Raw genomic sequence first — 72,089 nt, forward strand, 5'->3', positions numbered from 1 at the left:
TAGTCTCTCGAAGAGTCCCAGCTGGAGACTGTCTCAGTCTCAGTGGCATGGGCAGCATCAGTTTGGTGGATTTTATCTGCATGTGCCTTAGCTTAATCCCAGACTCACCTATGCTCCTCAGGGAGAAGATTGTTTGTAAGGATCATATGGACATCACAGAAGGTGAGAGTATGAGATTGGTTAACATACTGGAATTCCTTAACAAGAAATGTTAGGTGGAGGGACTAGTAGTGTAGGACCCCAATCTCTTCTCTGACCAAGCCATCCACCCCAGCAACTTCCCACAAAGGGAGAGCTTAGGTAAAGTGTGTGGAGGTAAAACAGCTCCTGTGGTGCAGCCTGGTCAACGTGTAAATCCCCTAACAATGGGTGTAGGGGCTGTCTTTGACTCTCTTGGGTGCCTTTGGATCCCTTTCCCCTATCTGGGCAGCCTTGTCAGGCCTCCATTGCTGAGACTCGAGATTCTAGGATGGGTTGGTATTCCTTGGGGGCCTCCCCTTCTCTGAGTAGAAGGAAAAAAAGGGGCTGGGGGAGAGGGCATGGGGATGGAACTGGAGGGGAGGGGTCTGGGATCAGTCTGTAGAGTGATTAAATAAGTAAAGGAAAGTACTAATAATAATATGTAAAGATTAGTTTGTACAATTAAAATGCTTAAACTTGTCAAGAGTATAGCAGGGTGAGTAAGCCAGGGTCTCTACCCCAGCACACTGTGGACCCTTGAATCCCTCAGACACCTGGGACTTCTTCCTGATCTACTCATTCACGGACAATATAAACATAGCATCTTACCGTTTGTTACAAAAGAGAAATTGTATCATAATCTTGGTGATGTAATTTAACCTCTCATCTCACTCTTCTCATCGATAAGACAGTGGCTTGTCTATAAAACATTACATCTCCGATGTAATAATTTACATAAACCAATAACAAACACTAAGTTGGCTAATCTACCCTCTGCTTCCAATCTGTGAAATACTAATCAGGATTTTTTGTTTGTTTGTTTAAGAATAAAGGTACACCTGTAATCCCAGCACTTGGGGAGGCAGAGGCAGGCAAATCTCTGCAAATTCAAGGCTAGCCTGGTCTACAAAGCAAGTTTAGGACAGCCAAGGCTACAAGCCTTGTCTCAAAAATAAGTAAGTAAGTAAATAAATAAGAATAAAAGTACATAGTGTGAGCCGGGCGTGGTGGCGCACGCCTTTAATCCCAGCACTCGGGAGGCAGAGGCAGGCGGATCGCTGTGAGTTCGAGGCCAGCCTGGTCTACAAAGTGAGTCCAGGATGGCCAAGGCTACACAGAGAAACCCTGTCTCGAAAAACCAAAAAAAAAAAAAAAAAAAAAAAAAAAAAAAAGTACATAGTGTGTGTAACTGATTTTCAGCGTTCTCGGCACGTAGAAACATCAAATACTGTCAGTGTCATTATGTGACTGCATTCTCACTTGTTACAGATATATGCTAGCTTTTCCCCTGCTGCTGCCAAGTTGCGCAGAGGCAGAGGCTCAGGTGAGCTCAAGATTGGGCCTCAGTTGTAATCCACTACCATGGCCAAGGAAGGCAATGGTGCTGCTGGAGGTGTAATGGAGGTCAATACTGTTCTACAAGAGGTGCTGAAGGCCACCTTCATCCACTATGCCCTGGCACGTGGCATACAGGAAGCTGCCGAAGCCTTAGACAAGTGCCAGGCCCATCTCCCATCTCTGTATGCTGGCATCCACCTGTAATGAGTCCATGTATGTCAAGCTGGTAGAGGTACTTTGTGCTGAGGCCCAAATCAACCTGATTAAAGTCAATGACAACAAGACACTAGGGGAATGGGTAGGCCTCTGTAGGAACCAGGCCTGACTGGGCTGCCTGCCTGTCTTGCTGTTTCATGTCCTGTTTCTAGCAGCTTCCATGTCTGTGTTTATCTTGGTTAGCTAGTCATGTTTACTGCTCTGAGAATGCATCCCTCCCTTCCTTGAGACTTTTCCTCCTGTGTGCGATTACCTCTTGAGGGATTTCACCTGGGAGGAGGATTCCTGTTTTGCTGCCTATAAGAAGGCTCTTTGGAACTCTGAAGGGGAAGGAGAATAATGCGCGCACACGCATGAGTTAAATCCGCAGTCCCTCGCCCTCAACTCGGTACCACGGTGGCGTGGGCGCCACAGGCCTCTGTAAAATATTGATCAAGAGGAAAGCCACAGGAAGAGGCTGGTTGCAGTTGTACAGTAGTTAAAGAATCTCAGGCAAGGATGTCATCAAGGAGTGCTTCAAATGCAAGAAATGAATAAATAAAAAAAATGTGGCTCAAAAAAAAAAAAAGAATATATGCTTTAAATCAGGGAATATAGATTTTGAACACTGTAAACTCATTTTGTTTCAAAAACTGATTGTTAATTAAGAACATCCATTTCTATGACTGATCTTGTCTTCCTCATACCAAAGTTGGTGAAAACTGAGAGAAAAAAAAGAGATTTTTTTCATCTTTAAAAAAAAAAAAAAGTGACTAGATCTCCTACTTCACAAGATCAGTTACCAAAAAAGCCTGCAGCTCCATGCTAAAGACCTGTGCTCAGTGCACAGGAAAGCCTAGGGAAGGAGTGCTTTAATGAGCTCCTCATCACAGCTGTTAGCTTCTAAAGCAGCGCGCCACAGGTTACAGAAAGCGTCCCTGGGCTCTGAGAGCCAAGTTAGAGACCTGGTGTGGGTGTTGTCCTGTCCTCTCCCCCATGACTGGGTAGGAATATGGAGAACAGCAGGGGAGAGACCAGATAAGAGAGTTGAACTGCCTTTCTTTCTTTCTTTTCTTTTCTTTTTTTTTTTTTTTTTTAAGTTTTTTTAAAGCCTGGACCTGAGGTCTGTGGAATGCCTAATACCTCAGAAACCTGTAGAAACGTTTATGGTTTCCTTGACCCCCAGAAGATGAAGAAGCAGTGGAAAAGTCTAGGCTGACTCACCCTGAGCTCAATCTGAGCAATTATGAGAAGGGAGCCAAGAGGCTTGCTTGCCCCAGTGTCCTTGGTGGTGGGCGCCACTCTCCCATTCAGATGTTGAGACTGTTTGGTTCCTCAGGTGTAGAAGTGCTGGCACTTAAAACAGTCACTTAACCAGACACGGACCTCAATTAGCTAGCAAAAATAAATACCTATGAAGAGCCATTTGTCAGAGAAACAACTAAGATGTGCGTCTGACGCTAACAAAGTGAAAATATGGAAGCATTGAGTAAACACAGCTTTGGAAGCTAAATGAATTAATTCTCTATAGCTTCCTGGTGGTTTTAGTAGTTGGCTTAAGAGAAAATAATTAGTTTTGACCCCAAAGAGAAGCTGCACAAATTAGTCATCATATCCCAGGGCTAGTCAGATGGCTTGTCAGATAAAGCATTTGCTCCTGAACCTTCAAGACCCGAGTTTGATACCCAGAGTCCACACAGAAGAAACAGACAACCACTGCTGCACTGGCCTCCACATGTGCACTGTGGCACAAACACACATATAATAAATAAACGAAAAATAAAATGTAAGTCACATCCCAAAGCACAGAAAGAAAGCTAGGAGTGGAAGTAAAAGGAGAAAGACTAGACGGATCGCTCTAAGAGGTCTGGTGTACAGCCACAGAAATTCCAAAGAAGAAAAGCAAGCTGATGGGAGTGATGAAAGAAACAACAGAGCTTTAAGACCTAAGAAGCCTATTGGATTCTTGTCCAGATTAATGAGTAAAGGCACGCCTGATATATCAGTCATAATTTCTACAGTCTAAGAGTAAAGGGAAAACAAGTTTCCAGGCGAAAAGAGTAAAAAAAAGGAAAAAGGGGCATTTGATTTCCTGTTTGTTATGGGGAAAGCTAAAACTTCTGTTCACGAGAACAGAAAATCAAGAGAAACCTGTTGCAGACCACCAGCCAAACGTCAGCACCTGTCGTGGTGATAGAATGATTTGAACATCTGCAGGAAATTAGAATCATGATCAAACAACAAACCCCAAACACACACTCCCCCCCCCCCCCCGGCCCCGACCCCCTTTCCAAAAAAAAGAACTGGAAAGGAAACAGAAAATACAAGGCAAAATAAAAACTCTAATGTAACATGTAAAGAATATAACAGACTAGAATGGGCATGAAAGTATAGGGCCTTCCTACATAATGGCCAAGGCAGAGTGGGTGAGGCAGCAAAATCCACCTTTTTGCAGTTTATAAGAAACACGTGTGAAGTTGCTGTAACAGCAATAATCGGCAAACAGATCAGAAATTTCAGCTAACTGAAGGCTAACTTAAGAGTCACGAAAATGATGGATCTCATGTACTGAGGAAAGGCACAGTGACGCCAACTTGGGAAGGCCGGAAGAGAACACCAATAGTCGACAGGTAAAATTGTCTATTAGGTGATAAAGCAAAAAACGAGAATATTTTATAATAATATAAATCAAAATTCGTAGCTCAATACACGTTTGTGGTCCTTCCTACCCAGATGCTGAACACAGGAATAATCACCCTCAGGAGGCCTAGAGATTCCGGAGTGGAAGTCTTACCCAGCCAGCCAATCAGAAGAGAGCCAGCCCACCAAGCCCTGGCAGAGAGTCCGTCCCGCCCAAAGGCGGCAGCAGCAGAGAGGTTTTAAGGGCTAAAAGGTGAGCTCCTCTTTCTAGGTGAACCTGCTGAGGCTTCTCTGGCGGATGTTCCTTTCACGGCTTAACTCAACGCACACAAGGACTTCGTTTTCATCACAGACACCAACTCAGACCAGAGGTAGAGAATGACCTTCTTGGGTGTATATTTTGCCAGGTCTTAGACTAATAACGGCTCAGTGGGAGTCCTTCCGATGCTCACACTGTGCATGCAAACTAGGAAAGAGATGTGGTCTGTATCTGAATGCGAGAAAGGGGCCTGCCAGGACTCCTGGAGAGCCTGACCCTAGAGCATTAGTGTGGCTAAGGATCCTGTATATAGCTGCTGCTGGTACCTGGGGTCAAGGTAGAATGGAAACTAGAACCGGAGTTCACTCCTATTTTAGTGACCTTGGCATCGAGGCCTAACTGACATCGCTTGTAACTCCCAGTCTGAGGCCCTGAATATAGTCCTGCTCAGCAGTTCTGGGGCGCCCGAGCCACCCTCCTCCGGTCCTGAACTAGGTGCAGGTGTCCGTCCTTTAGTCTGGGGCCTCCTGATTTTCCTTACTGTTAGCAAAATAGGCCTTTTCAAAACTTTGCGGTCCTTGTGCCACATGGTTCTCTCTCTCTCTCTCTCTCTCTCTCTCTCTCTCTCTCTCTCTCTCTCTCTCTCTCTCTCTCTCTCTCTCTCTCTCTCTCAAAATTATAGGAAGCCATAATTCGAGGTTCACTCACTCTCCCACCAATCCCACAGTGACCAGAATAGCTCTCACTTCAAAGGTTACCAATGATTTTTCTTCCACGTTTATTATGGCACACTTTTATTATTATTATTATTATTATTTTTTTTTTTTTTTTTTTTTTTTTTTTTTTTTTTTTTTTTTGGACCTGACAGCAGCCGGACATTGATTTTTTTCTGTTTGCTGCTGCTGCTACCATGTTGCTGCTTGGTTGTTGGTTGTGCGGGGTGGGAGGCAGGGGTTGGTTTTTTTGTTTGTTTGCTTGGTTAGCTTCGTTTGGATTTTGGTGTTTTTTTCAAGACAGGGTTTCTCTGTCTAATAGTACTCGCTGTCCTGAAACTTACTCTGTAGACCAAGCTGGCCTGGAACTCACAGAGATCCACCTGCCTCTGCCTTTTGAGATCAAAGTGCTGGGATTAAAGACGTGCGCTGTCACCTCCCATCTGATGGTGCCATTTTAATTTATTTTTAAGTGGACCATAGAAGTTCTAAAGAGGGTACTGGCAGACCTAGGAGAGTTATGCAGTATAAACGGGAGTGTAAGCAATGACGTGAGAGGGATGAATCCAGCGAACAAGGCAGCCCTGGAGGTATGGGCAAAGGCAGTTTGGTAGGCTGCCCTTATACCATAATAGTCTGGGCCCCAGGTGTTTATCAGAGGACTACAGCTCAGGACCTGTATGCGCACCAGCTGATCCCACTCTTCCAGCGCCTGGGGCGCCTCTATGAGTTCCGCCTGGTGATGACCTCCAGTGCCTAAATGGCCACTTTGCCTATGCGTGGTGCCACACCTCATGGCGAGGTGCCCAGGCCGCCATTGCTACAATGCACAACCACCAGCTGCATCTTTTTTTTAATTAATTTATTCATATTACATCTCAATTGTTATCCCATCCCTCATATCCCCCCTTCCTCCCTCCCTCCCGCTTTCACCCTATTCCCCTCCCCTATGTCTGTGACTGAGGGAGACCTCCCCCGCCTCTATATGATCATAGGGTATCAAGTCTCTTCTTAATAGCCTGTTACCTTCTTCTGAGTGCCACCGGGCCTCCCTCTCAAGGGGACGTGGTCAAATATGGGGCACCAGAGTTTCAGCTGTGTCTTTTCTTGCCAGCTACTGGTGTGCAGAAGAGCAGAGAAGTGCCAGCTGACTGTGGGCGGCTGCCTCCTGACTTGAACCGCCTTGCCTTACTGCTTGCCCTGCAACCGCTGGGTCCCTGCCTGTAGGAGGCAACTGCTGCTACCAAGTCCAGGCTCTGTGCCCTCTCAGATTGGGCTTCTGAGTGTCCTGAGTGGCTGCTAGAAGGGCAGTCACACCTCTGTGGAGAACAGGTGGCTGTGGAGTGGCTCAAAACAGACCTGAAGCAGCACTTCCTGCCAACGGCTTGCAGGTCCCTCACCGCAGTCCCCAAGGCCAGATGGCAGGCAACTAACCCAGACTAGGGACAAGCTAGGGCGTCAAGGGTCTAGGCCTGGATTTGTTTATTTCAGTCCATTCTGGTGCCATAAAGCTTTTCAAAATGATATTTTTGTATAGCGGAAATTAAAGTGCTTATGGAACATAAGTGTGAAGTTTAGTGAGTGACTAGCAAGTGATGACTCCCTTAAGCCAAAGCCAGGTAAGGGGATAAAGTGCCAGCACCTGGGAACTGCAGGAGACCTCACATGCCCCTCCCCCACTGCCTATGGAGGCTATGTAAACTGACTCCCCACTAGCCCACTTTAAATACAATACATTTAAGAACAGTGTGGCCTGGTATCATATTTTTCATATGCCATTGTGTTGGATTTGACTACTCTTTCATTCTGGCAGCATGCCGCAAGTCCTATATTTTCATCACTTAATAGGATTTCCCTGTATGGCGTTTACCAGGGCTGTGGATACAGTCCATAAAAGTCATGGCATTTGACATCAAGATGGAATACAAGGCTTTTTCGGATGAGCAGTAAGGCCAACATTACCCAGAAAATTGTGATGTTGAGAAATGGCTTCAGAAAGGTTTGTAAGGTGGCAACAGGCCCACAGTGACTATAGATGGGTTTTAGTTTATTTTACCAGAATGACATCAGTGAAGATGGCAGCATATTCCAATTGAGTGCACTCTAAGAGTAGTGACCGGTTGATAGGGTTGCAATCGCAATGTTTATACAAGACAGCTCTACATCCTATGGTGAGAGCAGTGGAGAAAAGCGTGAAGAAACACTTAGTATTCGGAAGGCTGTTGGATGCTGGGTGATGTATTGAAACCTACCATGTTTGAGCCACATGACAGTCCTCTGAAGATTGTGCTAATGTCATTTCTTTGGAGAAGGGTAGACTGAGGGTCAGGAAGATGAATCGCCTTCCTAAGCTTTTGTAATTAAAAAGTGGTAGAGCTAAGAATAATTCTGAAAGAATGGAAGTACAGTGAGGTGTAATATAGTCAAGGCTGTTTAATATTTTATTTTACAAACATAACTTTTGTATTTTTTTTCTTTTACTGAAAATATCTTTTTCTTACATCATGCATCCTGATTATGGGTTCCCTACCTACTCCAATTTCTCCCTCCCTCCGCTGCATCTGATCCACGCCCTTTCTTTTTCTCATTCAAAAACAAACAGGCTTCTAAGGGATAACAATAAAACATTATATAATAAGATAAAACAAAAACTAACACATTTGAATAGGATAAAGCAAACAGAAGGAAAAGAGCCCAAGTGGGTCTCTTCATTTCTATCTGTTTCCTTGGTGTCCTGGCTCTTATACTCTTTCTGCCCTCCTCTTCAGGATTCTCTGGTCCCTGAGGGCAGGCATTTGATGGAGACACCCTGTTTAGGACTGAGTGTCCTAAGGTCTCCCACTTTCTGCATATTGTCTGGCTGTGGGTAGTTGTCCCCTTATATGCTACAAGAAGCATCATCTCTGATGACACCCAAGCAAGGCACTAATATATGCACACAGCAGAAAGTCATAGAGGTCGTTTTATTGCTACATTTGTGTTTTAGAACAGAGGTATTTGGGTTTTCCTCTAAGAGCCTAGTTTATCAAGTCTCAGGCTCTTGGTCACACAAGCAATGGGTTCCAGCTCATGGTGTGGACCTTAAGTCAAATGAGATATTGGTTGGTTTTCCTACAAGCTCTGTGCCGCCACTGCCCTAACATATCCTATAGGCAGGACGGATTGTTGACCAAAGGGTTCGTAGCTGGCTGGTGTTTAGCTTTCTTTCTCCTTTGGTAACAAGCAGAGTAACTTTCCGTATCAAAGATGCTAGGAAGTAGGGGTGAAGGCTGTCTGTAGGCACCCGCTTGACTTCTCCGTGGTCAGGGAGTTGTGTAGGTGTTGTCTTCAGAAATGCGACCTTGCTGTCAGTTTGTGAAGAACAACCGATAGTCTCCGCACCAGCCTGGGTTGTTCAGGGGTTCCCATGAGAGCATTCGGCCAACAACACACCCCGACTACTAGGAGCTTCGTTTGGCAGCAAGAGATGTCCAGTTGGTGCTGACTCTCCATTATTTGGCAGTTTTACTTAAATCACCTTCATATATGGATATATTTTAGGAAGCTTCTACTGTGTTAGGTTCCTATGCTACCTCTCAGATGGTCCTGCCTTTGGGTTTCTATTGCTGCTACAAAACCCCATGACAAAAGCAACTTGGGGAAGAAAGGTTTTATTTGGGCTCTACTTCACATAACTATTCATCATCAAAGAAAATCAGGACGCAAACTCAAACAGAGCAGGAACCTGGAAGCAAGAGCTGCTATAGAGGCCATGGAAGGGTGCTGCTTACTGCCTTGCTTTCCATGGCTCTGCTCGGTCCGCTTGCTTATAGAACCCAGGACCACCAGCCCAGGGATAGCACCACCCACAATAGGCTGGGCCTTCCCCCATCAATCACTAATTAAGGAAATGCCCTACAAGCTTGCCTACAGCCTGATCTTATGGAGGCATTTTCTCAGTTTAGGTTCCCTCCTCCTCTTCTTCTTCTTCCTTCTGGCATGATCCTCTCATTCCAGTAAATGGCTCCATCCATCTACATCTATTTTATTTTCTTTTCTTAGGGAGATCTGTTCTCTCTCTCCCTCCCTCCCTCCCTCCCTCCCTCTCTCTCTCTCTCTCTCTCTCTCTCTCTCTCTCTCTCTCTCTCTCTCACACACACACACATATACCCCTAGACCCTTATTGTATACCTAACCTCTGTTGTTGTACAGATTATAGCTTACTTATTATTGACTTAACAGCTAGCATCCACATATAAGCAAAAGCATACTATCATACTGTATTTGTCTTTCTGGCTATAGGTTACCTCACTCAAGATGAATTTGTTTCTAATTCTATCCATTTACCTACAACTTTGATTTCATTTATTTTAACAGCTAAGTAATACTTCATTTGGGTATGTTGTGACATTTCCTTTATACATTTAGCTGTTGAAGGGCATCTAGGTTATTTTCAAATTCTGGCTATATAAGAAGAGTAACAGTGAACATGGTTGAGCAAATGATAGAATGAAACAGCCTTTGGGTGTATGTCCAAGAAAGTTAAGGCTGGATCTTGAGGTAGATCAATTCCATCTTCCTGATGAACCATAACAGATTTCCATAGTAGCTGTGCAACTTTGTAGAGCAGCAATAATGAGTATCCCCCTTACTCCACTCCTTGCCAACATGAAATGCCATTTTCAAGTTGATCTTAGATATTGACAAGTATAAGATGAAATTTCAATGTAGCTTTGATTTGCACTTGCTGGTAACTACAGGTATTGATAGTTCTTGAAGTGTTTCTCAGCTATCTGAGCTTCCTCTACTGAGAATTCTGTTTATATCTGTACCCATTTTCTAATTGGGCTATTTGTTTTCTTGATATCTAGTGGGATGTATTTGTTTTGAGATATATATATACATACATATATGATTTTAGCCCTCTCTTGTATGTGCAGTTTGTAAAAATCCTTTCCCAACCTACTGGGTGCCACTTTGTCCTATTGATAGTGTACTTTTCTTTGCCAAAACTTAGTTTCATGAGGTCATGTTTATTAACTGTTGATCTTACAGTTCAGACTGTTTTCTCTTCTGCCAGTGAGTTCAAGGCTAGCCCTCACTTTCTCTTCTGTCAGGCTCAGTATATCTGGTTTTATGTTGAGGTCTTTGATTTATTTAAAGTTTTGTACAGGGTAGTAGATACGATTCTCTTTGCGTTCTTTTACATGCAGACAGTTTGACGATTTGTTGAAGATGCTGTCTTTTTTTTCCCCAGGTTTATTTATGGCATCTTTGTCAAAAATCAGGTGTTCGTAGGTGTGTGGATTTATGTCTGGGTCTTCAGTTTGATTCCACTTGCCAGCCTGTATATTTTTGTGACAATATCATGCTGATTTTATTACTGTAACACTGTAGTACAAGTTGACAGCAGGAATGGTGATACCCAGCAGGGTTTTTATATTATTATTCATGATTGTTCTAGCTTTCCGGGTTTTTTTTTTTTTCTGTTTCTATATGAAGCTGAAAATTGTTCTTTCAAGATCTGTGAAGAATTGTGTCAGAATATTGCTGGTAGAATAGCTACTTTTACTATGTTAATCTTACTGATCCATGAGCATAAGAGATCTTTCCATCTTCTGATATCTTCTTTTCTTTCTTCAAATACCTGAAGCTTTATCATGCAAGCCTTAAACTTGCTTGGTTAGAGTAACCCCCCCAAGTTATTTTTATATTATTTGGGGCTATTGTCAAATTTGTTTCACACTGATTACTTTCTCAGTCCATTTGTCATTTTTATATAGGAAGGCTAATGATTTGTGAGTTAATTTTGTATGCAGCTACTTTTCTAAAAGTATTTATCAGTGGTAGGAGTTTCTAGTAGAACTTTTAGAATCACTTATGTATACTATTGTATCACCAGAAAATAGAGATACTTTGACTTCATCCTTTCCAATTTGTGCCCCTGATCTCCTTCCGTTGCTTAATTGCTCTAGCAAAGACTTCAAGTGCTATATTGAAAATGTACAGAGAGAGTGGGAGACCTTGTCTTTTTCCTAATTTCAGTAGAATTGCTTTGAGTTTCTCACCAACATCATTGGCTATGGTCTTGCTGTGAATTGCCTTATATTGTGTTTAGGTATGTTTGTTGTATCCTTAACCTCTCCAGGACTTTTATCATGAAGTGTTGGATTTTGCCAGAGACCTTTTGGGCATGTAATGAAATAATCTTGTAGATTTGGTGTTTCAGTTTTCTTGTATGGTGAGTTACATTTATTGATTTTCATATGTTGAACCATCCCTGCATTTCTTGGATGAAGCCCATTTGATCATGGTGGATGATATTTTCCTGTGTTCTTTGATTTGGTTTGCAAGTATTTTTTCAAAAGATTTAATTTTTGGCATATGTATTTATATTATTACACATAAATAAAAATTACATACAGCAAGAAGAACATGAAACCATCAGGGACTATAAGAATGTTACATTCATGGTGTTTTAGCTAATTGCTTTTGACAACCTTGTAGAAAACATCCTTCCTATCTTGGTGATTCCAAATCTCTGAGTGAGAAGCAATGTCTATCATATCTCATCTGTGTCAAATTAAAATATCTTTCTAGACCTAAAAACATCTTAACCCCTAAATAGCTAAGGTTAATTTTAAGACTAAACTATCTGGTCTTCAACCTCATCAGAGACTTGAGAAGAAATGAAAATTACTTGAGTGAACCGGAAGTGCAGGTTAGCAGCTTCCAAAATGAGAAAAAAAAAAAGAAAAAGAAAAAAATTAGAGACAGTTTGCTACCTGAGCAGTCACCCAAAACTCTCTATGACGTTGAAGCATCATGTTCACCCTTCTGGCCCAATATATCCGACAGACATATTTGTGAGGCATGAACCACTTAGGACTTCTTTACCCTGTCTTGTCAGAGTTTAGCTGTTGACTCTGCCTGCATCTAAGCTTGCCCATTTTTAGGCAAAATTCTGTCTGTGGTAGAAACTAGGACATTTTGCCTAGTGGCTGATTTGCCACTTTTGAAGCCATCTTCACAAGGAGGTTCTTTAATGTTTATCATCGTCTTGAGGTAGGCTGGGTGTTGCCAGGAGTCAATCTGTCTTGTTGTCAAAGAATCCTTAAAACATTAAAAACATCCTTAAATGCCATATTCTGTAGGTCTCTGAGGCTTTGAAGACCCTATCTAACTATTTTACCTTATCTATCTATAGGATCATATCCATTTGCCCAACCTAGGATGTATATTCCTGTGATAAAAACAGACTGGTAGTTGACATGACCATGATTTGATCAACCAACAATTAGCTTGTATTACTTAATTATCCTAAACAGCCTGCAGTAGCACTTTCAAGGTATTGGAAGTAAGCTTTGTATTATAATTGAGTTGTATGGGTTCAATACCTCATATTAAAGCAAAAATATATGTAATGTATGTGAAGAATAATCTTAAATTTGAATTCTATACCAATGTATCAAAATTAAACTTATTTTGTATCAATATACAAAATTCTATACTAATGAATTAAAAATATCCCTTTTTGTTAGGAACAAATAAGGCTGAAGGTTGAAGAGTAGATTCAATAATCTACTTTTTATCTTATCATCCCTATATATTTCTATATTCCTCTTCTTTTTTCTTCAACTCCTATCTCAATACCTACCAACGAAAGATAAAGGAAAAGAGAAACATCCCCGAGTCCAACCTAATTTTCTCTCTGAATAAGACCAATAATAACTTACAAGAAACTCCCACTGAAAATAGGCATCTGTAGCCCAAGAGAACAAACAAAAACCTACCAACCCCCTCTTAGAGGAAATGGGGCATCATTCTCTTAGGGTTTCTTCCAGCTGAATTGGGGCTAATAGTACCTTTGTAGGGGCCCAAATAAAGTTGGGGAACATGGTTAAACAAGCTAGGAATAGCATTTGTGGTCCAGTTTCTAAATGTTGAGAAATTCCAGGCTTCATAGGAGTCCTGTTTGTATTTTATTGAGAATTTTTGCACCTATGTTCATAAGAAAATTTGGTCATTAATTCTTTCTTTGTTAGGTCTTTATGTAGTTTGGATATCAGGCTACAATGGCCTCATAAAAACAAATTGGGAAATGTTCCTTCCACAAATTTTTAGTTTGTGGAATAATTTGAGGAATATTGGCATTTTCTTTGAAAGTCGGGTAGAATTCTAAGTTAAACCATCTGGCTCTGGGTGTTTTTCTGTTTGTTTTGTTTTGTTGTTTTTGTAGAATGTTCATGACTGCTTCTGGTTTACTAGGGATTGTAGACTTATTTTAATTGCTTGTCTTACCTTGATTTACCTTGGTAAGTACTGTGTATTGAGAAACATCATTCACTTCTTTTAGATTTTCCAATTTTGTGGAGTACAGGTTTTTAAAGTATGACCTTATGATTCTCTTCAGTGACTGTTATCTCCCTCTAATTCTCTCCCCCTAATTCTGTTAATTTGGATATTCTCTCTTTGCCTTTTGGTTAATTTGCAAATCTTATTGATTTCTCTCGGAGAACCAACTCTTTGTTTCATTGAATCATTGTATTGTTTTTGTTACTATGTTATTGATTTCAGCTCTGATTTTTATTACTTCTTGTCATCTATTCCTTTTGGATGTGATTTCTTTTTTTTTGTTTTTTTGTTTTTTGTTGTTTTTGTCCAGAGATTTCAGGTGTGCTGTTGAATTTACTAGTATGAGATTTCTCCAAATTTTTTATGTAGGGACTTGGTGCTATGAATTTGTTTCTTAGAACCACCTTCATTGTGTCTCATACATAAGTGTGGGTGTGCTGTGTATTTGTTTTTCATTCAATTCTAGAAAGTCTAATTGTTTGATTTCTGGTTTGGCCCATTTTTTATTCAGGAGTGAGTTTGGTTTCCATGAGTCTGTAAGCTTTCTGTTTCTCCTGTTGTTGATATTCAGCTTTAATCTGTGGTTCTCAGATAGGATGCTGGGTGTTATTTCAATTTTCTTGTATTTGTTGAGACTTGAGTATATGGCCAATTTTGGTGAAAAGTTTCATGAGGTGCTGAAACGAAGGTGTATTCTTTTGTGTTTAGGTGAAATGTTCTGATGTTTCTGTTAGGTTTATTTGGTTTATCATATTAGCTCTGTCATTTCCTCTCTCTCTCTCTCTCTCTCTCTCTCTCTCTCTCTCTCTGTGTGTGTGTGTGTGTGTGTGTGTGTGTGTGTGTGTGCGCGCGCACTTGACCTGTCTGTTGGCAAGAGTGGGAGAAGTCTCCCATTATCAGTGTGTGAATTTCAATATGTGATTTAAGCTGTAGTAATGTGTCGTTGTGTTTGGGGGCATAGATGTTAAGAATTGCAATATTGAGAAATTTTTCCTTTGCATATGTAGTGTCCTTCCACCTCTTCTGATAAGTATTGAAGTCTATCTTATCAAATATTAAAGTCACTATATCAGATTTCTTCTTAGGGCCAGGTGCTTGGAATGTAATTTTCCATCCTTTTACCTTGAGGTGATCTCTGTCCTTTATGTTAAGGTGTGTTTCTTGGATGGAGCAGAAGGATGGATCTTGTTTTTTGAATCCATTCTGTTAGTCTGTGTCTTTTTTAAATTATAATTTATTCAGATTACATCCCAATTATTATCCCCCTCACTTGTGTCTGCCCATTCCCACCCTCTGTCCCCCTCACCTAGACCTCAGACAGAAGGGGACCGCCTCCCTTGACCATATGACCACAGCCTATCAGGTCTCATTTGGATAGGCTGCTTCTGCTTCCTCTGTGTACTTCTGAGCCTCCCCACCAAGGGGAAGTGATCAAATTGGGGGCACCAGAGTTCATGACAGAGGCAGTCCCTACTCTCCTCACAACCATGGAGAATGAGCTGTCCATTGGCTAAATCTGAACGGGGTGGGGGGAGGTGTCTAGTTTTACTGCATGCATTGTCCTTGATTAGTGCAACAGTTTATGAAGGCCCTCCTGGGTCCAGATCTGCCAGCCTTGATGGTCTCCTGAACCCTCTGGTTCCTTCCATCCCCCACTCTTCCATACCACTCTTCACCAATTCCAGTTATTGAGAAATTGAGAACATTGATATGGAGAAAGCAGTGTTCATTGATTTCTGTTACTCTGATCTTGTGTCTGTGTGTGTGTGTGTGTGTCTGTATGTGTGTGTGTGTCTGTATGTGTGTGTGTGTCTGTATGTGTGTGCGTGTCTGTGTGTGTGTGTGTGTGTATGTGTGTGTGTCTGTATGTGTGTGTGTCTGTATGTGTGTGTGTCTGTATGTGTGTCGGTGTGTGTGTGTGTTGGTGTGTGTGTGTGTGTGTCGGTGTGTGTGTGTGTCAGTGTGTGTGTCATGATGTGTTTGTGTATGTGAATGTCTATTTGTCAGTGTGGGGGGGTCTGTGTGTATTGTTTGTGTCATGATGTGTGTGTTTCATGGGGTGGGTATATCAGGGTGTATGTGTATGTGTTGGTTGTGTGTGTGTGTGTGTGTATGTGTGTGTGTGTGTGTGTGTGTGTGTGTGTCAGTGTGTCAGGTGGGGGGATGTCCAGTGGGTGGGGGATGGTTGGGGTGGGGGGTGGGGGAATGGGTGTCTGTACCAGGGGTGGGTGGTGTGTGTGTGTGTGTGTGTATGTGTGTGTCCTCTTGTTAGTTGATCTGGGATTATTTATTTTCTATGTTTCCTTGGGTGTGGTTAACCTCTTTTTGTTGGAGTTTTGCTTCTAGTGTCTTATGTAGAGCTGGATTTATAAAGTGATAACGCTTAAATTTCATTCCATATCATGGAATGTTTTATTTTCTTCTGGTTGGAATTTAGTTTAGGCTGGTACCTTTGCTCTCTTAGAGTCTGAGGAGCATGTTTCCAGACTCATAACTTTAGGATATCCACTGAGAAGTCAGGTATAATTCTAATAGGTCTGCCTTTATGTTACTTAGTCTTTTTTCCCTTGAAGCTTTTAATATTCATTTTTGTTCTGTACATTTAACACTTTATTATATGCTGAGAGGCCTTTCTTGTACAATCTATTTAGTGTTCTGTATATGTCTTGTACTTTGATACTTATCTCCTTCTTTGGGTTAGTAAAATTTTATTCTATGATTTTGTTAAATACTTCGTGTCTTTGACCTGGATTTCTTTTCCTTCCTCTATTCCTAGTATCCTTAGATTTGGTCTTTTCATTGTATCTCAAATTCCTGGATAGTGTGCAAGAATTTCTTTAGATTTAGCATTTTCTTTGACCAAGGTATCCATTTCTTTTTACCATATTGAATGCCTGATATTCTCTCTTCCATTCTTTTTATTCTGTTGTTGAGTCTTTCCTCTAATAATATTTCTGTGGTTTTTGGAGGTCTTCCCCCACTAGACTGGGTTTGTCTGTGTAGCCTTGGCTGTCCTGGCCTTGCTTTGTAGACCAGGTTGGTCTTGAACTCAGAAAGATCCTCCTGCCTCTGCCTCTGCCTCCCTGAGTGCTGTGATTACAGGCACCTGGCTAATGTTTCAGTTTTGAGTTCCTAAATTTTTCACTTCCAGAGTTCCTTCAGTTTGACTCTTCTTTATTAATTCTATTTCCACTTTCGGGTCTTGAACTGTTATTTTGCTTTCTTTAAGGGATTTATTCATTTTCTCTTTAAGGACCTCTGTCATATTCGTAAAGACTTCCTTAAGACCTTTATCTTGTATGTCAACTGTGTTCCAACTCCCAGGACCTGCTATTGTTGTGGAAAATAAAAAAGGCTACTAATGCTTATTGTTATAACAGTTATTAACTTGCTGTCAATAAAAGACCTAGGTATCTGATAGAATTTTAAATAAGCCTTATTTCACCTGGGTCTGCGTGGATATTAAACTCCCTAAGCTACCTTGTTACCTCCCAGCCCCACATCACATACCATTTGCTTTAATCATATCTACCTGGGCTACTTCCCATCCAGAATTCCATAAACACTTGCTTATTCTTTTCATCTAGGCTGCTTCTCTCCAACACTGCCTCAGTGTTAGTTCCTCCTAGCCATGTGGCACTAACCCATGGCAATCCAGTTTCCTTCCTCTCTTCCTTTACCTCTTTCTCCTTCCCATGATCCTTCTCCTCCAAGCCCACAAACCTTAGCTCCACCCTCCACCTCTGTCCTGTCCAGGGGTGTAAGCCTTTTATTATTTAGTCAATCAGGGATAATTTTGGAGACAATATTACACATCATTACTTGGGGTATGTGATAGACTTCTCATAGAAGACAGCAAGCCGTCCTCAGGGAGCAAAATAATTAACAACTAATACAAAGCACCAGACCATTCGGTAACATGCTATGGTAGGGTTGCTGGGCTCTAGTGGAGACATATTGCCCTAGCTGCCATTGGTTGTGTTTTTTTATGCTGCAGTCTAGGAATCTGGAGTTGGGGTGGTTGTGATTCTAGGTGCTGATATCTGGTCTTGTCTTTGTTGGGTGGGTGTTTTATTCTTTAATTTCTGTGGAGCTTTCTTTTTCTTTGGAGAGGATATAATGACCATCTGTTGTCTAGTAGGGGATTCTGCTAGGTGTGGCCACTGTGGGGAGAGGAGGGAACTGGGTAAAACTTGTTTCTAGGTATTGGGAGCTGACACTTAGAAGTTAGGATGGACTTGCGGAGGTGTGAGGGGTTCTACAGGAAGGAGAAATCGGGGTGTTCTACCTAGTGCTTAGTCCCCTGGAAAGGAAGGCATAGAGTAAGGAGGGGAGGATCTTCTTGATCCACTAGAGATGGAGGCAGAGAAAGAGAGGGCAAGCCACACCAGGTAGTATGCTACAGATCTGGGGATGAGCCTAAGGAATTTGGATTTGTAGAAGAGGAGGGAGGGATAAAGATCTGTAGTTGGCCTACCTGCTTCTCTGTCAAGAGGGTAATGGCTGTTTTATGATAGAAAATGTTCCATAGAATATTTGAGCTCAATTCTGAGCTCATACAATGGACCACAATAGATATATGTTGAGTTAATGTGTGTGTATGGAGAGTTCATTTTCTACTCACATAGGTCCCATTAATTCTATCTTTAGTTATTTTTTTCCATAAGCTGAATCCAGACCCATGAACAAGATGGCAGACACATAGATGACCTTTTCTTCCTTTTCTAAATTTGCACTGCTGTTTTATTTGGATGATCTGAGCAATGAGGAATTAAATAAATTCAAGTTACTCTTAAAGAGGAACACAGGTACTGCTCAATACCATGCCTGGGCTGCACTGAAGGCCAAAGAACTGGCTTACTTCTTGAACAGATATTATTGAGAAGGGTAGACCTGGAAGGTAGCCCTCAAAACCTTTAGGAACATGAGCCTGAGAGGATATGAGTAAAAAGAACAAAACAGAAGCCAACTGTGTGTGCTCCTAAGGACCTATCTGTGAGTAGGGACAGATTGTTTTGTTTTCTTAGAGATACTGGCTCATTTGAGGAACCCTGAAGAGGCAGCCTGGAGTTGAATACTGTTACTCTGTCTGGGTCTTTACTTGGGGATGGTTAATACAAATTCACCTACTAATGTGATTTAAGAAACTGAATGATAAAATAATTCCTATTGAATGCACTTGTGCATATACTACAAATCAATTCAAAACTTTTGAAGAATCTCAGATACAATCAACATATTTTCTGGAAAGAGCAATGCACTAAAAAATCAAACTCAGATAAGTACTGTTGGTGATTCTTACATGAAATTCATAAGCAGCACCCAGGTTTAGTTTGGTTTGGGTTGTGTTGGGGTTTTTTGTTTGATTTTTATATTTTTGACACAGGGTTTCTCTGTGTAGCCTTGGATGTTCCGGACTTGTTTGTAGACCGGAGTGGCCACAAATTCTCAGAGATCTGCCTGTCTCTGCCTCCTGAGTGCTGGGATCACAGATGTGTGCCACCATGCATGGCTACACCCAGGTTTTATATGTAAGGCATAGCTATAAGATAAAAATGTATATTATATATAATGTATACACACATATATGCACATGTGTACATATGTATGTGTGTAGATATAACATACATGTGTGCATGTATGTGTGAATGTATATGTGTATACATATGTGTGTCTGTGCGTGTGTCTGTGTGTATCTGTGTGTGCCTGTCTGTCTCTGGGTATGTATATGTATATGTGTATATATCCATTGTCTCCTTTGAACTTTGCTTATACCCTCTGAAGTGAGAACAGGCAAGGGGACTTTGTGCCTGATGTTAGAGCAGAGAGAGGGCAAGAGGTCCACCCTAGCATTGATGTCCCATTCTTCCCTCAGCTAAGCTGGTGTAGCTTGAAGCTCCTGGCTCTAGTTTTGCCCAGATGGTCACAGACTCACAACACAGAAAACTTCTGGCCTCCATTCTAACCATTTCTAAAGCTCTATTTCTGGTAAATCTCATGATCCTCTTGGAACCTGTTGCAGGGTCAACAAAGACCATGGAGTCGGAGGATGCTGAGGCGATGAAAGACCAAGTTTCTGAAGAGAAAATGATGTCTGGTCAGTTTTTGTATGTTTTATAGCTTTATGCAGGGTTAGTTCCTAAGAGCTGTTATTCAGTTGTACAGTTTGCTTTCAGTGTACCACTGTTCTCAGTCATTCAAACTCAATCAAACTGGACATATGGCCAAGGTCAGGCTCAAAACTATATTGACTTGGGGTCTCAAGAAAACAGTAGTTAAAGATGCCTCGTCCAAAGTTAACCTAGAGAGCTGAAGAGATAGCTAAGTAATTAACAGCACTTGCTGCTCTTCCAAAACACTTGTGTTCAATTTGTAATACCTATGTGGCTGAGAGAAAAGGGGACATATAGACAGAGAGAAAGGAAATGGTGGGCAGTCACAATCTTAACCCTGAAATTAAAGAAAATTTGTTTTGATTATATGTATGTGTCTTTGGTTCTTTTCCATTCTAACTGACTTAGCTGATGACATAGACTACAGAACTGTAATAAAGGAAAACTTTTGCATTGTATGGGATAAGAATTCTTTGCTTGGATTATCTGCAACTTTAAATCATGCAATTACTCAGAAAGACCAAAAGCTGTTGGAGAGTATGTTTGATGTGAATATCCAAACGTACAAGTTGCCACAAACAGTAATCCTTCATGGAGCTGCTGGAATTGGGAAGACAACGTTATTGAGAAAGGCAATGCTAGCATGGGCAGATGGCAATCTCTATAAGGAATTTACCTATGTTTTTTATCTCAGTGGGAGAGAAATTAGTCAAATGAAGGAGAGAAGCTTTGCCCAGTTAATATCAAAAAACTGGCCTAGGGCTGAAGGCCCCATTGAACAGATCCTCACTCAGCCCAGTAACCTCCTGTTTATAATTGATAGTTTTGATGAACTGGACTTCTCCTTTGAAGAGCCAGAGTTTGCACTGTGTAGAGATTGGACCCAGGAGCACCCAGTGTCCTTTCTCATTAGTAGTTTGCTGAGGAAAGTGATGCTCCCCGAGTCATTCTTATTAGTAACAACTAGATCCCCAGCTTGGAAGAGAATATTGCCTTTGTTGCATAACCCTCATAGCGTAAAGCTGCCAGGACTGCCTAAGAATGTAAGGATGGAGTACATCAGCCATTTGTTGAAAGATAAGGCATGGGCTATGTATGCGATCTGTTTAATAAGAAAGAATGACAGGCTTTTCAACATGTGCCATGTCTGCCACGTGTGCCAGATGATCTGCACTTGTCTGAAGGAGCACGCGGAGAAAGGTGGCGACGTTGCAGTGATCTGCCACACCACCACAGCTCTGTTCACGTGCTATGTCTGCAGCTTATTTCCACACATAGTTGGGAGCTCCTCTGCTCTGCCCAATGAAACCGTGCTGAGGAACCTGTGCCAGGCAGCCGCTGAAGGCGTTTGGACGACAAAGCATGTGCTCTACCAGAAAAATCTCAGAAAGCATGAGCTAACCAGAGATGACATCTCAGTTTTTCTGGATGCAAAGGTCCTTCAGAGGGACACAGAGTATGAAAACTGCTACACGTTCGCTTACCTCCACGTTCAGGAGCTTTTTGCAGCTTTGTTTTATTTGCTGAGAGATAATCCAGATAAAAAAGACTGTCCCTCCAAACCTTTCGAAAACCTGTATCTGTTGCTTGAAAGCAACCATTTGCATGACCCCCATTTGGAACAGATGAAATGCTTTTTGTTTGGTCTATTGAATAAAGACCGAGTACGACAACTGGAGGAAACTTTCAACCTTACGATAAATATGGACATAAAAGGTGAGCTACTTTCGTGTCTGGAAGCGTTGAAAAAGGATGACTCTTCTCTGTCACAGCTGAGGTTTCTAGACTTGCTTCACTGTCTGTACGAGACTCAAGACGAAGAATTCATAACTCAGGCACTGAGCTATTTCCCCAAGGTTGCCGTGAAGGTTAACGAAGAAACCCAATTGCTTGTATACTCATTTTGTCTTAAGCACTGCCACTCCCTACAGACTGTCAAACTGACTGCGGTGGCAGAGTTGACGAATATGTTGCACGTGGACCCCACAGATGAAACTTGGTAAGTGTTCAACTTACTGGTAGCAAAGGAAGTATATTTACTGAAGAAAACATTGGCTTAGCTAATGTGGGTAATTATTCTTGGATAATCCATCGAGAAACCACTTTCTGAGGTTGATATATCCATGACATCCCTGTCCTGTATCCCCTAACTTCTGCTGTTCTGTATATGATTTTACCTTATCCCTTCCATCAAGTTGGCTTTTCTGATCTTCTGCATCTAAACCTGTGAGAAGACAGCAACTATGGAATTTCTTTATTTAACTAAAAGCTTATTCTGTGGCATACAGTTATATGGGGAACAAGATGCTTAACATACTACCCAATTTAATTGTGATGCCAACAAAATTGTGAATGCTTACATAGGTGTGACGATACAATTCCAAAACTGAGAATATAGAGGTGTTTTTATCTAGGAAATGAGTAAATCAGTATTGATTCAAATATACACTGAACAATAGCTGTTGTGCACTGAGTGTCACTCATATGGTTGCCAGTTATTTGGTGTATGATATATTTGATCTCCCACTGGTCCTATGGGGTAGATGTTGTCATTTTCAATATGACTTATGAAAAAGCTGAGTTACATGAAGGCATAGACATGAGTGAGGTCACCATTGGATTGATTATAAGTCTTTGACGCCCAACTTTTCTCAAATATTTCCACTGTCATTGCAAAAGCGTCCCTTTGTTAAGAGAATATAACATATTTCATTATGTTAAGCCTTAAATTCAGGTCACAAAAATACTTTCAAAAACATGTTGTGAAGCTTATTTTATATTTTCTTTTGAGTGGTTTGTATTTAATAATAGTAATTGTATTGAATGTGGTAAGTTTAATGATAGTTATCTCTGATTAGCTCACCATTTGTCTGAGACGTTTGTAAACAGAAAGCTCTTGAATGGGTTTCGCAAGTTAAGACCTCAAGTCGTATAGCCCACAACTCTGCAGCATCATTCATAACATTCCATTTCCCCAAGGTTGGGACTCAAACTCTCAGCATCTTAAAACTTGCTAGGTCACTACCATTAAGCAACATCCCAGTCCCAGTTATTTCACTTTCATTACAATACGGAGGGCTGGGGAGACCGTTCAGTTAGTGTAGCACTTGCCTTGGATGCTTTAAGACATTTCAATACCTAAACCCACATTAAACGAGCTAAACACTTTTCAGAGTGGTGTGCATGGGTAATCACAATGCTTGGGGACGCAGAGTCAAGCAGATTCCTGGAACTCACTAGGCCAACTAGCCTAACCTACTTAGTAATTTCCAGTCCAGTGAGGAAACCCTGTCTCAACACAGGGTACCACACCTGAGGACCAATACCTGCAGTTGTCTTGGTGTCCACATATGAGTGCATACACTTGCACATTCGCCTACAGGAAATGGTTGACCACACCTTTAATCTCTCAGCACTCCAGAGGCCGAGGCAGAGACCAGTTGGTCTACATAGCAAATTCTAGACTAGCCATGGATATACAGTGAAAACCTGTCTCAAAATTAAAACAAAAACAGAACATACACACAGATATATAGTTCAGACATCTTCCCCCTGACTTTCTCCCTCTTACATGAAGTCTTTGTAGTTTTTAATTTTATGTGTGTGGAGGGAATGGATGAAAATTAGGGGGAAGAACTTGGGGATATAAAGTCTTGGGGTAGCCTAAGAAGATGTCCTGGTGGACTGTCCATAGCAAAGATACACCTAATGATCTTTCAAAGCATTTTTTATTGAAAAATAAAATCATTCATATTACATCTCAATTGCTATCCCATCCCGTGCATCCTCTCATTCCTCCCTCCCTCCTGCTTTGACCCCATTCCCCTTCCCTATGACTGTGAGTGAGGGGGACCTCCTCCCCCTGAATATGATGCTAGGGTATCAAGTCTCTTCATGGTAGTCTGCTATCCTTCCTCCAAATGCCATCGGGCCTCCCCATCAAGGGGACATGGCCAAATATGGGGCACCAGAGTTCATGTGAAAGTCAGTCCCCACTCTCTACTTAACTGTGGAGAATGTCTTGTCCCTTAGCTAGATCTGGGCAGGGGTTTTGATGATGACTGCACATATTGTCCTTGGTTGGTGCCACAGATCTAGCACAACCCCTGGGGCCCGGATCCACCCATCATAGTGTTCTTGTAGGTTTCTAGGACCCTCTGGATCCTTCTATTTCCCCATCCCCTATATTTCTCTCACCTAGAGTCCCAACAGGATGTCCTCACCTCTATCCCACTTTCCTGGTAAGTGAAGACTTTCATGGGACCTGCCCCTTGGTCTAGTGTCCAGTTATAAGTGAGTATATACCATTTGAGTCTCTCTGCTTCTGGGTTAGCTCACTCATTATGATCATTTCTAGTTCAATCCGTTTGTCCACAAATTTCAGAAATTCCTTGTTTTTAATACCTAAGTAGTATTCCATAGTGTAAATGTACCACAGTTTCTTTATTCATTCTTCTACTGAGGGATACTTAAAGAAATGCTCAACGTCTTTAGTCATCAAAAAAATGCAAATCAAAATGACTCTGAGATTCCATCTTACACCCATCAGAATGGCTAAAATCAAAAATTCAAGCAACACCACATGCTGGCAAGGATGTGGAGAAATGCTGGGTGGGAATGCAGACTAGTGCAGCCACTTTGGAAATCTGTCTGGCGCTATCTCAGAAAACTGGCAATAGGGCTTCCTCAAGACCCAGCTATTCCACTCCTTGGAATATACCCAGAAAATGCTCCAGCATACAACAGGGATATATGCTCAACCATGTTCATAGAGGCCTTATTCATAATAGCCGGAACATGGAAACAGCCTAAGTGTCCCTCAGTAGAAGAGTGGATAAAGAAACTGTGGTTCATAGCATTTTTTAAACAATAAAATCTGATAAGGCAAAAATGGCTGTTCTTTCCTTTTTTTTTTTTTTTTTTTTTTAATTATGCAGCCTCAAGGATGCTGCTGTTCAAATCACTCACTACTGGCAAGATCTGTTTTCTGTGCTTCATACAAATGAATGCCTGAGAGAAATGGATCTGTATGAAAGCAAACTTGATGAATCGTTGATGAAAATTTTAAATAAAGAATTAAGTGACCCAAGATGTAAACTACAAAAACTACTGTAAGTCTTGCATTGGAGTGTGTGTGTGTGTGTGTGTGTGTGTGTGTGTGTGTGTGTGTGTGTGTGTGTGTGTGTCCGTCCCTGGAACTCACTGTGTAGACCAGGCTGGTGAGTGCTGGCATTAAAGATGTATGCCACCACCACCTTGCACATGGGAAATTTTAATGTGAGTTTTTCTGTTATAGGAGGAGGGTTTTCCTCCTATCCCCAAGCTGCTGGAATAATGACTCATGAGATTCAATATTATTTTTACAAATACCTGGGCCACATAGTTAGGTTCTTCTCTGACTAGCTCAAAGCAAAATAATCCATTTATGCTAATTTAGATTTTGCCTCATGGCTAGTTACCTGAGCTCACGTCCCATGTGTTTGTTCTCCTTACATCTTGCCTGTGAATAGAGTGCCTGGCTCTATTCCAGAATCCCTTCTGGCTTCTGGATGTCCTACCTATTTCCTGCCTTGGCCATAGGCCATAGGTTTTTTAATTGACAGGTGTTGCAGCCATATAATACACAAGAGATTCTTTCTATATCATCACATTGTTTTTATTTGTCCTACCTTCCACTCTTACTGGTTAGGGGAAATCAGTAGTATATAGAAACAGTCATATGATACATAAAGGCTTTTTGGTCAGTGAGGGATGGCAGTAGTCCTATAACACTCTGTTGCCTAGTGACCCAGATCCATGTTAGTATGTGTAAAGACGTTCTTTCATGTTTGCATAAGGCCAAAATCACAAAATACTATAAAAATAAAATTCTCCCTTCATTAAATGATGTGTAACTGTACTTACAAGCATTGTGCAAAATAATCTAAGAAAATGAACATTGGAGATTCCTGAGGACATAGGAGTGTGACTTCATTTGTTCTGGGAAAGATGCAATTGTTGGACTATCTGTTGGCATGTGGTTTTGAGGCTCTATTAGGAATTTTCTAGATGAAGCACGGCATGGCACTAAGGCCTTGAATTCAGGTCACAAAAGTTTTTTCAAAGACATGTCATAGAACTTATTTTATATTAATTTTCTTCTGAGTGGCTTATATTGATAAGAGCCAATCACTAAATGTGACAATTATAAACATCCATGTAGCCGACACTCAAAATAAGGTGGACGAGCACTGAGGTTAAAATGTCCCATCTGCACCTCCCCCTTCACGGCTTCCATGTCACTCAGTCCTGAGCCAATCGTTTTCTAATCTGATCATCTGAACTAGCCTTGCTTTGTTATGAAAACCACTTCACTAACACGGCACTAACACGGTGGGTATTGTGCCTACCTTCAACAAGATGCTATAAAGCTTTGCCTCCGTTGTGCATTTAGCTTGTTTTCATCCCTGATAGGCATTGTCATCGCAGTGTGCGATGATCTTACAACTGTTAGTACATCATCCTGTTAATACAACCACCTGGGGGATTTACTTTCCGGTTTTTAGTTATTGAGAATGAGGCTTCTATGAATATTTCTTAGCTGTTTGTGAGAGTTTCTTTTTTATGTCTTCGGTTAAAATGTGACTTGGCTGGTCCATAGACGCATGTGTTAAGAAAATGCCAAGCAGTTATGCAATGCAGTTATGCCCACTGTACACGAACGGTCCACCTGCTCCTCACCTGTGCTCATGTTTATTTACTGCTGTCTGTCCTACAATCTTAATTTGACCCAGACACTCCATTTAAAATTTGCATGTTTGCACATCACTTGCTGTTGGCTCTCCTGAGGACTGGAACTGTTTATACATTGCTCTGTATTTAGTGACTGTCATGTGCTCAATGTGTCTTTGGTAGTGATTTGTGTGTACTTAGTGCCATAAGTGACTCGTTCTTGTTCCTAGTACCATGGAAATGAATGTCCCTTTAGAGACTAGCTTCCTACCCGGTGTTTTTCCCTAGAATCTCATTGTTTGAGCTCTGACCTCAGATTTTAAGCATATCTAAACCTGTAGGTAGATAAGGAGAGGCCACTGGACATATGAGTCTTCTTAACGCATCTCCAAGCATCTCCCTAACATTGTCTTTCCCCAAATGTCGCCAGCACAAACATTAATAGCCAATGCTACCTTTTGGCTAATGGCTTCTTTTAAAGCAGAAAGTCCCCACGGTGACTGTTCTCAGTCTCATGCTCCTTAGTGGTAAGTCCTTTTGCCTTGAAAGAAAAAAATTGCTTACAGTTTATATTTACATAGTGACTTAGGAGGATGGCTAGCTGTGTAAATAGGCAAAAGTATTTTCTTGTGGGTACTTAGTTGGGGGCAGAGAGAATGGAGGAGGAATGCTGGGGAATGAGCTGAAAAGGCAGGATGTGATCTCCAGGGGGGGTGACAGTTAAGGGGCAGCATAGACAAACGGAATTCAGAGCCAGTTGAGGCGCTGCAAGAGAATCAAGGGTGTAAACACAAATGCAATTAGAGAGGAATAAAGAAAAGTTGGAAGATGACCCTCGTATTTGCTGCTGTACTGATTCTGTAGACGAAAGCCCACAGAATGGCAGTATATTTGCAATAGTATATGTCGGTACTGATAATACATCTGAAGGTTGATTTTTAACTGTGTATTCACTTTTGTTTGTAGAAAGGATTTTGCTTTGTTTTTTGAGACAGGGTTTCTCTGTGTAGCCTTGGCTGTCCTGGACTCATTTTGTAGACCAGGCTGGCCTCGAGCTCACAGAGATCTGCCTGCCTCTGCCTCCCTGAGTAGTGCCACCATGCCAGGCTTATGGGTAGGATTTAATTGTTATAAATTCATGTTGTCATTGCAGTATTTGGAGTGAAGGTGATAGTTTTTGTACTCAGAGGCTTCTCTCTACAGTTCCTGACGTTACCATCTTCATTTCCTGTGGTACCAAAATTGAGAATGTCGGCTGTCAGGCTACAAATTGAGAGCTATGTTGTAGCCTAGTTATTTTCTCAGCAGTTCTCTGAAACTCTTATTTGGAGCCTTACCTGGAGTATGAGAAAATCCAGGGTAATTTAAGAGGTGAAAAGAAGAAATTGGAAGGGGATGATGAAGCTATGAGTGGAGATGGTCATACAATAACTCTGCATGTATTTCTTTTGAAGGCTCAGAGATGTCTGTTTCCTGAATAGCTGCCATGACTTTAGTTTTCTGGCTTCTAGCCATACCCTGACACATCTTGACCTGAAAGATACTGACTTAGAAAAACATGGATTAGAAAGCTTATGTAAAGCCTTGAAATGCCAACAGTGTAAATTACGGGTGCTGAGGTAAGCTTGAGATTTTATTATAACTTAGACTTTTTGGACTTGATGTTTACAGGGCTGTGTAGTTAATGGAAGCCTACTTTTCTAGTTCATTTTTCCTCCTCACTCCTCTCATTCCCCACAAACTGCTTTTCATTGTATAACTGTGTCTTTTATCTCCTAAATGAAGGGAGGAAACAGACCAAAAACTGATGAACATTTAACATTTTTCTTATTTCAGTTCTCGGATATATTGTGTCTTTGATTAATGATGACAGGAAACAATATTAGAGAAATCACTGTTGTACTTGATTATTGATAACTAATGAATCCCCACCATCTTCCACTGTGGCCCAAAGCCAAGCCTAGAAGGCTGAGAAAGAACAGTGTGGCAACTGTCAACTGTCAAGGTGTACACTTACTGCCGTGTACTGTCTCACTTATTGGTAGCTCTCCAGTTAATGCTCTTTAGGAATAAAGAGAGCCTTAGCCATCACACTTGGTTTTCACATTGGATAACAGCTTTTAAGAAAACTCTTATTTTCTAGTGAAATTCAGTTAAATCATTTTTCTCTCATATATAAAACTGGAAAAATAGATTCATCTTAGAAGTTTTTATAATCCCTGGACAGTTTTGTGAGTCAAGACTGAATCTTAATGCACAAATGGCCAAGGTAAGTTACTTCCCACAAATATGATTTGTGATCCAGATAGTGGAGAAGTAGCAAAGCCTTTTGAAAATGGGAGTGAATTCTTTGACCACTGGGGACTTTTAAAAAATGAAATTCACTTAAAATAGCACATCTCAAGAGTCCATGGGTAACTGTTGAGTACAGTTGTGCGAGGGTCAGGCTGAGATAGAAACAATGAGCAGGCGAGGAGACTTAGGAATAAACCGGTCTCATCCAGAAGCCAAGTGGGACATGTGCCGCTGGTTCTTCTGTCTAAAAATAAAATATCAATAGCAAAAGAAATCTTCTATTTGGTAGGGAAGATGTTCTCTCACAGTGTTGGCTGTTGGTCTAAAGCAAAAACTTTGACATCGGAAGTAGCAGGGCTTGATTAAGACCCTTTTTCAGTTAATATTTGAATAACGCCTTCTACTGATGATGCTGAGTGTAGATCTACATAGTAAGCTGTCAAGCAGGAGACTCCATGTGTAACTTGACTTAGTAGTGACAGCTTTGTTGGAAGCTGTAAGTTGGCAATCATGCAGCACTACATTATGGAAGACAGGTTGTCCTCCCAGGGTGAGTGAGCACATGGCTATTATAATCACTAGTCTTGTGGAAGACTGGTTGCGCTCCAAATGTGAGGGGGCACATGGCTATTATAATCACTAGTCTTGTAGGCCTTCTGTAAATACTTCATATGGTTCAATCTAACTTCCTGTTTGCTTTATATCTCATTAGATCTTGATCATATTAATGACCCTATTAGTCTGATTTGTGACTGGATTGTGCTAAGATAAACTCTTTAGAATTGTGTTTTGATATCTTACTCCCTGATTTTACATGAGATAAGTCATGAAAGTGTTGGAAAAAGTGCTTTCCGGGCTCTTTTACTAACTAGGGTCTCTTACTGTAAGAAGTTCACAAATGTAGGGATAAAATGTTCTAGAAAAATTTAAATTATAGAACGACATTTCAAATCTTGCTCCTGGACACACTGAAAAGGTACACATTATCAGTAACTTTCATGGGAATATTTCACTATAATTTTGTAAATTTTATCAGAAGGAGAAAGACATACTCTCCCTGTCTTGGTAGGTGTTTTCAACGTTGTGTACTGCATAATAGGTTAGCTCCTAAAATATGCAGGGAAAGCCTAGGATAGAGGTGCATACCTTTAATCCAAGGAGAGGCAGGTGAGTCTTGAGTGGCAAGGCCATCCTGGCCTATATAGAGAGTTCTAGGCCAATCAAGGTGATATAAGCCCCTCTTTCCTTCTCTTCTCTTTTCTTTCTCCCCAACTTTACTCCTTTCTCCATCCCCACCCACCCCCTCTGTGCCAAGAAGGACTGAATCTTTTTAAACCATAAACAAGATAAATCTTACTCCATTTAGTTGCTTGTTGGTTATCTTGTCACTGTGCCAGGTATTTAGAAGGACGCCACGTGTACTTTCTCTTTCACTCTAATTTAAGAAACAATTTTATTTCTGATTTGCTTCTTATTCTCATTCTTTTTATAATGTGGTGGGGACCGAACCCATGGCCTTGTACATGCTAGGCAAGCACTCTGCCAACAGAGCACTACCTCCTCGTTTTCATTCTTAAAAATTAAGTCTTATTCTAACTGTGTAGAGGTTAGCGGAAATGTATAGACTTTGGCTCTGACTATAACCTCACAGGGTGATGTTTCTTTTTATTTACAAGTTCTTTTGCAATAAAGTTTTCAGTATAAAAGCACAATTGGGTCCTTTGGAAAATGTGGGTTAATTCATGAATAAGAGGCCACAGGAGACACGGCTTTGGGACCCGATTGTGGTTCGTCTTTGCTATACAAATCAGTGCACAATACCAACATCGCAGTCACCCTTCTGTTGTCCTCCTGATGGAACAAACACCATTTAATGGGTTGAAAACTGTTTTTGTTCATATTTTTGAAAGGTATTGGTTGGATGGAAAAGATGTTTCCTCTCCAGTCCCACTTAAGCCTCTAGCAGGGCCATATCCTTTAGCTAGTAAATGTTTTATGTAAGGAAGCTGAATTTTCAGCCAAGATCTCCATGGGTGGGAGACTGCCACCCTCTAGCTGAGTGGACAGTGGTTGTAACTCTCTGAAGTGAGTCCTTTGCCTCCTTTTGTGTTGCTTTCCAGGTTGGAATCCTGTGACCTGAACGCATTCCATTGTCTAATTCTATGTGAGGCTCTCTACAGAAACAGTAGCCTGGTGTTTCTGAATCTGTCCACCAACAATCTGACAAATGATGGGGTGAAGTCGTTGTGTGAGGTCCTGGAAAACCCAGACTGTCATCTAGAGAGACTGGTGTGAGTCAAACTGCTTGTAGCTCATGAACTGGGTAGAAATAATATGCGGGTTAACATTAGCTGGCGTGTTTATCAATCCTGGATGTGTTTTCTATGAATCTTCAGAGGTCTCTCTATACTCACTCCTTTCGGCTTCCCCTCCTCCTTTAGTCCTGGGATTAAACCCAGAACCTTGAACATGGTAAGCATGCACTATTACTAAGTTAGATGGCCAGATGTCCCCTTCCAAGTTTGTCTCTGTGCCTTTGTGTGTGTGTGTGTGTGTGTGTGTGTGTGTGTGTGTGTGTGTGTGCGTGCGCGCGTGCGCACGCGCGCGGCTCTGTTGCTATCTCTGCCTCTGTCTGTCTCTCTGTCTCTGTCTGTTTCTGTCTCTCTCTCTCTCTCTGTCTCTCTCTCTCTCTCTCTCTCTCTGTGTGTGTGTGTGTGTGTGTGTGTGTGTGTGTGTGTGTGTGTGTGTTTAACCTTGGGTATTGTTCCTCAGGAACCACCCACCTTATGTTTTTGAGACAGTCTTTCATTGACCTGGAGCTTATCAAAAAGGCTAGGCTGGCTGGCCAGCACAAATCTCAGGGATCTGTATGCTAATTTACTCAGCTTTTTACATGGTGCTGGTCCTCAAAGTGGGGATTCTTGTGTGGCAAGGACTTAACAACTGAGCTATTTTCCCGACCCCATCTTTTCATGTTTAACTTGGTTTTATAAATACTTCTCTTCCTTTTTATTTTGTTTTCATACCCTTCTAGAACTCTCCCATTTTGTTTCCTTCTCTCCTGTACCTAGATGCAATGGAATTCACAATGTAAATGTCTGTTGAGGTTATGTCTACAGGAAAAGTGACCCATATATAAGTATCAGATAAGTTCCTCATGAAGGAAGGCAGGACATTTGGAAACTGACGAATTGACGAATGGGTCCTTTCCCATCTGTTTCACCTTCAGCTTAGCAAGCTGTGGCTTCACAAAAGCTGTTTGTGGTGTTCTTTCTGAGGCTCTCACCAAAAGCAAGAGGCTGACGCATTTATGTTTGTCAGACAACAACTTGGAAGATGAAGGGATAGAGCTTCTCAGTGACGTCTTGAAGCATCCACAGTGTACCCTACAGAGCCTTGTGTAAGTGTCTGTCACCTTCCCAATATAACATAGTTTATAATGAGTGCATATACATAAACATATCCATGTATATGCATATACACTATTAATCTTTAAAAATACAACTTTTAAAGGACTTTGTTGAGCATGTTTTCAGATATTTAGTGCTTTTCATATGCTAGGAATTGCTTCTTTGGAGGCTCGAATTTCTACTGGATGTTTTCTGTTATAAATGTCATAGCTGATGATTATTAGCATACACACTTACTTTTATATACTACAGATAATTTCTCTAGCTTGTTGCTTTATATCCAACTTCCTTTATGATAATTTCCATTTTATGAGGTTTTGAAATAGTTTTTAAGATAGGATCTTGTGTTGCTTGGGTGAGCTTTGAGGTTGCTATGCAGCCTGGTCTAGCTTTGAACTTATGTTGCCTAGGCTAGCCCTGAATTGGTAATTCTCTTGATTCAGCCTCTAAGTGCTGGGATTACAGGCATGTACTACATACCCAGGCCAGATGTTTAATTTTTTTAAGTCGTCATCATACCTAGAAATGCCTTTTTAAAATGGATATTTTTTTTTTGTCATCTGATAACTTTTATGGCTTTTGAACATTTGTATGTTAAGCTATCCCAATTTTATCCTGAATTTAACATTCACATATTAAGTTTTCCCAAAATAAGTTTGTTGTAAGAGTTATATTTATTTCTTCCCATATATAATATGTTGTACCAAAATTGTTAATGCTACAATATGTCTTTTTTATTATTGATTAGAAATACTACTGTTACATACAAAGAATAACTTTCTTTTCTTATTCCTGTAATATTCCTCATGCTTGCTTCTCTATTCCATATAGCTACTTCTGCGAGAGTACTGTAGACAGACATCTTTAGGAAAATAGATTACCATTTGATTTGTAGTATAAAAAGCTGAGCCAGGTGTGGTGGTTCATACCTGTAATGCTAGAAGTAGGGAGGCTGAGGCAGGAGAATCATTGAGTTTCAAACTCATCCCAGGCTACACAGTGAGTAAGCCAACCTATGTTGCAGAATGAGACCTGTTTCAGAAAACTGGGAACAGAGACAGGCACTGGGATTGCCTCTGAAGAGGAGGAGTCCATTTTTAACAGTTTGATGTATAACCAAGAGACTCACGAGGGGACAGGCTGGCAATAAGAGGTCTGATCAGAGATGGAGTGTTGCGCTGAGCTGAGGCATTCACTGGGCATCAGAGACTGACCCCACCTGTTCTCCATGCTCTGCTTCCCTATAGGTTGAGGAATTGCTTTGTCACTTCGCTTGGTAGCGAGTTTCTCGCCACCGCCCTGCTGAACAATAGGAGTTTGATACATCTGGACCTGGGATTTAACTCACTCAAGGATGATGGAATAAACCTCCTGTGTCACATCCTTCAGGAGCCAACATGCAGTCTTCAGGAGTTGGAGTAGGCTCTCTATGATTCTAATGTGGAGTACTGTGAACTAGGTGCTGTCTTGGAGAGCAGGGGAGAGATGAAAGGAGGAACTGAGAAAAACAGGAAAGAGCAATCTCAAAAAAAAAAAAAAAAGGAGAAAAAGCAATCTCAGCCTACTTCTCCAGTAGATCTTTTTAATTATTGGGTCCTTTGAGATATAAATCCAGCATTGCTTTCTATTCTTAGCTTATAGGCACGAATGTTTTGCTTTTATGTATGTCTGTACACTGCATATATACCTGGTATCCATGGAAGACAGGAGAGAATATTTGAGCCCTGGAAGGTATAGACAGCTGTGAGAGTCCATGTGGTACCAGGAATTGAACCGAGGTCCTCTGAAGAGCAGACAGAGGACTGCTCACTGAGCCATCTTTCCAGCCTATAACCTCTGCCTTTCTGCCTTTCTTTCCTTCCTTCCTTCATTCCATTCCTTCCTTCCTTCCTTCATTCATTCATTTTTCAAGGCAGGGTTTCTCTGTGTAGCCTTAACTGTCCTGGACTTATTTTGCAGACTAGGCTGGCCTCGAACTCTCAGAGATCCACCTGGCTCTGCCCTCCCAGAGTAGGCGTGTGCCACCACACATGGCTATTCCAGCATTTCTTAAGCTTTTAACTTAAACTTCTTGGCATACCCAGAAATGTTATCCTAACTGGTTTGAGTCATGAAAACTGTTAGTTTGGTCTTGAGATATGCCCCCCCCCCAAACGTTTAGATGTTGAGACTTCTCAGACAAGCAAAGCTGTCACCGGTGCTGGGGTGGGCTTTGGTGATGGCAGCTGTCTTTGGGTCATTTCTACGCCTATTAGTAACCCCTCACCCATAGTTCTATAAGCAAAATCAATAAAACTCACTGGTTCACACACACACACACACAAAAAAAAACTTTAGATGTTGAAATCTTAGTAATTATTCAGAGATGTTCTCCAGAGGTGATAGGGGAAAAAATTACTCACCTGGAGCCTGATTAGAGGAAGCAGGGCTGTGCTTTCCCCCTGTACTTTCCTTCCCTCTCTGGCTTCTTAGCTTCTACCACAATGCTCCACCTCACCTTGGACACTTGAAGTGCCTTTTTTCGGGTATTTGGTACCAATCCCCAAATGAGCTTGAGTGACATCTAAGCAGCCATCTGCATCCCTCAGGACAAGGTGTGCATGTGAGCTACTCTGAATTCCTACTCAGCTTGATAAGGGTTTACTTAGTGGATGTGGTTATTAAGCCAATGCCAGTTTGTGACTACAAGAGCAAAATTTCTACCAGATCAGTATACCTAAGGCCTTTGGTAGGGAGAAAGAAAGGAAAGAAAAGCAAGTGAATAAATGACAACAGATGTGACATAGGGTCTCACTGACTTGTCCAGGCTGGCTTTGCTCTCACTCCAGACTAGCCTTGCACTTGCTCTGTAGCCCAGGTGGGCTTTGTCTCCAGAGTACCAGAAATGACAGGCCTGTGCCCCATGAGGTAAATATTACCAGTAGCCATTCCCCCAAAGCAAAGAGTCTCCCTCCTAGAACATGTCAACATAGAGTTGGGATCAGAGAGCCCCTCTCTTATCCATTTTGGTCTTGAGCAGGTAACTACAGCTGGTGCAAGTTCCTGTGTACAACAGAATTTTAGCAACTGCATGTGTTAAATATATATATGTATATATATATATATATATATATATATATATATATATATATATGTTAAATATTTAAATACACATATGTATATATGTATGTATTTAAGTCCTACAGACCTAAGGGTTTCTTGGAAAAGTTTATATCCATTTTAAAAAGAATTATGAATGCCTGGAGAGATGTCTCAGAGATTAAGAGCACTGGCCACTTTGTCAGAGGACTGAAATTTGAACCCAGAACCCACATGGTAGTTTACAACTGTCTCTACAACAGGTTTTTGGCTTCCATGAATATTGGGAGTGCGTACTGTGCACATACATGCAGGTAAAACACTCATCTATATATATAATCTTTTAAAAGCTGAGGGAAAAAATGAAAATAGAAAATAAAACAACCTAATATACACTTTGACTTTGAAAGCATTGTTTATGGGAGACAACCGTTCACACACTGCTTGCTTCTGCCCATTAAGAATTCCATCTGGGTCTGGAGAGATGGCTCCGAGGTTAAGAGCACTGGCTGTTCTTCCAAAGAACCTGAATTCAATTCTCGGCACACCACATGGGTGCTAACAACTGTCTGTAATTCCAGTTCCAGGGGATCTGACACCCTCACACAGACATACATGCAGGCAGAACACCAAAGTATAAAATAAAGATAAATAAATGTATTTTAAAATAAAATAAAAGAATGCCATCTGTTTCTATTGGTAATTAGGCCATCTTAGGTGTGTTCTGGGTCGTATTAATACATAATAAAGAGTTAACTGCCTAGGAAGATCTCCTAAAGAATTTAGTTCCGTCTTGCTACTGAAGAGCTCTTTCCTCCTCTGACGTATTTCCTGTAGGTTGATGGGCTGCGTTCTCACGAGTGATTCTTGTCTGGATCTGGTTTCTGCTCTTGTGAACAACTCAAGCCTCTGGAACCTAGAACTCGGGAACAACAACTTGAAGAATAGTGGCCTGCAAATTCTGTGTCAAGCTTTAAAAGATCCAAGATGCCACATTCAGAGGCTAGGGTGAGTTCAGTCTTCCATTACAAACATAAGGACCCGTTGGTAGTTGGTGAAGATAAAGGTAATTTTGTATGTGGGGAATAAAATGTAAATGGTGCTAGAAGGTAAGTTACTCTGAGAAATATGGATCTGAATTTCAAATATATGGGCCTATATTCTGTATGCCCTTTGCTACAGAATCTTCATTCCCCCTTTCTTTTTGCCTTTCTTAGTACCTCAGGTAAATATTAAATATTATCCAATTTGGGTCCGCCACACTCAGCCTTTGTTCAGATATTCCAATTGTGCCTGAATTAATTTTTCATAAAGAATTGGATTAATTTTTTATGAGAAATTGAGAATTTTACCAGTTATCTCGTTTCTGTAGAATGCCTAGTTGTCAAGGAGCACGTGATCTCAGCTCCTTTCAAAATGCTGGTGTTGACTCAGTCCTAGATGTTCAATACCCTATTTGCCTTTGAACTGAGATTTGCTGCTCCATCTTCACCTCTTTGATCTCTCAGTCAAAGATTATGCTTTCTGTGCAGGGAAACTCAAATATCAAATACCTACATCCCAAACACAAATTATGAAGTTTCCTGGTCTTTAATTGACCTTTACAAATATGACTGGAGGGTCAGTGAACTGGCACCTGCTGCCATGGACCCGAGTTCAATCCTCAGAACCTACAGAACACAGGTGGTAGGAGAGAAGCAGTTCTCAAAAGTGTTCCTCGGACTGCCATACATGGTCTGAGCACCATAGCATGCACACACCAACACGCATGCATGTATACATAATAAATATATGTTTAAAATATGGTTGGCAGTAGGACCCAACCTAGTATTGTTTTTTTTTTAATGCAGATCCTTTCTTCAAGAAGGAGTTAATGTTAAGTTTTATGTTTCTCTCATCCCTGTTTGTCAGGGACATCTTGCCCATCAGTAATGCTTTCTCTGGTGTATGGATCCATGGCTGGGTTTTCAATTCTTCTCCATTAGCCTCTGTGTAAGCTTCTGCCTCGATAGTGCACTGTGGTAAATTAAACTTTACAGTGAACTCTGGTACCTGGTCTTCCCGTCTTTCTCTTCAAAATACTTTTGGTTCTTATTCTTTCTTGGTACATTAGAACCAACCCCTTATATTTTGGGGGCTAAAACCAATTTGTCTGAGATTCCTTCCACCATTCCTCCCTCCCTCCTTTCCTTACTCCCTTCCTCTCCCCCTCTCTTTCCTCCCTCTCTTTCCCCCTCTCTTTCTCTTTTGACAGGATTTCTCTGTATAGCCTTGGCTGTCCTGGGCTCACTTTATATACTGGGATGGCCTCTAACTCACAAGCTCTACCTGCCTCTGCTCCTCAGAGCGTTGGGGTTATAGGCATGTGCCACCACGCCTGGCTGCTGAGATTTCTTTTACATGCCTTCTACAGTTTATTTTGTTAAAGTAAATATTTATGCATCTCTGCTTATAAAAGATTAGGTTCTGATTTCTTATGCAGTCCTCATTAAATTTGATGTTTAGATTATTTTATAAAATGAGTCTAAAAATATTTATCCCTCTTGTTTTTTGAGAAAAAATTATGAGTATAATTATTCCTTGAATTTAATAAAATCTTCTAGTGAAACTAATTTTATTTTTAGATTATTTTGACATGAGATCTAAATGTAAAAGTAACTTTATATTTCAGTTTTCAATAGTGAGTTTTTTTCATCTATTTTATTTATTTCATCTAAGTTGTATAAGTTATTAGCAAAATTTTAATACTTTATCTGCTTAAATTCTATATCTATACTGATCTTTATTCTTAATGCTAATACTGACAACTTTGTATTTTACCATTTCAAAATCCTTGAATGGATGCTGATCGTACAGTTTGCTTTTCGTTCCTATCACAGATATGTAAGGCTACAGTTTTCCCTGAAGCTACTGCATTAGCTTTGTCCTACACATTATTGTACACAGTGGGGTTTTTGCTTGTGTTGAGACAGGATCTCACTATGGCTGGCCTTGAATTCATTGTGACCCACTTGCCATCCCTCCTTAGTGTTGTGATTACAGGAAGGTTTCACCAAGCCTGATCTTCAAGAGGTGCTACTCAGTAAATTATTGATAGCTCTTTACCTCATAATGCTCTCTGTCTTGGGGTGTGGTTGCTGTGACTCTTTGTGTATCTTATGTCATAGTCAGTGTTACTATTTCTTTTCCATGTTGCATTTTGCTTTTAGTGTAGTCACCTTAGTGTGATTTTCATGTGGGCAGCAACTCTGAAACAGTTTTATATTCTCAACATCTATATGAACATGAAATTATCCTATGACAGGGTCAACAGGACGCAAAAATCAAATTGAAATTAGTGGATTGGGAGAAAACTATGTGCAGAAATTGCTTAACTTATTTTGTTGGCTCTTAATATTATTATTGGCTTGAGCCAAGGGTTCTGGATCAGACAGTTGGTTAATTATGTCTTTATTTTTACCTGTAGACAAGTGAATAAGTTTCAAATGTATGATAAAGAATTCTGACTATCCTTACAAAAGATGTGATCTCTCTCTGTCTCTGTGTGTGTATGTGTGTGCGCGCATGTGTATAGTCTGCATGTGTGGTGTATGTGTGTGTGTATGTGTATGTATGTGTGTGAGATATGTGCTGGAGCTAGGCCTGCAGCTAGCAAACAACCCAGAAATCCTCCTGTCTCTGGTCTCGGGCAGTCTTGGAGTTACACATGTGCACAGTCATACCTGGCTTTTGGTGTAACTTCTGGGGATTGAAAGTGCAATCCTAATGCTGGCATAGCAAGAATTATTACCCACTGTCCTGGTTGGTGATGTGTCCATTTGTATATTTTGTCAGCTTGGCACAAGCTAGAGTTATCTGAAAAGAAGAAGCTCAGTTGATAAAACGGTCTCCATCAGATAGGCACTGGTGCGTTGGTGTCTTGTGTGCATGTATGTCTGTGCGAGGATGCCAGAGCCCTTGGAACTGGAGTTAGAGACAGTTGTGAGCTGCCATGTGAGTGCTGGGAATTGAAACCTGGCTCCTCTGGAAAAGCAGGCAGTGCTCTTAACCACTGACTCTTGTTCTCTTGATTAATGATTGGTATGGGAGGGCCTAGCCTATTGTGAGTGATAACCTGGCTTTGTACAGAAAAACAAGTCATCCACGAAGAGCAAAGTGGTAAGCAGCATTCTTCCATGGCTCCTGCCTCTTCAGTTCCTGTTCCCAGCTTCCTGCTTTGAGTTCCTGCCCTGATTTCCTTCCATGTGGTGTGGAAGCTTAAGATGAAAAAAAAAAAATCCCTCTCCTCCCCAAATCGCTTTTGGTCATGGTGTCCTATCACAGCAATAGGGACTCCAATTAAAAAACACTTTCTGAACCGTCTTCCCTAGCCCCTGGGTGTGTATTTGCATAAATGACACTGTGTTTGAAGTCTTGTTACTTCTTGTTATTTAAGCACTCAGTACAAAGTTTGTAAAGTCTACTTCTGTTGATATGTTTTAGTTTACCCTCAGATGAAGATTTGAATTACTCGGGGCCGGTGAGATGGCTCAGTAAGTAAAGGGCCTTACCTCACTGTGCAACCAGAAGGTTGATTCCTGTAACCCCTCAAACGACTTCAGAGCAAGAGAATGGATTCCACTAAGATGTCTTCTGACCTCACGATGTACTTCATGGCACATGTGCCTACACACACATGCACACACATACACACACCGGTTGTTTTATAGTATTATGCTTGCATAATTCCATGAACTTGCAATTATGAGTTGTAACTCATGTCAGTCAGGGGAGTTCTTGTAGTCCCTGAATTCACTCTAGCTATATCCATGTGTCGTTATATATAGTTTCTATGATTATCTTCCAAAGGTCACAGATCTCTTAACTGCTTTTCCTATGTCATGGAATAAAGTCATTTCTCTTTTTATCTCTCTTTCGTATAGATTGGAAAACTGTGGTTTAACCCCTGACTGCTGCCAGGAACTCTTAGCTCTTTTTTGTAAGAACCAAAGTTTGGTACACATGAACTTAATGAAGAATGGCCTTGATCATGAAGTAATTAGGACTTTATGTACAGTCTTGAGGTCTCCAACATGCAAAATGGAATTTCTAGCGTAAGTCTTCAATTGCTTCTCCGAGGGAAGATGTCCTCCTATAAGGGATATAGGTATTCATTCTTTAATTGATGGTTCTCAGAATCAACCTACTGTATTTTGGTAGTTTGATCTGGAACAACCTCAACTGAATTTTGCCTCAGCCCTGTTTAACTTGGGGAATTCACTAATATCTCTGCATTCTCATCTGTATAGTAGATAAATTATTTTTTTTTTAATGTCCACAAGGCTGTTACAAGGATCTATTAGACTTGGGGCTGACACAGTGCACAGTATAATAAATAGGAATGTGTTGGCTGTTTTCCTCCCCAGAGAAAGCTCCTGGGGACCCTTGTTTATTACAGTCTTCCTCTTCTGCATTCCATTTCTCTTTGCTGCTTCCCCTTCAGCATATCCACTCCCCATCAATGTTAATTCTCTACTTTAGTGAAGAAGGTTTTGTTTCCTCTCCTGAAGTTCAAGGAGGTAGAAAAGATGTTTATTTGTTTTCTCAGGTTGGACAAAAAGGAAATTTTCAGGAAGAAAATCAGGAAGTGTCTGGACGATGTCAGAATTAACAATCCAAAATTGGTCATTAGGTCACACTATCCTAATACAGAAAGTGAGTCCTGGTGGCAGTATTTCTGAAGAACCTCATGGCCCTTTAAAAGTTAAAAACATAACTTCCATGTGGCAAGGCCTTTAACTTGTAAGAAATGATGAGTTATATCCAGAAACATTGAATTGTATTTCCAGTAGGGATTAGTTACACACATCTCTATAAAATGTTTGTTATATTTTACACAGTGGTTGAGAAAATAAAGAAAAAATGCACAAAATGCTGTAAGTGTCAAATGTTTTTATTGGCTACGGAGCTTAAAAACCTGGGGACTTGATGGGACTTGTCTTAGATAGGGTTACTGTTCTGCGATGAAACACCACCACAACCAAAAGTGGAAGAAAGGGTTTATTTTTCTCATTTCCATATAAGGGTTCATCATCAAAAGCAGTAAGGGCAGGAACTCACACAGGGTAAGAACCTGGAGGCAGGAGCTGATGTAGGGACTGTGGAGCAGTACTCTGTACCGGCTTGCCCAGCTTGCTTTTTAATAGAACCCAGGACCACCAAGCCAGGGATGGTACCACTCACAATGGGATGGGATTTCTCTCATCCATCACTAGTTAAGAAAATGCCCACATGCTTGCCTACAGCCCGATCTTTTGGAAGCATTGCTCAATTGACGTTTCCTACTCTCAGATGTGGGTACGGTGGGGACTTGCCATAAAACTATCTAGTTTAGGACTAAAGATTCAGGAGCCTCAGTTTCCCTTCACATTCCCACAGGCTTAGTTCAGGCCTGTGCTCTAGCTTGTCCTATTGGAATGACATCCACATGTGTGCCGCTCATGTCTTTAAAAGTAGACATCTAAACTCCATACTCGGTTCAATGAACGAGACTGTCCGGGTGAGTTTCCATGGGAGTAAGCATTTTAGTAACTTCTCAGTTGAGAATCACTAGTTTCAGATGTAGGAATGCAATTCTGCGATGAGTAGATTCCTGTTACAGAAAAGGATACTTTGAGGACACAAATAAAGCTGTTGAGGTTAAAACAAAAGACCCACTTCATAAAATGGCACAATCGTTATCTGAAAGATTGTTATTTAATAAAGCTGTAGAAAAAAAAATCCCAGAACTGTGGTGGGGGGAAAAATAGTGATTTTTAAGCCAGGTGTGGTGGTGCACATCTTTAACCCTCAGCACTTGGAAGCAGAGACAGGGGGATCTCTGGGTTTAGGGTGAGCCTGGTCTAGTGAGTTCCAGGTCAGAGTTGCATGATGAGGCCCTGTCTTAATAAAAAAAAAAAAAAAAACACACTACATGGCAGATGAGAATTCAGGAAGGACTCAGCCAAGCGCTTTTCTCTATGTGGTATCACGTGTGGAGGCTTGGTGGTATTGAGGAAGCTGTAGAGGCCACTTGGAAGGATGACTGGAAACCGGATATGAGAGTCCTGCAAGGCGGTTGTCTGTTGGAGCAATTTAAGCTCTGGCCTGGGAGGTTACTGTCAGGAGTGGGGAGTGGGTTGGCTTAAGGCGGGGCGAGAGAGGCTGCAACCTGAGGGCGGAGCCTGAGGCAACAGCAGCACCAGCTTGAGGGAAGCAGAATGGGGCATGGCCAGCTTCTGTTGCTGGTGGTTTGGTTGCAGCCTTGAGTTTTTTTGTTTTGTTTTTAAAGTTCTGACACCTGCAGGTCAGAAGAGGGCATCAGATTACATTATAGATGGTTGTGAGCCGCCGTGTGGTTGCTGGGAATTGAATTTAGAACCTCTGGAAGAGCAGTCAGTGCTCTTAACTGCTGAGCCATCTCTCCAGCCCCAGCCTTGAGTCTTTAGACTCACAGTGGCGCGCTTGGAAAGGCGGCCTCAGCGGGGTTTTCCTTACCAGAGAGAGCAGGACCATGGACAGCGCTTGCAGTTTTTCTCTCTCTCTCTCTCTCTCTCTCTCTCTCTCTCTCTCTCTCTCTCTCTCTCTCTCTCTCTCTCTCTCTCTTTTCATGCAGTAGCCAGCTTTATTCACAACATCAGACAGTTTATACTCTGAGGGTTAAGAAAGGTCACATGAGTAAAGTTCTCCTGAGTCCAAGCTGTGCACAATCACAAAAACAAGTTGCACTGGGCATGCTTTTTCACAGAGGAGTATCAACAAATAAAAACAGCCAGTTGTAATAAAAAATATCTAAAACAAGCCTACCCTGAGCACAAAAACACATTCCAAGAACAATTCTGGCTTTTGAAGAAAGAAGGTCACGAGACTCTTGTTTTCTTGGAGTTTTGTCACAAGCACTCTGAAGTCCCTTCTCAGGACTCCGTTCTCACACATGTTCCCATATACTCCTTATTCATGAGAGGTACTACAGGACCAAGGTCCAGTCTTCTGCGCTTTGGGGCAAGGTCTTCAACTGGTTAGTCTCATTCCTAAGAAAAAGGACTGTTGTACATCATAGTCATTCTGGGGTATAAACAAGGAGACCCTGAAACAGAAAATAACCTCCCCCCCAACGAACAGCGTTCATCCCTGGGTTTGGCATCTCCTCAAGACCTCAACTCAGCTTTAGGAAGTGACGCAGTTTCTCTCTTTAAGGAGTTTAAAGTGCTTAGTAAAATCTGAGGCCACTTCCCTGGAGGCGGCCGACTTGATTCCTCAAAAGCAGATGTACAATGTTCAACAACGTAACACAAATGCATGTGGACTAAGGGAGACATACAAGGAGTTTTTCTCCATGTTGAGAAATTAGTGCTCAGTAGTCAAATGTATGAAAGTAAAATGAAATTGCCAGAGTCAGGGGATCGGGGTGAGGGGTGTGGGGGCGGAAGTCGTTTGGCAGACTTTCATTTTGCAAGGTAGAGTCCTCAAAAGTGAACAGAATGTGGATTCACTCAACACTACTGGACTTTATACCTAAAATGGATAAGACGGTAAATTGTGTGATGGGCATTTTACAACTTTAAAAATTAAAATTTAAACATAGGAAGTGCTGCTCTCTTCGTCGTCAGTGACCTTATGGCACAGAAAAGGCCATATTCGCCTCACATATCTAGATGGTTGGACCAGATCTCAGTCCCAAAAGAAAATGGAAGCAACAGGTCCCAGGGCCACACGAAAAGGGTGGAGTTGTAATTGCCCTGGGGATTTCAACTCAATAAGGACCTGCAGAATATTCCTTGTGTTCTCCAACTACTCCTCTCAGGACATCGCCTACTACAGAGATCCCCAACTCCCCTTACTCTTTCTTGAAATGTTACTTCTGGGTTTCTTTGGGTTGTTGTTGTTGTTGTTTTTGTTTGTTTGTTTGTTTTTTTTTTTTATGGTGAGTAATTGTCACTAAATTTTGTTCCTCATCTTGGGCTTCTGTGCCCTTGAGTTATCTGGAGTTTCCTCTTAGGATGTTGAGGCCAGTGTGCCCGGTCATAGAATATGTAGCCACTCCAGGTTGCACGTTTGAGTCTGTAGGTGGTCTCAGACGCAGATGGTCTTCCTTTCTGGTACATTTAAAGACCATGTCATCTCTTGCTCCAAACCTCTCAGAATGTTAGGATGTGTGGCGCCGGCGCCACCGCGGTACCGAGTCGAGGGCAAGGGACTGCGGATTTAAGTCACACACACACACACACACACACACACACACACACACACTAGCACAGCGGGTCCTTCGTGCTAAGAGAGCAGAGCAGCAGCCACAGCAGCAGCCACGGCAGCTGTTTATTATTCTCCTTCCCCTTCAGAGTTCCAAAGAGCCTTCTTATAGGCAGCAAAACAGGCATCCTCCTCCCAGGTGAAATCCCTCAAGAGGTGATTGCACACAGGAGGAAAAGTCTCGAGAAAGGGAGGGGTGCATTCTCAAAGCAGTAAACATGACTAGCTAACCAAGATAAACACAGACATGGAAGCTGCTAGAAACAGGACATGAAACAGCAAGACAGGCAGGCAGCCCAATTGGACCTGGTTCCTACAAGGATGGTACAGATTTGTTCCCCCTAGATCCTACACAAGATCCTATGTTAGAATTTAACCTCTGCTTTACAGCAGCTCTCCCCATTTCCCAGGCACCCCCAGGTACCCCACTAGGACATTGCTGACAGGATTTCTCATCTGGAAAGTGAGTTATCATCAAAGAATATTGATGTTAAGGTTATCATTGCCACACCTTCAAAACATCTACCCACAAAACAGAGGGGTCTCTGTGTGGCCTCCCCATCAGCCTCCCTTGGGCTTTGTAGAGGCAGGAGGATATAGGTGTGAGTCAATGCTTCATGCCCTTATATTCTGCTTTACATTGATATTTGAAATGCCTGTTTCTAATCTCTATTAAACTATTACTCCTAAACAAACAAACAAATAAACAGACAAACCATCTCTCTGTCTTTTGTTTAAACTATGGGATGCAAGCATGTTCCTTGATTGAAGCAATGCAAGTTGGAGGTTCTCATTGCTGTAGCGTCTTCTGTTTTAGTTCTTCAATGGCACTCTCAGCATTTGTGTCTATTATGGGGTAAGTGAAGCCCTGTTCACTCTTTTTGTCAAGATGAGTTGGCAGAGGCTACAAATATAGTTCAGTGGTAAGGGCTTGCTGAGCATGTGTGAGGCTCTGGATTCCATCTCAAACACCAGGAAAATAAATAAAAATAAGAAAGAAAGAAAAGAAAAGAAAGAAGAAAGAAGAGAGACAGACAGACAGACTTCTGACCCAAATCAGCCCTAGCTACCTACCAACTATATTCTGCAATTCCTCTCAGGGAACACGGCATATAGCATGGACAATCTCTGTCTTTTCTACTGACAGAACAGTCTTTAGCAATAACACAAGATGAAAAGATATTTCTTTAATTTCTGCATGACTGTAATTGCAACAGAACAAGACAGTGCAGAGGTTCCTTCACTTTGTATTCTTGCTGAGGCCATTTCAGGATTAACAAGGATTTTTATCTCCTTGATGGAGAATCCCATGGGAAAAGTACCTAACTGCATTCTAGAAACCTTACTTTAGCTTCCGTTAAACTGCTTGTTTGTGCAAATCTCCCCTACAACAGCAGAGCGAGATACCAGGATGTAGTTTTTGCCTTTAAAAACCCTTTGCTCTAAATGCTTAGGACTATCCTCGGATCCCAAATAACCTGAGTGTAGTCCTGGCTGACTGGAACAAAGACTTTCAATTGGATATAAACTCCATCTGTGTGGTGATCTCTAGTGGGCTCCTAGTAACATAATCCCCCAACTCATTTCATTTGGGTCAGTTCAAACATCAGATGGTCATTTCTTTCTTTCTTTCTTTCTTTCTTTCTTTTTTTTTGGTTTTTCGAGACAGGGTTTCTCTGTGTAGCCTTGGCCATCCTGGACTCACTTTGTAGACAGATGGTCATTTCAAACAAGTATATAGTTGTATCCACTGGTAAATAATTCTAGCCACCTTCTGATGTTATAAGCAGTTCTGCCTTTCCCCGCTTTGAGGTAAGGTTTCCTAGAGTGATTTCAGCTTCCCAGGTTCAAGCGATTCTCCAGCCTCCATCTCCCAAGTGGAGTCTACAAGTCTGTAAACTGCTGTACCTCATTTCCAAGTTAGTTTCTACTATGAACATCAACATGTTCTATTTTAAGATATCTCCAAAATTCCCATGGTGATGTTCATAAAAGTGTCCCCTTAAAGGCTGGGTTTTCATTGTCCCTCTACTTAACTATATATGGCTAGTGTATCAGTAAGGACATTCTATGCCCTGCCCAGCTCATGAATAATAACTTGGAGGCTTAATTTATTATTAGCTTATGACACTATATTATGTTGGGCATATTCTGAGTTATTTTAACCCAGCAATACTTTCGAATCTCATCTTGGCACCTGTTCCATCATCTGTGTCTGACTGGCGACCTCTGCCCATCTCTCTCATCCTCACCTGGGACCCTTCTTCTCTGGGACCAGAAGTCCTGCTTAAACTCTCAATAGTCCAGCTATTGGCTGTTCAGTTCTTTGACTAATAAGAATGTAATAAAAAACAATGTTTACAAAATATTGAGTAAAGAGAGGCTTCATAATAATGACAATACCAAAGCTTCTCTGCTGGCTCAGAAATCAGCATTTGAAAGCTATCACTCACTCCAACAGACTAGCATCATGGTGTCAGTAACGCTCACCCCTACCCCCACCCCCCACCCCCACATTGAATAGCTTTTACCATTGCTAAAATTCTTCCATGACTACTAGGAAAACAGCATTTTATTAAGACTCCCTGTCTTAATTAGAGTTATATTGGTGTGATGAAACACTGTGACCACAGCAGCTCTTATAAAGGAAAGCATTTAACTGGAGCTGGCTAACAGTTTAGTCCATTGTCAGCATGGTGGGAGGCATGGTAGCAGGTAGGCAGAAAGCAAACATGCTGGAGCCAAGAGTTTTACATCTGGGCAGACAGGCAGCAGGAAGAGAGAGTGGAAGCCATTGGGTTCAGTTGGAATTTCAAAACCTCAAAGCCCACCCCCAGTAACATACTTCCTCTAACAAGGCCACACCTCCCAATACCACTCCCTGTGAGCCTATCTGACCATTTTCATTCAAACCACCACACACCCACCTAGAGCTCTTGTTTTCTTTCTTTAAACATGTAGTGGCTTTCCAATCAAGATGTTGTCCACTAGCCTTGGAAGTCCTAAACATAACTATACAACTCTTTACTGGACAATTGAGTTCTGTGTACTAGACACTAGCCGTACAACACCAAACTAGCATTATTTCACACTATTCCAAAATAAGTTCTAAGAGAAAGTCTACTTCTTGGTAAGCCTACTAAGCAAGTATATATTCTTTCTGTTCCATATTCCTACGGCAACATAATAACTATGTGTGTGTGTATAACTGTATATGACTTAGCTGTATATATGACTATATACACCTTTATATATATATATGAATACATGTATTACATATATGTATAATATATATTCATCATTGTTGCACTCAGATCCCCAAAAAGAGCCAGAAAACACACAAAACTGGTGTAAAATGCAAGAGGAATCTTTAATTCAGCTCCGAGCTGAGTTGCACCCGATCCCCCAAATGCTAGGTCTCAGGAGCAGCCTGTGGCCATGATCTCTGGTCCTTTTATCCTCTCAAAGTCCTTTAAGCAGAAACGGGTGCCAAGACCACCCATGGCTTAACTTCTTTTGCTCTCCCCAATGGGATGGGTCGGTTGCTAGGTAATGCTATCTCTGGTGGGCAGGAAGGAATGTGGTCATAAAACTGGGTCTCTTACCAACTCTATCTCCAGTGGGAACCTTTTGGTCAGTCACTAGGCATCCTATTTCTAGTGGGGCTGCTCTTTGCAGCTGGCTAGATTATCTCCTGTAGGCCTATTTCTTAACCTTTGCGCCAGTTACCCTAAAATCCAATTTTAGCTCTTCTGGTATCTCAATCATCCCATTAGTCACAGCTGGGGGTTCCTGGATATTGTTTGCTCTATGCCTCAGTCCATCCATCTTATATTTCTATGAAGAACTTGCCAGGATACTGTGCTAAGATGACTTGACAAAACGTTGACTTGTATCTCCACTAGTCCTATCCTTATAGGTGACTCAAGGCCCTCCAGCTCAAAAAAAAAAAAAAAAAAAAAAAAAAAGCAGTGTTACTCAAACTACAAAATATGTTTCAACTTGTTACCAAACTATTTTCAATGGTTTTCCAAAACTATCTTCTGTTCCACTTATTTTCCTTCTGTGTTTTCCCTTTTCCCACAGCTCCTCTGTCTCCTCTGGCGGCAGAGAACATGGCCACCTGGGTACGAGGTGCTTGGCAATTAGGGCATGAACACAAGACTTGAATATGTTTGATTTATTCACACAAACACTCCTTATAATACAACGCTAATAAAAACATGAAACAAACATCTCACCAAGCAGGAAATGTAGAGTAGAGCAGAGAATGCTACTGCAGGGATCCACTGGGCATCTTCTCCTGTGAGGAAGCTTCAGAAGCTTGGCAGGCTCAAGCCATGTCCACTGTGAAGCCCTTCAGCTATGGCAGGCTTGACTGTGCTGGTGGAGATCCAGGAGGTCATTAGAGTATCAGCCAATAGCTGATACTGACAAGCCAGCATGTGTGAGCTCAGCAATGGTGCTAGAAGTTCAAGGGTCACCCAAGCCAGAGCCACACAGAGAGGCCATTCTCAAAGCCATGTCTAGGGAACATGGCACTGTTCCAATTTTTCTATCATTTCAATTGCCTACATTCCAATAGGTGTATCAACATCACCTTGGAGTTAGTTCATTAGCATGTTAAGGCCTATTTAGAGCTTGGTTTATTTGGAGCCTTGTGGCAGGTCCACTAACACATCAGAGCTTGCCTGGGGGCAAGGCTGAGGTGAAGGTGGGGAGCTCCTCTTCTATCTGAGCAGCAAGCATATTCTAAATCACACAAAAATTGTTTTTTAAATTACTCAGAATGGTTTCATTTATGTTCCTAACAATTCTGTTCTACTTTTAAAAATATACAACCACTGTTTCCTTGGAGTTGGGTTCAATTTATATAGTTTAAACTTAAACCTTGCTTCCCTCTTTAATAAGCATTAGAGCTTGACCTTTTAGTTTTGTTTTTGTTTGTTTCCTTTTTTGGTGTTTTGAGACAGGCTTACTCTTGTAGTCCTGGCTGTCCTGGACTCTCTGTAGATAAGGTTAGCTTTGAACTCAGAGAGGTTCACCTGCCTCTGCCTCCCTAGTGCTGGAATTACAGGCATGAGCCACCATGCCTGGCTCTTTGATGTTTCTTGAAAGTTTTATGGTGCTAGGACTCAGATCCAGTCAATAAGTCTTCTGTCTCTAGGCTGCTTGGTCATTTGGCTCCAACTCCTGAACCTGTGTTCTCAGAGTAGAGGCGGAGGTTTTGATTTAACAATTCTGAGTGCACTCTTGAGGAGGGATAAAGTCGGTCCTGCACCAGAAGATTATGTGGCAAGATGCCATCAGTGAAGAAGAGCTACCTCTTTCTTTCATAACCTTCTAGGCTACACCCTTAGACACTTTGCCCCTAATAGAATCTGCTGGCTTTCTTTTTCACTAGTATATACTTCTAGTAATCACACCTGTAATCCCAGAACTCAGGAGGCAGAGGCAGGTGAATTTCTGTGAGTTCAAGGCTAGCCTGATCTACAGAGGGAGTCCAGGACAGCCAAGGCTACACAGAGAAACCCTGTCTTGAAAAACCGAAAACAACAACAACAACAAACAAAAAACAACAACAACAAAGAAAACCCAAAACAAAACAAAAAAAACCTACTAAGTTGCAATGACCTCTTTGGGACTACTGAGACACCCAAACTAGTCTACTTAAGAGGAATCTTAGAACAAAGGAGAATAAACGTTCCAGGCACACAGGGTTCTCTTACTGTCCCTGGCATGAGTTATGTCGCCAAGTAGCTCAATCCCTGGTTCCTTCCTACTCTTCAGGAACATAAAAGTTGTCACGTTCTTATCACTTGGTTGGTTAAGTGATCAGCTCTTACACTGTGATCTAGGTCCCAACCAGCATTTATATAGTTATCATAACCTCAGCTGCCTTAGTTAATGTTCTACTGCTGTGAAGCGATACCATGACCAAGGCAACTTATTGGAAAAACAAACAAACAAACATTTATCTGGGGCTTGATTACAGTTTCCAAGGGTTAGTATCTTATCATGGTGAGGAGTGTGGTGACAGGCATGATACTGGAGAAGTAGGTGACAGCTACATTCTGATCTTCCAGAAAGGAGAGATTGGCAGACAGACAGACAGACAGAGACAGAGAGACAGAGAGACAGAGAGAGATAGAAGGAGATGGAGAGACAGAGACAGAGTCTGGTTGGCATGGGCTTTTGAAACCTTAAAGCCCACACCCAGTGACACCACTGCTCCAACAAGACCACTCCTCCTCCAAAAGGTCACACCTCCTAATCCTTCTCAAAAAGTTCCACTCTCTTGTAAGCATTCAACTGTATGATACTATAGAGCCATTCTCATTCACACATTAGCTATGGGTATCAAGTAGCCCTTAGAAATAAGAAAAGGCATTCTTTCCCAGAAATGCTAAGGGTTTTAGGAGTCCAGTTCCAAGAAGCCTAAACAAAGATTGCTGTGCTCTGTTGCCAGAGATGCGACAGCTTCTTTAAACCTATTACCAGTGCAAGCTCCAGTGAGGAAAATGTAAGTGGTTTTGGTGTGTGGGTCATGGCTATATGGTTACACTTACACACACACACACACACACACACACACACACACACACAAGATTAAGCAACAAAATACTTGGTAAGGAAATTTATAAACTTAGCATTAAGAGAAAACAGAATAAGAATAGAAAACACAACTTCTTCCACAGCCGAGGAAAAGTAAGAAAGACAAATCATTCTAGAAAAGAAGTAAGAAAAATGAAGGGAAAATCTGACAAGATAATCAAGGTTCCCGCAAAGTACCTTACAAATGGGCAGGAAGAAATGTGAATACCATTTTAGTGTATACATGAGACCATACAGACTAAGGTAAACAAAAGAGCAGACTGTGTCAAAAAGAAAAGGAGTGAATCCATATAATAACTCCTTCTCACTGTTGTTTCACCTATCAACACCTTCTCTTTCCCCACGAGGCAAAACCAAAACCAAACAAGCAGAAAAGAAGAAGTTGAACCTTCACATCATTAAACTTTACAAACTTCCTTCCAAATATTTTAAACAACTACTAATTTCCTTTTCCGGAGTGTTTGTTTGTTTGTTTGTTTGAAAATCATCTGGGCTACCAGTCTTAGAATGCCTTAGAATTCTTCTAAGAACAATGGAATTTTTTTTTTCCCTTCCCTTAACGGCTTTTTAAGTCAGCCTCGCGCTTCTGGGACGGAGTTGCATACAGCAGCCAGGGCCAGCTGACCCAGACTGAGGAGGACACCTCGGCCACAACAAACTGGCTTCCGCATCGCATCCCCCGAGACAGCCGCTTTAGGTGCGGCCCCGCCGACCAATCACAGGCCGGAGCCTTCCGCCCTCCCGCCTGCGCACAGCGCCGCCCGACGGGTAGGAGGCGGCCTGGACCAGCAGGGGAGTCCAGTGCCGCGCCGCCGCCTCGAGCCACTCCGCCCCACGCCACACGCCGCCGCCATGGTTGAAGCCGACCGTCCTGGGAAGCTCTTCATCGGAGGCCTCAACCTCGAAACCGACGAGAAAGCCCTAGAGGCCGCCTTCGGCAAGTATGGCCCCATCATCGAGGTGCTCCTGATGAAGGACCGGGAAACCTCCAAGTCCAGAGGCTTCGCCTTCGTCACCTTCGAGAACCCCGCGGACGCCAAGGCCGCCGCCCGAGACATGAACGGCAAGTCCCTGGATGGTAAGGCCATCAAGGTGGCCCAGGCCACCAAGCCGGTGTTCGACAGCGGCCGGCGCGGGCCCCCTCCTCCCCGCAGCCGCGGCCGCCCGAGGGGCCTGCGCGGGACCCGCGGCGGCGGCCCGAGGCGCCCTCCCTCCCGGGGCGGGTCGGCCGACGAAGGCGGCTACGCTGGGGATTTCGACCTGCGGCCATCGAGGGCCCCGATGCCGCTAAAGCGCGGGCCGCCGCCGCCGCCCCGCCGGGCCGGGCCTCCGCCCAAGCGAGCAGCGCCGTCGTCGGGCCCGGCGCGCAGCGGCGCGGGGATTCGCGGGCGGGCCCCGAGCTCGAGGGGGCGAGACGGCTACGGGGGTCCCCCGCGTCGGGAGCTGCCGCCGCCGCCGCGCCGCGACCCGTACCTGGGCCCGCGCGACGAGGGCTACTCTCCCCGGGAGAGCTACTCCAGCCGCGACTACCCGAGCGCCCGGGACCCGCGCGACTTCGCGCCCTCGCCCCGCGACTACAGCTACCGCGACTACGGCCACTCGAGCGCGCGCGACGAGTGCCCTTCCCGGGGCTACTGCGAGCGCGACGGCTACGGGGGCCGCGAGCGCGACTACGCCGAGCACCCCAGCGGTGGCGGCTCCTACCGAGACCCCTTCGACAGCTACGGGGACCCGCGGGGCGCCGGGCCAGCCCGAGGCCCGCCGCCATCTTACGGCGGAGGGCGCTACGATGAGTACCGCGGCTGCTCGCCCGACGGCTACGGCGGCCGCGACAGCTACCGCAGCGAGCGCTACTCGAGTGGCCGCGAGCGCGTGGGCAGGCCGGAGCGCGGGCTACCGCCGTCCGTGGAACGAAGCTGCCCGACCCCGCGCGAGTCCTACAGCCGCTCGGGCCGCCGGGCGCCCCCCCGGGGCGGAGGCCGAGTAGGAAGCCGCCTGGAGCGAGGCGGAGGCCGGAGCAGGTACTGAGCCCGCTGGGCTAGGGACTTGGCGTCTGAAGTCGCGAAAAGAATCAGTTTCCTGATAAACGCACCCAGAGGACTAGTCCTAAGAAGAGTTGTTTTTCCTTATTTTTACCGTTTTAAGACTTTTTTCCCCCCTCTGTTAAAACTTCCTCTGCATTTTTATGCTTTTGAGATGCAAAAAACACCCACAAAAGTTAAAACTCGTTTAATTTCATTTTGGAATTGTTAAACGTTTCAACAAGCTCCTGTTAAAAGTATGACTTGAACCTGCGTTGGTAGTCTTCCTTGTCGGTCAAAGTAGTTCTCGTAGAGGCTTCCCTTCTAATTTTGCCTGATAAACGAGGCAAACGGTTCTAAGGTCATTTCACAGAAATCTTCTTGCCCACCTAAAGTGGAGAAAGGATCGAGCTGCCCCTTCAGACCAAACTGGGCTTTGGGGAGAAGGAGTTGGGGGGAGTTGGTGTTTGCTACTCGATTTCGAAGTGTCTTTCAAACTACATCTGTTTTCAGTACTAAAGGCCAATCAAACAGCAACAAAAACCCACTTAGACAAGACGCTGTGTCCTGAAGGTGCCATTCCCTCAGTGAGTCAAACAAACGGATGCTGGCCTTTATGGTAACTTTTTTTGACTGCTTTGCCTATTTTGTGTTTTCTTTGGAGATCTGCAAAATCTCCTGTCTCCTCACTCCCCCAGATTGCATGTACATGATTGGAACATCGATGGAATTCTAAATTTAAGATGTGGGCAACCAACCACAAAGCTGAAAAACAACCCAAAATTATCTATTGATAGCATTTTTTTTTTAACTAACAAGTTATTAAGAAGTGTGCCAATGGTGGATTTGGGGGTCATAATGACTTCCACTCCTAGCTCTGAGATAGATCCTGGTTCAGGTGGAGAGAATTGGGCTTCTTCCCTCAGGGTGAAGTTTATCAGGAACAAAGGTCAGAGAATCTCTGAAAGATTGCATTTCAACATCTGAGAATCTCAAACTGCTGTGAAGGTCAGGGTCAGCTGTCCGGAAAAAAGCAAAGGGTTTGTGAGTGTTCTTCACTGAAAAGGGGGGTTTGGGCAGAGAAAGATCAGAGAGGCTTCTGTCAAGACACTTCAGGAGAGACATATCTCCTCTTTTCTACCCCAAACTTAGGTCAAGAAATACCTGTGGAATTCCCTTGCTTATGTGAGAGGAAAATGTATAGAACTTATTTTCAGTGTAATGTTGCTGGAGGAAACAGATGGACACCTGAACAGGAGAAAAAAAAAAAAAAAAAAGGCTTGAGTTCTGAATGCAACACACACAATCCTAGGACATGGTTTTTTTTCTGACAGTATAGTAGATGAATTAAAGGATATGCCATATAGTGGCCCAGAAGATGAAATACAGCAAGTAGAGTTTTAAAATCCAGCAATCATTCTAGCAAAACGGCCTAAGATCCTTATGGGGGAAAAGCTATCTATTAAAGGACAAAAGAAGAACCAAACAAATGGAAATTTATGTTTGCTCATGATTGAGAACACTTACCATACCTTCTCAATCTCGCCAAATTAATTTGAAAAAAGCAGTACAACTTCAAGTGAAGTCACAACATAACTTTTCTCGTAGCTCCCTTCCCTTCTTAATAGCACCATTTACTGTGATCAGTGAGTCAGTATGAACATTTGGTAAGCCAAACCCAAAACAAAACAGTAAATCATGAAGGAAGTTTTTTAAGATGATGGAAGATATAACTAATGCTAAAATTTACATGATGGAATAAAGAAACAAGAAGAGCCAAAACATTACTGAGAAAGTATTAGGAGATATGAAGTATTATTACTGATAACAAGATTTATTACAAAGTTCTAGCAATGTAAGCTGTATATGTTACCAGCAGGCACGGATAGACACAATTATGAGCCTAGGAACAGGCTCATTTACAGATACAATCATTTTTCTATGATAGAAGTAGCTTTCAAAGTCAACGGTGAAAGAACAGAAATTTTTAAAATGACTGTTGATTTACAAATGATAAAATCCTATTCTCTAACTCACACCATACACAGAAATATGTTCTAGATGGTTTGAAAACAATTCTGAAGAGGAAAACTGAAACAAACAAAAAAATGCATTCACCATAGTTGGGTAGAGAATTCTTTTTAAAGACAAAAAGCACAAACCAACAAGGAAATGTTGATAAAAATTTCCTCACTATTAAGATATTTTGTGATAACAGGTACTAATAACAGTGAAATGTCAAATAAATTGGGAGTATTTTTTTATTTTGAAATAACTTCCGAAAGAATGCTTTGCAAATCATTTTTTTTTTAAAGATAAGGAGAAAATGAGCAAAAGGACTTTCCTGGTGGGTGTAGAAGTTGATACAGCCACTTCGGAAGTAAATTGACAGTGCCTAGAAAAGCTGAAAGGTGCGTTCCTATCGACCCTGAGATTTCCTTTCAAGAAGTCGCCCTAGAAAACGCACACGTACACGAGGGGCATGCACAAACAGTCACTTAGAGCCTGCTTGAGTGTTTGAAAGGTGTAGACAGCTCATCAGGAATGGCTCAAGAGGATGGCGTTCCACCCGGAAGCTCAGGTGAACTGACCAGATCCACATGATCAACATTGGTAAGTACAGAGAATGTGGTAGAAGGGGGAAATTGTACAAGTATACTAAAACCAAAAAGCATTATTGGAGTGCTAACACACAATAGGGTAGTTAGTGTGGTGAGAAAAAGGTAGTGGGATGAGGAGTAAGTTTTAGCTGAATCTAATGCACTATGCTTCTTATTTGTTTTTGAATGGCATTTTACTGGGCATGGTGTTCCATGAAGTCGGATGATCATGAGTTGAGGGCACCCTAGTTTTACATAGTGAGACCTTGTTTCAAAACTTATTTCTTTTTTAAGAATTAAAAAATATAGGGAGGTGGAAAGGATCTGGAAGAAGTTAAGGGAGAGGAAATTATGATCAGAATATGTTGTATGAAAAGCATTTTTCAATAAATTTCTATGGCTTGTACGTTGACATTCATAATAGGTTTAAAATATTTCACAGAAATTTCAATATGAAAATTAGAGGTTTGCACAGTACATGGCATATAACCAATAAAACAAAACATTCATTTTTACAGTGATTTTCCTTTGATCTCCTCAGTACAGATGATGTATTTAACAGTTTCTAAGAACCTTCCCATCCTGGACTGACTGACAGCTAGTTTATTACCACCTTGGGTATAATTTGTACATCTTCATTCCAAATCTTAGAAACTTGCAAATTTTCCCCGTTAGTGCTTACTTGTATTTTTTGAGACAATGTCTGAGATCTCTAGAGTAGCCTCAAATTCACTAGTATTCCTTGGATACTAGTGTCCTTCTGTCACTGTCTCCCAGGTGCTTTGACTACAGGTGTGCCTTGCACACTAGGTCCAGACGTATTTTGGAAGCAATGAAAAACTTCTCTGCCATGAACGTTACTTAATGAGTAGTAATATTAATGTTGAGGCTATGACTAGCTGGGGCTGCTGTAACATGTCTTTAAATTACGTGGTTTCCACACCCACTCCCTTTTAGTTTTTATTTTAAAAGCAATGCGATTTTCATTTTCTTAAAATACTCCTTTTCAGGGACAATGACTCTGCTCTCCTAAATGCTTTTCTCCTTGGGGCGGAATTAGAACTCACCAAGCAGAATCAGGTTGTATTGTACATATACGTTCCCTGCAGAGGTGAAAAAAAAATCCTTTTACAACCTGCCTGTTACATATGCAGTGATACTGATTCTAGAGATAATTTTTGTCACAGGAAGGTTCTCCTAAGAATGAGTTTTAAAAGACCTAACAATAAATATGTATAGATAGCATGGAATGTCATTACCAGCACAGAACTTACCTCTAGAGGAACTACAGGGTAGCAATGACCCCACCAAGTGATGACCTGTTGAGAAGGTTTTTTGTCGGGGTAGGGGTGGCAGGAAGCAGCAGTACAGCTCCCTTTACTGTCTGGAGGCCACTTGTTTTAGTGAAGACGTTTGTTCACAGGTGTTATCCTGATTCTGGAATTCGTTTGTGCAGTTTTGGCAAGTTTCTTAAGGAATTTGATTCCTTCCGCACACATACACATCAGCATTGAGTATTGGGAACACAGTAATGCAGCCATGAACAACCGTGGTTAAAACAGAGTGAGTCATGAACTGTGTTAAGAAATGGCCTAACAAGTTTCCCCTAAACTTTGCAGAAGTCGTGTGTCTTCTAGGAAAGCCAATCTGCTGGAGAGTCATTTTGGAGAAAGGAATTCTTAGCCAGGCAATGGAGACATGTTTTATTTATTTATTTATTTTTGGTTTTTTGAGACAGGGTTTCTCTGTGTAGCCTTGGCTGTCCTGGACTCACTTTGTAGACCACGCTGTCCTGGACTCACAGAGATCCACCTGCCTCTGCCTCCCAAGTGCTGGGATTAAAGGTGTGCACCACAACACCTAGCAGCTTAGAGAGACTTTTTTATTATGAGTTTGTTCAGATTACATCTCAATTTTTATCCCCTTGCTTGTCTCCTCCCCTTCCTCCCTCCCTCCCTCTTTCACCCTTTCATCCTCTAGGTCTGTGACAGAAGGGGACCTCCTCCCCCACCATATGGTCACAACCTATCAAGTTGGAGATATGTTTTAAACAAAATATCAACCTGGCTTTTGAGCTAGGGCCTCATATAGTCCAGGCACGCCCCAAACTGCTTTGTGTCTAAGACCTTGAGGTCCAAAGCCTCTTGATTCTTTCAAGTGGTGGGATTGCAGGCTTGAACCACCACCCCTTGTTTTATGCAGTGCTGGAGACTGAAGGCTGCCTGCATGCTGGGCAGGCACTCTACCAACTGAGTTAACATCCCTGGCCATAACTTAATCGGTAGATAGATTATTCAAAAGGATGATAGACTGACTAAATTATACAACTGGGTACAAATTTAATTATGTTATAGTTAGTTATGCAACCTTAAGGAAGTAATAACTGAAATAAGATGTAAAGATGAGTGACAGGTTGTTATGCGCATAAAATTCAAATGTAGCACACAGGAAGTTTTCTTACTGTTTTTCTCTAGCTCTGGACATGAGAATAGTTTTGCTGAAGCTAAACGGCTGCATATAAATCACTAAAAGTAATTTAAGAACATAACGTGATACGGAGTATCAGGAAAGTAGAAAGGAAGAATGACAAAATGTAAATAAGCAAATACGAGGTTAACTTAAGAGAGGAATGGCGGCAGGCGCGGGAGCACACCCACGTTCCCTGCAAGCTTAGCAGCACTTGATCCTGTGTGCAGTAGGGCTGGATTTTTTTGTTTCTGACTGACATTGGACAAAGGCTACCCTACAAAAACACTCCACTAGATGTCACCAACGCTTAACAATTCCTACCACACACCTTTGGTTGCCCAGAGGCATGGGGCCTGGAGCCTACCTCCTTCCAGGTTGGATGAGGTGAAATAAAGGCAGCTGGGAATCTTCAACTTAACCAAGTAGTGAACACTGTGTAACTTGAAAACTGCATAAATATAAGTACATATAAAAAATAAAATTAATAGGGAAAGGTGGAGGATTTATGCTAATTAAATGCCAACTGCTTTGAAACACTTATATGTAATGGTAAAGCACATGCAAACATATCCTTGCTTAACAAAGTAAGTTCCGGGTAGATTAAGTTTTGCCTCCAATGGCAATTTCTTACAGGTTTAGATAACTTTTTTAAAAAGTTACATTCACTCAATGTGAACACATGTGTATGCGATGGTTTGCCTGTTATTGGAGGTCAGAAGACAGTGTGTGGTAATCAGTACTTGTCCTCAAGATTGAATTTAGCTCATCAGGCTTGATGGCAAGTACCTTCACCTGCTGCGCCATCTTAATAACACCTACAGGTGCTTTTCTCTTTTATGTGACAAAATTTACTATCAAATTTTTTTCCCAAAAGAATTTAAAATTTATCTTTTGAGTGTTTCACACAACTGTTTTAGTTTCATCCACCCCAGTGCCCCAACTCTTCCCTGATTCCCCTTCTTTGCCAATGCTGTGTCCTTTTATTTTTCACATATTTTCAAAACCAAATTTAGTGGCATTAAAACATTTACGTTGCATTCACCATTTATTCATTCATAAAACTTTTCCATCTCGAAAAACTTTTATTAAATGTAAAAACACAAAAAGTTGAGGGGGAAAGACAGTTCTATATAATCAAGTTTGAGAAAATTTTTGTGATCCAACAGGAAAGGAAGCAGAAAGCTATATAATGGCATATTTGCTTATATAAAAATTAAAACTTTCTCTTAGAACTGTTAAGTTTATTAAATTTCTTATGTGAATATTTTTAATTTATTTTTACTTTTTATTCTATGTGTATGAGTGTTTGCCTGAATGTATGTTAGTGTAGTGTGTGTGCTTCAGATATCCTGGCAGTAGACTCACAGATGGCTGTAAGCCACCATGTGGGTGCTGGGAATTGAACCCAGGTCTTATGAAAAGATACCAGTGCACTAAACCACTGAGCCATCTCTCCAGCCTCCTCATATAGTCATCTCTATCTGGGCATAGAACTGGGTGGTCCCTGTACCGTTTTTGGCTCAGTCAGGGGCTGCTCTCATCCTGAGGGATCTCCTACACTTGCACTTGCTATAATACGTCTCTGTAACAGGGCCTTTAAAGAGCATAGGCACTAATTTCTGTAGAGTCAGCAAGATGGAGTCTTCTTTCCAGTCTGCTAATGCAGCCGCCTCTGTCCATTTTATCCTTTCATACTGTACCAATATAGTTATTTTTCCTATGTTGCAACCTGACCAAGGATGTTCCCATCCCACTCATGTTTATAATAGGAAAACACGAAATTTGAGTTGTAAGAAGATACTAAAACTTTGAGTGGGGATCAGAATTGTATAAGTATTTGTTAAGTAATATATAAATGATCATTTTATTTGTTTGTTTGTTTTGGGACAGAGTCTCACTTTTCCCATGCTGGCCTTGAACTCCCTATGCAGCCTAGTATAACCTTGAACTTCTGATGCTCTTGCTTCCGCCTATAGCCTGATGAAATTACAGGCATGCCCCACCCTACCTAGTTTTATATAGTGCTCAGAATTAAACTCAGCTTTATGCATAGAAGACAAACATTCTACCAACTAAGTTACACTCCCAGAATCTACCTTGTATTTCACTGGTGTACAAATTCACACTAGAATATCAGTATAAAGCAGCTGTTCAGGGGACCTGGAATAGCTCAGTTGACAGTGTGTTTGCCTATGGGAATCTGACCCTGGGTTCAGCCCCCTAGACTGCATGCACCTGGGATGGCAATGTTAAGCCTGACCCCAGCACTTGGGAGTTGGGGAGAGGAGGACCCAGGAGCTCAAGATTATGCTTATTACATAATAAATTCAAGGCCAGCTGGGACATGGGGACTTTGTTCCAAAAAGGTGATGGGGAGCTGTATAATTTTTAAAAGTCTTATATACTCAGTACATAAGTATAAAAGTATTTATGGAAATTAGGCAGCAGTTTTGTCCCTTTAAATTAATAATCTTCAGGTTGAAAAATGAGGGGCTCAAAGGGACTAAGATCATTTTGGCTTGTCTAGATTTACTTTCTGGCTTCAAAACTAGAAATAACTAATATTTGTGAGCAATTTCTCTGACCAGGCAATAAGGAAATACTTAATTTAGTCTTTAAAATTACTCTGAAATAGGTGTTATTTTTATACCCACGTTACAGACATCACTTAAGCCCAAAGTAATTTCTCCAGTTGAAATGCTGTGAATTTTATAAACTAATTTTTATTTGATTAATTGGTCTCTAGAGCCTGGAGTTTCACTTGACTCCTCCCCCTGAAGCCACCTATGCTAGAGCCGTCAGATCGTCATCCCCCAGCTCTCTCCATGGACATGACTCAGTTCTCACTCTGAGTAGGACATGTCCTTTGCCAAAGTAATAGCATTGATATTTAGAATTATAGAAAAATACTGAATGGGCAGAAATACAATTAACAGATCAACACAACACTTGATTTACAAAAAGTTTTTATATTCTTTGTAATTTGCACTCCATGGAAACAGTAATAGGTAGATTGAGGAGATATATCGAGGGCCAGTGGTGGGATACTTAGTTGGGTCTAGCCTGTTATTTTTGCATGCATGTGTATGTGTAAATCCTTGTGTGAGGATGTGCTTTGTGCTATCCCGTACATTTGGAAGTCAGGACAACCTCAGCTGTCAGCCTTCACCTTCTGTTCCGAGGAAGGGGCTCTCATTGTTGGAAGTTGATATTACACTAGGACAGCTGTCCTGTGAATGTCTATGGTAATCTGTCCTCCCCCCATATCCACTATATAGTTGATGATGGGATTTTAGTCTCAAGCCACTGTGTCTGGCTTTTTTTTTTTTTTAATGTGTTCCAAGGACCCAAAGTCAAGCAAGTTGTCAAATTTGCATGACAGTACTTTTCACCTGCTGAGCTACCTTCCTGGCTCTAGCCTCTTCTTGATTATGTTTATTTACCATGAACTTCTTCATGGTTACTGTCTTGTCAGCAGGTCAGCATTTTGGTCTAAGAAATCTCACAATAAATCTTTAATTGGAGTGCCTAGGTTTAAAACTGCAATGGTTTTTGGCTAGGGCTGTAGCTCAATTTGTGGAGTGCTTGCCTCCTACACCTGTGTAAATTGAATTTGGTGACACATGCCTGTAATCCCAGCATTCCTTTACATGATGGGTAGGGGCCTTTTGGTCAGAAGCCACCATGTGGCTCAGCTTATTTGGGTTGTTTTTTGTTTTGTTTTGTTTTAAGCCACTCTTCACTCATTTAGTGAACATTAGCACCTTATACAGCCCGAGCATTCTTCGAAAGGCAGAGATGCAGCCGAGACACTAATTTTGCTCCATTTTAGTATTTCTCATGCCAGTGAGAAACAACACAACAAAATCGGAATTCAGCTTACACGTAAGACTACAAATGAAAACACTTTACACTAGCAGCAGGAACAAGCTTTTGCTTTGTAATTGAAAACTAGAAATGAGCCAAAAGAGAAGGCAGAAATGAAAAAGGATTTTGATAAACTTGTTTCCTCTCTTATGTGCAACACAATATTTTTGACATAGAACTCTAAAAAATACATTATAACAGAGGGTTGAAAAGAGGCAGGTGGATCTCTGAGTTTGAGGCCAGCCTGGCCTACAAAGAGAGTTCAGGACAGCTAGGCTACACAGAGAAACCCTGACTTGAAAAACAAGCTAAATAAATAAATATTTTATGAACATTTTGATATACTGAAATTGGAAACTAAGAAGATTAGTTTTTGCCAAATGGATTTTATAGCCTCAGTAATAACACTGCTGTATTTATCTTTATTATTTTCACTGGGGTAAACATGTAACTAATATATTTGGATTAAATACTCATACTCGCTTTGTGTTTGAAAGGATTAACAACAAAGCTAGATTTATGAGCCTTGGGGGGAGGGTGTGCTTTGCTAAACTACATCAGATTTTATGCATGTTCATTTTATAATCATCCGTGCTTATAAACTCACGGCGATACCTAGGCAAGATGAAGATAGCCGGGCCCCAGCTCTGTGAGGGCACAACTGCCAGACAACCAGACAGTAACTGATATTTAAGACAGCAATAGAGCAGCGCCCTGCTAGAATTAATCCAGGCCTATTGCAGCAAGGACAATTCTGGAGTTCTGTGAGGGACAGGAATAGTCCTTTCCTGATCATTTCTTATGACTCAGGCTGGGGAGATAACTCAGTTAATAAAGAGCAGCCAAACAAGATCTGTACTGGTGCTCAAAGCTGGGCTTCTGTATTTACTGTGAAAGCTCAAGTTGGAAGGGTGCGTACTCCATCCTTTTCTTCCTCAATATCATCTGCACTTAGTATTTTATTTTTAATATAGAAAGTTGCACATTCAGAAAACAGTATAGCATCTAATAATTAAAAGTATAACATGAATATTTGTGTAATCACCAGATCAAGCCAACCCAGAGGGTCCCTGTTACCTCTCCCAAATGTGTAGCACCTCTCTCTCTGTGGATATACCACTTTCTTGACTTAAAAACAGCAAAGTTCTTGCTTAATAGTGTAAATTTATTCTTAAGTAACATAGTTGGGCTCAAGGACAACCTGGAAACAAAAGCATCCAAGGAGTGCTCTGAAAGTGGAACTCATTAAAAGAGTCTATGAGAAAAACTACTGAAGAATATGGGAGCAAACAAATAATATTCAGAAGCTAACCTATTTGGGATTGATGTCTTACCCTAAACAACTTCTGGATACCTTCCTGTCTTTTCCCTAGGTAAACTAAACAGCAGCAAGGGAAGAAAAAATGTGCATTTAGCCCCAAAAGCTTAAAATTGAATCCACTATGCTAGGGCTGGAGAGATGGCTCAGTGGTTAAGAGCACTGCCTGTTCTTCCAAAGGACCCGGGTTCAATTCCCAGCACCCACATGGCAGCGCACAACTGTCTTTAACTCCAAGATCTGACACTCTCACACCAATGCACATAAACTAAAATTAAATGAAATGTTTATAAAAAAACAATATACACTAAGGTTAGGATTTTGTAGTAATCTATTACAACTTCCTTTTTAAAGGAACTCTCAATCATTATCTCATCACTGAGCCTGAATGGAGACTGATATGTAACTCACAACAGCTCAGTTCTATCTCCAGACTACCCTGTAGTTAGTCTCCTGGCGTGTGTCTGTGTGTGTGTGTGTGTGTGTGTGTGTGTGTGTGTGTGTGTGTGTGTGTGTGTGTGTGTGTGACATAGACACATCTCTATCTCATCCACTCGGCTGCCCCCTTCTGTCACCTTACCATGCATTCTTCCCCTCGCTCTCTGTATATATTTGATAATCCTTTCTCAGTTTAATGCATATTCAAATCCTCCAGGTCCTGATATAATACAGATTTGAATATGGGCTGAGCCCACGATGCTGCATTTCTAACAAGTTCCAGCTGATGCTCTGTGGCTTAACCCTGCAGTCACACAGAGTGGCAAGTCAGATTTCATGTGCAAACCCTCACTCATATATTCCCATGCATGTAACACAGCTGATCCTGTATGCCCCTTAGTCTCCGCCTCTGTATTTATCTACTGGTATTTCCCTTGGCCTCGCTATGTTCTCTACTCCTGTCTACTGATCAGCCACACAGCTACAGTTTTTATTCTGGTATTCAGTAATACCATTCGATTCCTTACTTTACTGTCATCTTGCATTTTGTTCCTACAGAACTCAATTTTGCATTAGAAAGGCTAATTAAGTGATGTCACACTAGGGGAAGAATTTCTGAGAGCCAGTTACAGTTTTCAGGAGTGTTGGTCCACTGCCTTTCTCAGGGAAGGCATTTGGTGCAGAGGGGTTCTCTTTAAATCATACCAAGTGACACCAAGGTATAAGACAGAGCTGTGGGCTAAAGAGAGAAGGCAGTCAGATGGCCTTTGAAAGTCTTAGCACTGTCTCGCAAGGAAGGAGGAGTTGCTTCTTTTCCTCAAATTTTTTTCTCCTCTAATCACTTTCTGGAGTGTGAGTCTTAAAAATCCCAGTTATTTAAAGAGGCAGTGAGGATTTATAGAGATTATATTTTATAGGCTCAAAATTGGGACAACGCCAGCACCAGAGGGACAGAATGTCTGAAAAGTGACAATCCCAGAAAATACTAGAACACTGTTTTCAGCCTGGCAATTGAAAAAATATTCAGCTCCATCTTTGGCTTTATTTATGAATTTTTAAAACTTATAAACATTTATAAAATATTGATTTTATTGTTACCAGCTAGGAATAATAAACTCTGCTTAAAATGATGACTATGAGAATAGAACTCATCCAGTCTCTGTTACTAATATTGCAATAGTCTATGTACTACTTTAAATTACCAGTGCGTATGGTTTTTTTGTTTGTTTGTTTGTTCATTTTTTTAATTAAAACTTAGCCCACAAGAAAAGAGGTACATTCAGTACTGGGAGTCAGTAGTAGGTCTAAAGCTTTCTTACCTTTTGGCACTGTGACCTGCACATTTTAACCACAGTACTATTTTGGGATTCAGTCGTAAGGCCTAGTAGTTTTAGCACAGTGAGTGCATATGAGAGCAGAGCCTACATCTTGCTATTCTCATTCTATCCTGGACCTTGGACTTTTGTTACTGCTCAATATATTTTAGGCAAACAAATAAGAACTATGTAGTATCTATCAAATAGTTTTGAATGGGAAATTTTAAACTTCAGTTACTTAAAATTTCATTAAAGACATAAAATTTTGCATAGGGAATAAACAGCCAAAATTTCCAAGCAATTTCTTCAGTTCTTCTTTTTCATTAACATCTTAAAGTTTGAGCTGGGGGTGTAGTTTAATTAGTAGATCCCCTGGGTTTGGTCGCCAGCACCTCCATAAAGCAGGATGTGCTGGTGTAAGCCTGTAATCCCCAACCTTAGGAAGTAGAGGGAAGAAAACCAGAAGGTCAAAGTGATCCTTGACTAGAGAGTTGGAAACCAGCCTGGGATTCATGAGATCTGTCTCAAAAACAATAGCACACATTTCATGAATCTCAACCTTCCTGGTAAGACTGGATTTCAAACTAAGGGAGTTCATGATTCACTCTAATTATTTCTTAAAAGCATGTAGCCTATTATAATAAAATATTTGCTTCTGGCCTTATTCTGTCTTATTACTCCAGAAAAAAAATGTAAGAGGATATGAAAGAATTGACACTTCCTCTCTACATCATTCTAAAAATACCCAAAGATGATATAATGAAAAAAAAAAAAAAAAAAAGCAACAAAGAAAGTGTCCTGTGTTGAATCCTGTCTCAGGCTTGTAAAGCCTGGTGTGTCTCCAAGAGAACAATGCACAGCCCTGACACACAGTGTTCTCTCTGGAATTAAGTTTGTCAGCATTCTGTCATTCTCCTGACCACTCTTTGATGGTCGGTTGGTAACTTCCCTCTCCCTCCTTTCCCTGTCTATTGTGTGTGTTTGTGTGACTGTGCACACATGAAATAACAGCATCAAGTATAATGGGAGCCAGATTCTCACTGTCAGAGAAAGGGTCTTAAACACTGAAAAGGTGGACATTGGTATGAATAGTGTTAAATTAGAATTAGTCAGTTATGATGAACTCATAGGATTTAACACACACACACGCACACACACACACACACACACACACACACACACACACACACGGAGGGGGGCAACATGACTTTCTTGTATTTATATGGGTGGCAATACATGTTTTTCTACATTTCCTAGTTCTGTTCTGAGAGACCCTAAAAGCCACAGAGCACTAGTAGCTACAGTTGTATTTAAGCGATTGGATCTATTGAGAAACCAGTTGTTTTCCCGTAAGAGAAACTGGGGGACCTGTGACGTGACAAGATACATGAAGCAGTTGCTCTGTAAACATGAGGACCTGAATTCAGACCCCCAGAGCCAATGCAAATAAAGCCATGGACAGCAGTGTGTGCCTGTAATCCCAGTGCTGGGAAGGGGGAGACGAGGAGGCCGCTGGGGCTTCATAGCCAGCTAGCCTAGCCAAATGGGATTGGAGAGGTCTTGTCTCAGAAAACAAGGTGGTGCAAGATTGACAAGGACAGCACACACACACACACACACACACACACACACACACACTCAGAGGTCAGCCTGTTGGAGTCTCCTCTCCGTCTAGCATCTGGATTCTAGGGACTGAACTCATATTTTCAGGCTAGGTGTAAAGTAGAAGTAAATTATGATGGTTAAGCTCTTGGGCTCTTTAGTCAAAGCTGAACCCCATGCCGTGTGTACCTTAAAGCTGGCAGATGGCTTAACTCTTAATGTCTGTTTCTGGAAATGATGAAAATACTCTGCCTGGATGAGATTAAGTCACTTAGCACTTTCAAACCAGTTAGCATGTGGTTAGGACATAACTAAGTCAAGGTCAAATTTTTCCCATGGATGAGAGAGAGAGAGTCCCATTGAATAAATGCTGATTTGTGCAACATTTTCTTTCCTGGAATATCTGTGGAGGATTCTGGGAAGCTCCTGAATCTATGCAGAAGACCAAGCCTGAAAGTGTGAGATGTTTTGTATAGCAGAATAAGGAGTCACCCATGTGAGGATTTTAAAATGAGTTGTTCCTTGCAGACAATGTAAATCCCACTGCCTTTACTGCCCAGAAATACCAGGCAGGAAGGAGGCTGGAAGGGAAGCGCAGATATTCTTCACTGAGATTTAGAAGGCTAGAATAAAGCCTGGGGACTGCAGGCAGTGCTGCCAGCATTTCCATGAGCTATTTAGAACTTACTTTAGGAAGCATTGGGTTTTATCAGTGAAGCAAGAAAAGCCCAACTTGCCTGTAATGCTTTTGGAATATAAGAAATGTATCTGCATTCAAGCATGCAAGCCGTGTAGGAAAAGATATATAAACAAAACAAAACAGCTGCATGAAGGGAAAACAATTAGAATCTCATGTTCTTAGCTCTTGCCCTAAAATAAAATCTGCCCATGTGATATTCCACACGTCTTTAAAGGATGCTGTGGCATCAGGTTTCAGAACCAGGAATGTCTGTGTGTGTGAATCTTTTGTCATCTGATTAGAACTGTGTGATCTTAGGTAAACCACATGACTTCTCCAAGCCTTGGATGACTTAGTTACAAATGGGCCAGTGCTGTTTGCTTCAGGGCATTCTGTGACCATCACATGAGGCAGTATTAATATGCTCATCACATGTGTTCAGTGACTTTATTATTTTTTTTATAATAGGAAGCATAAAGCAATTAATAGACACAATTTGTAAGAAATTTCCATTCATCTTTGATGGGTAATACTCTTGTTTATTTTTCCTTCTTGTCACAATTGTGAACACACATGCAGTTGTTATAAATAATAGAGAAATTGCTCTATTTAAGCACTTCTCACTAGAGTCAGTTTAGAGTACCCTGCCTTCAGCTTCTGAAAGCATTCATCTGTTCTCTCTGTATTTTGGTATTTTAGAGAATGTTATAGCATTGGAGAGTATCCTCAACAGCAATTACATGAGTCCCTGGGTTGAGTCTAACTTTGAAAAATCAAAACATCAAATGCAAGGGATTTTACATAGTTGAGGTCATACACACAGCATTTATGCTTTGAGGATTGGCTTTCTTTTTAATTTCTTTTCTCTTTGTCAGACAATTATTTAGCGATTAATCCAGGTTTTGTTGCATAGTTCAATAGTTTCTTCCATTTTATTGCTAAATAGCATTTCAAAGTGTGTATGTACCACAGTTGAACTATTCACCCACTGTTTTTTCCTGTGCTATGGTGTTTTGTTTTTGTCAATTTGACATAAGCTAGAGTCATCTAGAAAGAGGGAGCATCAGTTGATAAAATATTGCCATCAGACTGACCTATAGGCAAGTCTGTAGAGCCATTTTCTTGACTAAGGACAGACCGGTGGTCTGGCATATATAAGAAACCTGGCTGAAATGGCGATGTCCGTGGTCTGTGCTGCCAGATGAAGCCATGCTGATGTCCACGTTGTAGTCAGAAACTGTGTGGAAGTCCATGATCTGTGCTGCCCCACTGACTAGAAAGGACAAAGAAGCTCTTTTTAAAAAGTGGTATCAATGACTGCAGACTCACAGTTGAGAATGAGAGACATAGAAGGCTTCTGTGATAACATCTCTACCCTACCGCCAGCCCCCAAGAGAAGGTCTTGACGGGAAGTCATGAAGAGAACTCCTAAAAATTGTAACAGGGATGCTGAAGTGTAGCTTTTCACCGTGGTGGCTTCGGTGGGGGTGGAGGTGGCGATTGGGGAAGGACTCTTTCAAGGGGCGCCCATTGGGAATTTGACCATGCTCCAGTGAGTGTATGGGCTGCACAAATTGGATGTGATATTATTTTTCTGCTTTTCTTCTTTTGTTTTGAGGGAGGTCACAAGGGAGAGTAGTGGACCTGGGAGAACTGGGAAGTGATGTGCATTTTGTGAAATTTCCAAATAATAAAAATATTATGTTAAGAGAAAAGGAAAGAAAGAAGAAAGGGAATGGAAAGAAAAGAAGCCTGGCTAAGCAAGCTATAGAGAACCTGTTTTCTGGCCACTACTTTAGTTCCTGTCTGAAGGTTCTTACCTTGATTTCCTGCCCTCCTTCACTCCATGACGGAGATTATAAAATAAATCCTTTCCTTCCCAAGTTGTTTTGGTTAGAGTATTTATCACAGCAATAGAAAGCAAACAAGTTTAATTTTTTTTTTTTTAGTGTGTGTGCGCACGCAGCAGATGCACTTGTGTGTGTATACATACATGTGCTGTAGTGTTGATGTGGCAGAGGTCAGAGAATAACTTGTGGGAGTTGGTGCCCTCTTTTCATCATGTGAGTCCCAAGGATTGAACTCAGCTCATCAGACGTGACTGTAAGAACCTTTACCTCTTAAACCATCTCAACAACCCTCACCCGTTGATTCATGTGTAAGTCTAAGTTTTCATTTTTGTGTGATGATAAAAGTGTTGGAAGTTGAGTTGCGGGGTAATGAGGTAGTTGCTGGCCTGAAACTCATTGCACAGACCGTACTGGCCTTGAGCTCTCAGTAATCTCTTCCTGCAGCCTCTCAGGTGCTGGGCTTTTGGCATGAGCCATTGCCCCGGACTGGCTTAGATGTGTTGGGTGTTCACTTGCAAATCCTTTCTTCTATGCTATATCTTGCCATTTGATCCTCTTAACCATCTTCCACACAGAAAGCATTTTAATTTTCAATAAGTCTGATTTATTAAACTTTCACTCTTGCCAGAAGTCTAAGACTTCTTGTTTAGCTATGATTCCCTGGAACTTTTTACTGAGATGATTCTGCCTGTTTGAATAAAGTATTAAGTACTTTTTGTGATATCCCTTTCCCACTCTCTGTATTGTAATTGTCATAAACATTTCCTTTAAATATGCTTGCAGCTGTATTTCAGGCAATAGTGTGCTGTTTTGCTTCAACTTTCAAAGGCATGCTAGAAATGTGAGAGGGGGAAGGAAGTCTGCTAACTGATATTTTTGCTTATTTGGCTCCTTGTTTCCCCTTCGGTATTCTCTGGTATCATTTTATTTTTGTCTACAGAACATTTAGCTTTTGTGTTAGGTAGATCTGTTGGCAACACAGTCTTTCTTTGTTTCTCTGTATCTGGGAACATTAATTTCTCCTTCCTCCCTAAAGGAAATGTTGACAGGGAGCAGAGCTCTAGGCTGACCTTTTGGACACTTGGAAAGTATTTAGTGAACAGTTCTGGCCTCGTGGTCGCTGAGTGAAACTCCACTGCCATTTGAATTAGTTCTTGCAATAAAGCTTCATTTCCCTCTGGCCACTCCGAGTATCTTTAGTGTTCAGAAGCTTAATTAAGTTGGGATAGATTTCCTTGAATTTATCTTTTTAGGACTTAGCTTTGTGATTCTGGTACTTCTCTTGGCCAGTTTGGGAAGATTTCACCCATTGCTTCTTCAGTACTTCTTCAGCCCCTTCCAGTTTCTCCTCTCTTCCTGTAACCACAGTAACATAAGAATACTTCAGTTACCATCGGCCTCTGAGGCAGTATTTGGTGGTTGGTTAGTTAACTTTACCCTGTTGTCCCGTTGGGTGGCTCTGTTACCCTTAGCTCACTGCTCCTATCCTCTGAACATGTTAGGAAGTACCTGGTGGGAGTAGAAGGCCATGTTCTGTGAGTATAAGCATTGTCATTTTAACTCAGTATTACTTAGAAAGCATGCTGGCACACCCCCCTTGGAAAGTTGGCATCTAGATTATTCTTGATTGTAGCTAAATATGATTCTCATAGTGACCTCCTGTTCAGTAAGCTCCTGGGAGGTCAGTGACCAATCTTAGCATGCTAGTTTGCTTAAATAATTTCAAACAAGAAAGTGAACCATTCAGTTGACTTAATTGCTTTTTTGTTAGTAAATGAAAATGGGCCTGACAACAGAGAAGCCATTTCGTGAGTCTAAGAAAAGAAGTTAGTGGATTTTAAATGCTGTTGTCACAGAGCCCTAGTAACTGCTACATGCACATCCCCTATAGGTTACACTTCTGGATTCCATTGGGTCAAGACATTTTGACTATGGAAATATTTTTTCTTAAAAACTATAAATATGTGACTTTGTTCTAGATTGCTTTTACTTACTTAATCTTTTAAAGATAAACATGCTTTTACTGACATGAGTTAGCACATCTGAGGAGTTTAGTCTGGGTCAGGGCTTATTCCATCTTTCTCTATAGAAACCATTAAAAATAGCTTAAAACTCAATGTATAACTCTCTCTCCATGTTCAAAAAGAGACTCTTATTCTTCCTATGAACCACCTGCTAAAATTAGAGACATTATTTAACATCACAGACAAAACAGGAGTCGGTCCTCTCCTCAGGAAAGCTGCTTTCTGCTGGGGGAGTCAGAGCTGATGAGAGTATATCTTTTCTGTAGCATCAGGTTTAAGAAATTAAAAAAAAAAAATAGAGGCATTAGATGGTGGGAGAAATGATGTTTGTTGGCATGCTAACTATAGGGACTTACTTTTATCATAGGAGCAATGGGATAGCACTGAAATACTTTCAGTGGAATAGTGTCATGATGTCTGTTTGCTGTTGCCATGACAGAATACCTGATGTTGTGTATTTTATAAAGAGGAGGGGCTCATTTAGCTCACAGTTTTGGAGTCTGAAGAATGCCACAATCAGGCCCCATCTGATTGGCTTCCCACTGGTGCACCCCTTGCTGCATCAACACAACAGAGAAGCAGAGAGATTCCAGCCACATTTAGAAGAGGCAAGCATGTTAGATGACCCCTTATGAATAATCTATCTCTTGGAAAACTAAATTTGTGAGATCAACATTAGTCTCTTGCAGTTATCTCTTAAAAGCCTCACCACCTAAACCTTATCACACTGGAACAAGCTACTACCCTACAAACTATC

General features: G+C 41.6%; 2 protein-coding genes and 1 pseudogene across 2 annotated transcripts; all 3 read left to right on the top strand.

Annotated features, from left to right (window-relative positions):
- Positions 1-5,917: 5,917 nt before the first annotated feature.
- LOC127192018 (dead end protein homolog 1-like) lies at positions 5,918-6,862 on the top strand (annotated as a pseudogene).
- An 11,487-nt stretch (positions 6,863-18,349) lies between these two features.
- Nlrp14 (NLR family pyrin domain containing 14) lies at positions 18,350-41,023 on the top strand. Its single transcript, XM_051149608.1, is given in 12 exon segments — positions 18,350-18,595; positions 18,597-18,630; positions 19,682-19,749; positions 20,177-21,771; positions 24,710-24,883; positions 27,938-28,102; positions 30,899-31,069; positions 32,008-32,178; positions 33,436-33,606; positions 36,104-36,274; positions 40,189-40,359; positions 40,854-41,023. Coding segments are annotated over 12 exon segments (3,270 nt in total). The 3' UTR covers positions 40,987-41,023.
- A 10,977-nt stretch (positions 41,024-52,000) lies between these two features.
- Rbmxl2 (RBMX like 2) lies at positions 52,001-53,176 on the top strand. The gene has a single exon (XM_051149609.1). The coding sequence runs from the start codon at positions 52,001-52,003 to the stop codon at positions 53,174-53,176; it is 1,176 nt and encodes a 391-aa protein (XP_051005566.1).
- Positions 53,177-72,089: the final 18,913 nt, after the last annotated feature.

Source organism: Acomys russatus, chromosome 7 (assembly GCF_903995435.1).
Source record: "Acomys russatus chromosome 7, mAcoRus1.1, whole genome shotgun sequence".
Classification (NCBI taxonomy): Eukaryota; Metazoa; Chordata; class Mammalia; order Rodentia; family Muridae; genus Acomys; species Acomys russatus.

Coding starts and splice junctions, on each gene's coding strand:
- Rbmxl2 (XM_051149609.1), top strand. CDS start 52,001: ATGGTTGAAGCCGACCGTCCTGGGAAGCTCTTCATCGGAGGCCTCAAC.